Here is a 71,001-nt window from a genome sequence, read left to right as displayed (position 1 = left end):
CTCGTCCGAGCAACCATGTTGAAGTCTCATCCAACCCATTTTTCCTATTTAGGGCACGCCGTAAGACCCTCCATAGATAAGGGACTAGCTCAGACAATTACTCAAACTTACTCCTCCAATATTAGCGCGCGCCTTTTACATTTGTATGATGTTTTAACCATCAATTCTTTATACACATAAGACGCGCCTTCCCTTATTTAAAATGAGCGCTTATTACCTTTGCGATAAGGAAATTTGCCTTATTTTTTTTTTATTTTTAAGTATAGATATCTCAATCTTAACCAATTAATCTGATTTTAATTAGAACAAAATTTATACCAATTTTTTGGTATAACATAAACCACCTTTACATGTACAAGCAAACAAATCTGCTATCAGTTGCCATCAACTTATCATACTTGAAATTTACTAGTTTTTTGAATTAAAAAGATAGTTGTATTTTCTTCTCACTCTTTTTTTATAAACATTCTTCTTCTTCTTTCGTTACCCTAAAGTCTGAAACCACAAGTTTGAGGCAAGTCTCTTTTTTTTCATATTCCTTTGCATTAAAGAAGCCGCGCCTAAAAGGATTTTTTCTCTCTGGTGACTCAGAGTTTGTCTTGTCTATATGGCAAGTTTTATAAATTAGTATTAGTACTTTATCATTCAAATATCTTCTCTATAATAAACTTATTCATATTATCATCATATACAAGCATATTCGCTATGGAGAGTAATCAAGCAAATCTGGAGAAGCTTTACAAACGATTAACAATTGAAGATGAGGACGACAGTGGTATCATTGTTGGGGTTGCAGAAGGACAGGAAAAGAAGGATAGTTTTGTTCTGGTTGGGCGATTCTTAACTGATAAAAATATCAACTTCCATGCGATGCAAAATGTATTGGCCGCTTTGTGGAGACCTAAGGAGGGAATGGAGGTTCATGATATTGGGGGATACAGATATTCTTTTGTTTTTTATCATATTATGGATCTACGTAAGGTTATTGATGGGGGGCCGTGGTCATTCGAACAAAATACGCTGGTGTACCATCGTTTGCAGGGGGAGGAAGATCCACATCAAGTAGCCCTGAATGAGATAGATATTTGGGTACAGATTCATGATATCCCTAAAGGATTCATATCTGAAAGTATTCTGGTCAGCATTGGTAACTTTGTGGGGAAACATAGGAAATCTGATCCTGCAAGTTTTGACGGCACATGGAGACAATACGTAAGAGTTCGAGTAAGTTTGGATGTGCAGAAACCATTAAAGAGACGTATGAAAATTAAACGCGAAGGAGGATCTTGGAGCTGGATTAACTTTAAGTATGAAAGACTGGGAAACTTCTGTTTTGTGTGTGGCATTGTAGGGCATACGGAGAGGGAGTGTAATGTGCTGTATGAACATCCTGATAAGGAGGTAGAGCGCGCATATGGTACTTGGTTAAGGGCTCAAAACCGTGGTGGAAAACAGGGTGTGGGATCACGTTGGTTAAGAAATATGGACGGAGGAGGGCGATGGTCGGAAGCTGGTGGAGGATCAGGGAGTCAGGGGAACGGAGGTGACAGTGCGAAAGAGGTGGCGAGATTCAAGGAAGTGAAAGGGGTTGTTAGAGAAAATACTGGAGATAATTTTGGCGTAGTTATCGAACCAAAAAATCAGGGGCTCTTGGATAAGGAAGGAAATAATTTGAATTTAAGTGAAAACAATCAGACTGTTATTGCACTTGTGGATTCAAAAAGAAAGAGGATTGAGTTGGATCATATCCAACTGGAATCTGGGCCAGTAGTAATGCAAACAGATGGGCCACAGTATGAAGAAAGTAGTAAATCAATTGAAGTCACTGATCCAAAAAACTTGTATGGGGCGGGTCCTGGAGTCCAGGCCCGCCGAGGATTATGAGTTACTTAGCGTGGAACTGTCGTGGCATGGCCAAACCACGAGCAGTTGAATTTCTTAAGGAAATCGTCAAACAACTTAGGCCAAACTTAATTTTCTTGTCGGAGACTTTGGTTAAGAAAATTAGAATTGAAACTTTATGTAAAGAGATACACTATGCAGGCTGCTTTGGAGTAGACGCCCAGGGTCATGAAGGAGGGTTGGCTCTTATTTGGAGAACTGAAGGAGGAGTCACAATAAAGGGGGGTTGTAATCACTACATAGATGCTGAAGTAGCAAGTGAACAAGTAGGAAGGTGGAGATACACAGGTTTTTATGGCTGTCCAGAACGTCAAAGAAGGCAAGAATCGTGGGAATTATTGAGGAAGTTAGCTGGGGAATCAACGTTACCGTGGTGCATACTGGGTGACTTTAATGATATTATGTTTGATCATGAAAAATTTGGTGGTAGGCCACAACCTCGTATGTTGATGGAGGGGTTTAAGAATGTGGTGAATGCATGTGCTTTAATTGACTTAGGCTTTACCGGAAGCGCATTTACATGGGAAAGATCGAGGGGCACTACCAACTGGATCCAGGAACGTCTTGACAGAGGATTGGCGACTAACGAATGGAAAACTATGTTCCCACGGGCAGATTTAAAAGTGTTAGAAGTTTCTACTTCTGATCATCTCCCTATTTTTTTGGAACCTAATAAGATGGTGTATGTTCCACGGATAAAAAGATTTCGTTTTGAGAATTGTTGGGTTAGAGAGGACCAGTGTTCAAAAATTGTACATGATAGTTGGGTTGAGGCAAATGGAGGGACTATCATGGATAAGATGGCGTATGTTAGTTTGAAGTTAGAAGAATGGGGAGGTGGAATAATGCAAGAATTACGTGTGCAGATTAAGAATTGTAGAACTGAGATGAAAAAATTCAGATCAAGAAGAGATAGGCATGGTGTCCAGAAATATGATGAGGCTCGAGAAAGATATTTAAAATTGTTAGAAAAGCAGGAGGTGTACTGGAAACAACGGTCAAAACAGTTTTGGCTCCGGGAAGGGGATCAAAATACTAAATTTTTTCACAAATATGCAACCGGGAGAAAGAAGCAAAATCAGTTCACACAACTGAAAGATTCAAATGGGGAATGGCGGGAGGGTAAGGAGGAGATTCGAAAGATAGTTGTGGATTACTTTTCTGAATTGTTTACGAGTCCAGGTACATCTGAAATGTTGTCTGATCGTGAAGTAGTACAACAAGTTTCAGTCGAGCAGAATGAGGAACTAAGTAAGCCAGTTACAAGGGAAGAGGTAAAGCTAGCTGCATTCTCGATGCACCCAGATAAATCACCAGGTATTGATGGTCTGAACCCGTGTTTTTTTCAGACGTATTGGAATATTATAGGGGAGGATGTCGTTAGATGTTGCCAGGTCTTCATGGATACAGGGGAACTCCCATATGCTGCAAATAGAACTGTTGTCTGTTTAATTCCTAAGATTAAGCACCCTCAGAAAGTGACTGATTTAAGACCAATTTCGCTATGTAATGTGCTGATCAGAATTGTTTCAAAGGTAATGGCGAATCGACTGAAAGTTTGTTTACCTATGCTGATTTCAGATAAACAGAGTGCATTTGTAGAAGGTCGACTGCTCACGGATAATGCACTAGTTGCATTCGAATTAAATCATTACATCAGAAGAAAGAGACAAGGGGAGAATGGAGTAGTGGGGTTCAAAATTGATGTATCAAAAGCTTATGATAGGTTGGAGTGGCATTTTCTGGAGGCTATGATGGAGAAATTTGGTTTTAATGATGTATGGAGAGAGCGTGTGATGACATGTGTCACAACAGTGTCATACAGTTTTATCCAGGATGGGGAGATTTATGGTGATGTGCAACCGCAACGGGGAATTAGACAAGGGGATCCTATATCCCCTTATCTATATATTCTATGCGTAGAAGGATTAAGTTCTATGCTTCGTAGACATGAAGAGATGGGGTTGCTGCATGGATGCTCTATTGCTCGAGGAGCACCTTCTGTGTCGCACTTATTGTTTGCGGATGACTCATACTTTTTCTTTCGAGCTACAAGATCGGAGGCGTTGACCATGAAGAACATATTGCTGAGATATGAAAGATTATCTGGACAGACAATAAATTTCGAAAAATCAAATGTGGTATTTAGTCCAAATACTACAAACACGAACAGGAGTGAAGTGTGTGAAATACTACAGGTTAATGAAGTTTCAGTACCTGGAAATTACTTGGGATTGCCAATGTACATTGGCCGAAGGAAGAAGAATGCTTTTAAATTTCTGAAGGACCGCATCAGCTCTAAACTACTAGGATGGAGTAATAAATCAATCTCAAGAGGAGGAAAAGTGGTACTCTTAAAAACTGCAGCACAGACAATACCAAATTTTTGGATGAACTTGTTTTTAATACCACAAGATATATGTGATCAAATTCAGAAGCAGATGAATTCTTTCTGGTGGGGGAATGGAGGAGTGAACAAAGGTATTAGGTGGTTGTCTTGGGAAAAAATGTGTAATGCTAAGGAGGGAGGGGGATTGGGATTCAAAGAGCTGAAGAAGTTTAACATTGCTATGCTAGCAAAACAAGGATGGCGGTTGCTAAATAACCAGAACCCATTAGTTACAAGCATTATGAAAGCAAAGTACTTCCCTAAATGTGACTTTTTGGAGGCTAAGCTAGGAGCAAATCCATCATTTATGTGGCGAAGTATACTCGCAGCACAAGAGATTGTTAAACAAGGGAGTAGGAAAAAAATTGGAAATGGAGAACAGACAAGTGTCTGGCATGTGCCATGGCTGCCAGGGAATAATGACGGTTTTTTGACTACTGCGATGCCGCATGAGCTGGAACAAATACAAGTGGTTAATCTAATGGAAACTGGTAGCAAACGATGGGACGATGAGCTTCTGAGGGATATTTTTAATGACAATGATGTGCAGTTGATTAAAAGTATACCTATTCCGGCTCATAACAAGCAAGATTCATGGTTCTGGAACTTGGAAAATTCAGGTTTATTTTCTGTTAAAAGCTGTTATAGAGCATTGCAGGGTGTACAACAATGGGAGCACGCATCCTTCTGGAGAAAAATCTGGGCATTGGAGTTACCAGGAAAGGTGATTAATTTCACTTGGCGGGTCTGTCGTGGTGTCTTGCCAACTGCTGTAGCTTTGATTGTGAAGCGTGTCCAGATTAATATCAAATGCCCGTGGTGTTTAGTAAACAATGAAGATGCAACTCATGTACTTTTCGATTGCTCGTTTGCACGAAAGGTATGGAGTAATATGGGGCTAACTGTAGTTAGTACGATGAGGCATGAGGGTACCATTGCAGATATTATTCATCAGCTCGCAGATAGTTGCCCACGAGATATTTTTGCATTGATTTTAATGGTTTGCTGGAACCTTTGGAGTCGCAGAAACAGGTGGGTTTGGGATAAAGTGAATATATCAGAGTTTGGCGTTCAATCAACTGCAATGAGTATGTTGCATGAATGGCAACAGAGGTGTGTGGCAGTCAGGACTCCTAAGGTAACAACAAATGGAAGCTCTCGGAAATGGCATCGACCACAACAAGGGTGGATCAAAGTCAACACAGATGCTGCGGTATTCATGGAGTGGGGTAGTACTGGGATAGGAAGTGTTATTAGAGATGCTCATGGTGCATTTCTACGGGCTCGAAATCATAAACTACAGGCATTGTACAGTCCCAGAGAGGTTGAAGCAATTGGTCTCAAAGAAGCATTATCCTGGGTCAAAGAATTGGACTACAAAAGATGTGTGTTTGAAACAGATGCGAAAGAACTTGCAGAGGCGTGCAAAAATGTTCAAGGAGACACATATTTTCATTCCATTGTGGTAGATTGTAGAGATTTATTTAAGCACTATGATGAAGTGCTAGTTGAATATGTTCCTCGGTCTGCGAATGTAGTGGCTCATGTGTTAGCACGAGCTACACATTTCATGTCAGGCGTTCATGAGTGGGTTGATAACCCGCCTGATTGTATTCTTGATGCGTTGATCATTGACTCAATTGAATAAAAGCAAGTACTTTTATTTCAAAAAAAAAAAAGAAGCCGCGCCTAGATTTAGCCTGAAAAGACTTACTATATAGGTTTCTTTTATTAAGTTACTCCCTCCCACTGATTTTTTTTTTATATTTGGGGTAGGAAATCGACATATATTTTAATAATTTCATAAAATATCATTTTCTAAATAATTTTAAATATTTTTTCTTTAAATAAAAATATAATATTTAACTTTTATACAGAAAATAAAATTTTAAAATTAAAATTATAAAACTATACTCTATAGAAAGCTTAAATTGCTTGCTAAGAATGAGGAAAAAATATATGAAAAATCACTGGGACGAAAGGAGTACAAATATAGCTACCCCTTTGAAAATAATTTTCTTCATTTGCGCCGCCTTTGTACGCAACTATCTTTTTAATATACTAAAATTCAAAAAAAGTAATTAAATTTATCATGCTAATTTACCTGAAAAGAATTAAATGACAAAGAAAAAAAAATACTACTAATTAAATGTCAGGGATATGAAATTAGTACCCAGAGCTGCATTCACAACATGCTTTAAATATTGTGTCTTTATTTAGCAAAAAGTAAACAATAATGAAGTAATACTCTATTCCTTGCAATATTTGACATTATTCTCCTGGAGTTATTCCTACTTTTCCAAAATCCAAATACTAATATATCACCTGTTAAATGTGTAATGTTAATGATGAGTTTCATAATAAAATATGATACGAGTCCTCAGATTAAAGAAAATTTTAGAAAATATTTAGAACACCTAGCTTTCCTCTCCCTGTAGTAAACTAAATACTACTGTACCACTTTGATAAATATTAGTGCTCTTGTAAGTTGTAAAATTTGCAGATACGAAAGCTTAGCAGACCATAATCTAACAGAACCAAAACCCTCACAGTCTTGACAACTTCCTTATCAAAAAAGAAAACAAAGCTCTCATAAAATGAAATCGAATGTACAAATTTAAAGCAAATCGTGTCGAAATAAATCACTAAAAAAATATAACTTCCAAGCCAACTACCAACTCTACCATATTAAGCCATACAATTCACTATCTGAATATCGTCGCTACTTCCACAAAATATACATCACAAACACAAATTACCTGTCCAGAACTATAATTGGCATGTGCTTTCCTCAAATGAGGAACAAACTCATATTCAACAAGTATAAGCTGGCCACTTGCAATATAAATGCTTTAAATTTATCTGAGCCGCTTCATGTTTACAAATGTCTGTGTACCCCTGGTGGTGCTGCTGGCATCGGGAAGTTATAGTTAACTTCAACGCCTGGAAATTGAGGAGCCTCTACATAGGGGCTCTGAAGGTTCCAAATGTATACATTTTAATGCACATGAACAAATTGAAACGCATTATAGAGCAGTAAGTAAATGTAAATTTTGACAGCGTAGAACAGCAAGTTACCAAATGATTACAGTCATGCATAACACTTGTGAACCATGGCATATACGGATCCAACAGCACTCATAAAGCATGATAAGTAATTAGGAAAGAGAGATCTAATCTGTTGTGACTTAATAAGCATAGGAGTATTTGATAAGTCCTGGATTCTTGTTGTCTGCTTTACCCCTATTTTTTAAGTGAACTACCGACACAAATTTAGAGAGCAGAATGGAGAACTCTAACAAATTTTCATGTAATCATCTTTCTTGATTTTCCTTATTAAGATTTCAACTCCTGACATTCTTACTTTTTCAGTGTGATTATGATTTTCTAGTCCATTCGCTTTCATAGTCTTGTACTCTTGTTCTCAAAAAAAAAAGTACTAGAAATCTCAAAATTTTATCAAACAGTTATAGTAGCAATTCTGAAATAGTAGTACAAAGCTAAATTATAAGACCAGTTGCATGTGCAGGTGATAAACTGGAGAAAACCATATTGATTGGATGAAACTTGTAAGAGAGACATTATGAGACTAGAAAATACAATATCAGACGGATTTAAAAGGCAAACTTCTTAACTTGTTTTTATACTGAAGAAATGCTCAATACTGGCAACTCTAATTGGTTGGGAATAGAACTAATAAATTAAATGTCATACCATACCCCAAATGCTATTTGCTAAAAGTCTAAAACAATATGAGCTTCTAGGCCATATTAAAAAAACAAAGAGAGATATGATAAAAGCATTTTAAACAGTAATCAGTTACCTGTGACGCAAATGCAGCATAAGATGTTTCAGTAGTACTTGATCCATTTGCAATTTCACTTTCACTGCTGTCGGCTGATTTCACCCTCTAGATTCCCATAACATGGTAACCAAATCAGGTACTTGGTAAAAGCAACTTATATTCTGGAAAATTTAATATAAAAACAAGCTAGAACAAAGTACCTGAAATATTTTACCAAGAGTTTTCAACCCTTTTGCTCTTGCACGTAGCTCCTCTTTCTTCACATTACTGTCTTGAAGAACCTTGAAACAACCACAACACAACATCAGAAATCACAGAGACGCATGATGATAAACCATAGGAGTCCATACAAGGTTTTCTTGAAACTACCATATGACAAACTCGGGACAGTGTGGCTTCAATATCAGCTACATTAAGCTTCCACAAGGAATCAATCATCACCTTCTTGTGAGACTGCATGTATTCTTCCAGTTCTTCCTCGGTGTAATTTCCCTCTGAGCTAAGCTGGCGTTTCATATCCTCTTGAAGCTGTATCAATGCGATTGCTCCTATAACATTCCACAAAAAAAATATTCTAAACAAATCAGGCAATTCATACAGAAGCAGCATACAGATTGTGCAGAACGAGTTTAGCAGCATAGACTCTGCAGTCGAAGATCTAATATAATATCCATGACATGTATTTAAGTAAATTATATTTGGGCTGAAAGATGAAATAAGAAATCTTAAGAAATCTTAGTATTAATCATTTTAGCTGTTTTAGGAGATTTAAAGTTATTTTGGCTGTTTCGATAATAAAAATTCGCAATACTTTCACCATATAAAATTCAGTTCATTTAAACCCCTGTTACAAGAGGCATTAAGACACATGCACTAAGAATGTACCGGCTGGTGACCAAGGTATATAAATCTTGTTGCCTGTAGTAAACTTCTTAAACAGAAAAGCATACCATATAATAAAAAAGAAAATCATACATACTAATACAACTCAACAAATCGAAGACTCATATTGCAACTCTTACAAAAAGAAACAGTAAATACAGGTGGGCTCTCGGTATAGTGGTGCCTATAAAAGAACTCGTTTTAATTAGGAATGGCTGATGGCCTTGTTGGGTTCTCTACCCTGAAATGGATATATCTGCTGGACCAGCATATAGGGTGCTTCTCTTCCTTTGAAATGGCAAAAAAGAGAGCACAAGATTATAGATTTTTCTGGACTGACCAATGTCTTACAGGCTCTGAAATCACATGATTCAAATTCACTACTTCTGTTACGAATAAAATGTTGCTTGATATCATTTATGCACCTAAAATTGTTTTTATATAGTTGAGATGAGCACATCGTTTTAACTACGACATGTGCAGATAAATTATGTGTATTTTGATCAAAGCCAACTAATATAACCCAACCTGTTGCTGCAGTTACTTGGGATTTGATGTAATGTCCTTTATTTCTGAACCACTCAGCAACGAATGGCAAGCCCAAATACATCACGTTCTTGCCGAGCTCTTTAGCTGACTGTCTTGCATATATGTAACCAATAGTATTTAACATATCAACTCCATATGCTGTTGAAAGAGGGAAGAACAGCAGTTAGAAAAGAATTTTGAATTTGCAATTGTTCGAATATAAAGTACATAATGACAAATACTTGTTCAAAAGAAATTATGAAAATTCCCATGACTTTGTTTAACAGGTAATTTTGTGGCCCTTGATCATTTGCCTGAAGAAGATAATATAAATTACTTGAACCACTTAGAAATATTTCTTCTAAGCAAAATAAATATTGGAAGCAAGTAATCGACTCCAGTTGACACACCTTCTCACCACTCTTAAAAAGCAGCAGATCCTTGGGCTAGCAGCAAGATTACATTTAAAAGATTTTAAATATAGTTGTGAAACTTAGTGGACAAACTCATCCAAGGATAGCGAGGCAGAGACACCACAATGCTAATTGAATGGGTTTTTGGATTTACCATTTTTATGTATGTCCAGCTATATGTTTTTGATTATCATATTGTGTCATCATGTCATAACTGTGAATTCCCCTGAACATATTAGTGTTCTGCTCATATCCCATTATGTGCAAGGTTTGTCCTATCGCTTCAAGTAATAAAATGTTGGGTGTCGATATGGACTTGAGAAAGGAAACTCATCATACTCCCAGTTGCATTAAACTTTCATTGCAGAAAATTTACGCACAACAGTTTCTTATATTTTAAAACTCTAATGCACTTATTCCAAAACCCTACATCCTACAGTCCGTCTCACATCAACATAAATTTAAAGCTAAAAACAACTAAAAACTATCACTAAAGTTACTTAACTAAATACTTCTAAAGCAGCCTGTTGTGCCTTCAGAGAAAATAGTTTCTTCTATAAAAAAATTATGCTCCAGTAGTCTCCACTAGCACGCAGACCAAGCACATAAAGGAACAGAGTATGACCTAGGGCAAGCCTTTATTTAAAATCACCTGCATTGGAGAGTCTTGATACTTCCGCTTCAGCATGTTTAACAAAATCCACCTTATTTCCTTGAACATAAAGGTTCAGTCTATCCTTAAGTATTTGAGCAAGCTTGTCTTCTCTTTCCTTTTGGACAACCTATAGTAGAGAAGAGTTCGATAAAGAAGCTATACAAACTTGCAGGAAAAAGCTTATTAAAATTTCTGCCCACTTGAAGGGTATAATCAAAGTCATAGTTCGTTTCTATGTTCTGTTAAAGACAGTTCAAGAAATTTGAAGATTCCAATACATTGAGGGTGTGGTGCACGTCATCTAGCATTTATCATCATTATCCATATTCAACAGTACGTATTATTATACCACAAAGGTAATAAATCCATTGAGCAAGTTTTGTCCCACTCAAAACTTGTGCTTTCCATTTATAATAAAATATAAATATCCTCAATTTTATTTTACATCACAATTCACCAATTAAGTAAAGATATAATATGGATTCCTCAACACATCATAGAGCCTTGCCAAGGACGTTTAACAAGTTCAAAATCCTTTGCTTAAAGGATGGAGTATAATGATGAAGTATTAACAAACAAACTACATTCTGCAAAGTACAATTATAGTACTAACTTTTTTAAATTCATGGAATAATCTTCAAAAGTTAGAAGAGCTATCAATTTGAGAAAACTACGAATGGCAATAACCAAGTCCATATATGTTGCACAGCAAAAGAGAACAAATTAAGTATACAGACGGGTATATTCTCATGTCACGAAGTTTTTTGAAGGAAGTCATGATTCCCGCTTGAGTGAGACGAGGACACGAGGTTTCTCACCAGTGTGGGCTCAAGAAATCAAAATACGTTATCGAGTAGATGATTTTTATAGTTCTAGAATTGAAGCTAGGAGCACAATAGACACACACTACGGTCAAGTTCTATAAATGTGATTTTTGTAGAGAAATTTACTGTGTGAAGACATTTATTCACATGGATAAATAAATAAATAATACACTCCAGGGTTACCAAAATGTATACCCTCATTTTCTCTTGCAGTTTTTTGGCATCAAACTGTTCTTCTGCGGAGAGATCCATCGATGCCATTGACGCCATGGCTAGTTGCCCAATGTAATCCTCAAAAAGTTCACTCCCAAAAAGCATCGCAAAAATAGCAGCGGGATCAATGATTGCGTCACTATACAAAAGAAAAAGTACAGAAGGATAAGAATAAAAACTATAATCAATCTTTTGAACAGTAAAACAATGATCTTGGTATGCAGAAATTCCTAATATATTGATAATTTGATACTATAAAATCAACTAACGTTGAAATTCCTGATTTCCCATAAGCATCGTATGCCTGTCGTTGGGTAGGATCACTTAGCACTTGGTAAGCCTCCCCTAAAACCTAAATTCAAAGGAACACACTTATAAATACAGAATCAATAGACGGATACGAACTCAAGTAAAGAATCTTAAAGAACTTTGACCAATATTTAAATAAAATATTAAATTTTAGCAAAACACAAAGACAATTCTGGCCTATTTCTCCATGTGTTAAGTATTAGCGAATCTATGATCAAAATAACTGAACTGTTAAGTTGAGAGAGATGCTTAACATGTTAAGAAAACATTAATATAACAATCCGAATGACAAATGAATTTTTAATTAAAGCTTTACCAAAATGAATTGTGAGACACCTAGCACCTACCCCAAAATCAAGAAACACTTCCTCAATAGATTGTACATGAATTGAAAAGCAACTGAATTTTAACTTGCCTGGAAATTTTGAGCAGCAAGAGGATCATTGGGATTCTTATCTGGATGGACCTGTCTTGCCTGCAACACTTAAAAATAGTGTGTGAGCATCTTAATACATATCAATATGGTATGCAATAAAACAGCATGTATAAAACATGACATATGATTAAAAATAAGAGAAGTTCATAATAGAAAGCAAAGAAACAACTACAACAGTAAAATTAACAAAACAAATTAAGTTCCTCAAAAGTTAACTTAAAACTCGCTAGAAAGATTATACGGCTTAGATTAAATGTTTTACATGTAATGTTAATAAAATTAGCAATGAGACTGTCAACAAGGTTCTACAGTTGTGAGTTCTATTTTTTAGGTAAACTATTACTCAGACATTGCAGCATCAGCTACATCTACAATCCATCTAAGTGATTTAGCTTTAGACTATTAATTAAGCGTAACCTGGGACTTCTTCATAAATTAATCAGTAACCCTAGTTTTATTTAGTATAAGATTAATCAATCAGATTTATTCAGTTGAAAAAAAACACCCAAAAATTGTAAGCAGTTAAACTACAGAAAACAGTGATCAACAAGATTTCAAATCTTGCACCTAGTAGAGAATATTCATCTTTATACAAAATCTCTGAAAAAGTAAAGAATTAAAGTAAAATCCCTGAAAAAGAAGAGTTAACTTTATGTTGATCACAACCAGAAACCAGTTAAAAACACACTCTAATTTAAGCTTACAATCCAAATAAAAGATCCCAACAATTAGAAAGATTAAAAAGAATTAAGGACCTTGATGTAATAAGCTTTCTTGATCTCAGCTTCAGTTGCAGTAGGACTAACACCAAGAACATCATAGTACTCTGTCTCCCTCACCATTGATCTTGTTATAATCTCAATCCAACAAAACTAAAAACAACAAAGTAGTGGAGTTCCAAAAATCTCGGGGAGAGTAAAAAAGCAAGAATCAAGTTGGAAAGAAAGCAGAAAAGAGTGAAAGCAGAAAAGAATGAAAGTATATGTTTGAATTAGAAAAGGAAGAGAAAGGAGGACCCCAGGTCGTGTCAGATGGACAAAGATTGAGATAAACACCAAGACTTAATAGTACTGTTGTGGTCTCTGGAACAATCAACTGCTGAGATTTTTATTTGGTAAGAAAAAGAAGGTTTGTGGAAATGATTTTAACCAACCCCAAGTCAAAAAGGGAAGATTAGTACAGAAGTTAATACGTAGGCAGAAGAATAAAACACGTTGGATACGCGCATTTGGAAGTTTCATGTTGCAACCTTTGAAGTTTCATGTGCACTTGTTCGCCATTAATCTAACCACATGTGCCCTGCAGTAACTAACAAAAACTGTTTTAAATACCGACCCGGCAGCTAAACAGGTTGAAATATAGACTCGGGAGGCTTACCACCCAAGAATCTAGCTTAACTTGGATAAATGAATTAGTTTTTCTAGTGTGTTTTCATAGACATATAATAAATATATAAATTTAAAATATTTTAATTGTTTTTTTTTATAATAGAGAAATTCCTTGTTTTTACAACAAGTTTGTCAATTAAAATGATATAAATTTATAAACTTTCTTATTTATTATATGTTCATATGTATACAATAGAAAAATCCTAAATGAATTTAAGTGTGGAACATTATGATAGTCATGTACGTTTAACTTGGTGACATACAGTTTGGAAAGTTTGATTATACAAATAATTTTTTTTTTAAAAGTAATTTTGAATAAAAGTTTGATCTAGTATATTTATTTAAAAGAGGAATTTTTAAAATATAATGACATTATAAATGAGTAAGACTTAATGATTTTTTAACTTTTCAAGTATATACCAGTATACTTATAAACCCTTAAATTTTAAAAACATTAATTTTCGCCACTCGTGTATCAAAAATATAAATATTAACCATTATCCTGTTTTTCATTTAATTAATACTCTTATAAGATATATATACCTCTTAGCACTTAAAGTATTAATGTACCATTTAGCCTCATTTGTGAATTTGCAAAGGAAAAATGCGTGAACACATTGACCTTATGTTCAAATTAACAGGTAAATCATATTGTAATTGTATCAATGGGTATTAGTTGTAATATTCCGTAATTTTTAAAATTAGATTGATAATAAAATAATAGAATAAAAAGTATTAAAATTAGATAAAAACTATGATTTAAAATTGAATTAGAGTTGCGGGCCTAAAATCTGGATCAAAATCTAATATGGATAACTTGTAGGTTAAGATATAGAGTTTTGTATCGTTATAAATACACCATATTCGTATTCGTCGTTTTTATTAATAAAATTTGTAGGGCTTTTTTACATCAAAATCACCAGTCTTGTAAAATTCGTAAAAAATTCATCGTAAGTCAGAATTCGTTGATCTTGGACTTTTCGGAAAGTTCTTTTCGTTCTCTACAATTTTCGTACTTGGATACAAGTTTTAGAGAATTTGTAAGGTTTTCTCATTGATTCAAATGAATGAATACAAGGATATATTTATAGATCTCTCTAGAACTCTAAAGTCATTCTATAGTATTCTGAATAATGAACATTCATCCTAATTTATTACATAAGAAAATTCTAGATTATCTGGAAATGCATTAGTAATTTTAACATTCCTCCTTAATGCATTTCTGTGTAACTCCATGCTTAATGCATTTCTGTGCAACTCTAAGCATGTCTCGAAGATATTCAAACATTGGCCTTGCAAGCGCTTTAGTAAATGTGTCAGCCATTTGTTCCTCTGTTCTGCAGAAAATCACCTCAATTTCTCCATTTTTCAAGAAAACGTCACTTAGAGGGTCAAACAGAGTAAATTCAGTTCTGGTCAGTTTTTGAAGTAAGTTTTTGATCGATCTTACTAGTGTTTTCAAAATTGTGTGTTACGTGTTTATATTTGATTATCAAAACTTGGGCTAGGTGATAATATATTTGATAGTATTATGTGATATAGAATATGTATCGATGTATATATGTGATGTCTATACGATAATTTGAGATCTCTAATTTATGTCATAGTTTGTGAAAATTATCAAATAAGAACTTAAGACCGTAGTCACCGGATTGTAGTGACAGCTTTTTGAAAATTTAGGACTGTTATCACCGGATTGTAGTGGTCGTGGCATGAATTATGGGTTTTGAATTATTGTTGTTTATGTGGTATTTGAATTGTGTGTATTGAATAAAAATAAGAATAAGAATCAGATTTCAGGATTTGTTAGCTGCCATTTTTTTATTTTGGCTGCCATCCATTTATTCATTCATTCGAAAATGAATTGGCAGACTTGGGTATGTATCGAAAGTGTTTGTTTCGTATATCGAATCATATAGATGATTGTATTTTGAGTTATGTATGTACATGTTACTTGGCCTACTAGTTGGATCGATTGGTTTTCTTGCCGGGTTGTATAGCTCATTACTTACAATTTCAGGTTTCGTATAAGATTCGAGGTGGATAGTATTGGTGTTCGAGGATCTTAGGATTGTAGTATATTGACGTTTGGACCGCTTCCGTTAGCTGCGCTTTTGTAATAGTCATCTTGGTAATAAAATTTTAGATTAATAATTGTATTTTGTATTAGTTTTGATTTAGAATTAATAGTCCGGATGTGCGGGCTGTTACAGTTGGTATCAGAGCTGGCTGTCTTTCGGAGTGTGTTAGTTATGAGACTAATATATTTCCTAGGATTCGATCTTATGGACCATAATTAAATTTGACCTATAGGATATTAGCGGAGTAGACGTATAGGATTGTTGTGAATTTTGGGACCAATTTTTTTCAAGGAGGGTAGTATGTAATATCCCGTAATTTTTAAAATTAGATTGATAATAAAATAATAGAATAAAATGTATTAAAATTAGATAAGCACAAGGATTTAAATTTGAATTAAAGTTTTGGGCCTAAAATTTGGATCAAATTCTAATATGGATAACTTGTAGGTTAAGATATAGGGTTATGTATCGTTATAAATACACCATATTCGTATTCCTCATTTTTATTAATAAAATTCGTAGGGCTCTTTTACATCAAAATCATCGGTCTTGTAAAATTCATAGAAAATTCATCGTAAGTAATCATCGGTCTTGTAAAATTCATAGAAAATTCATCGTAAGTCAGAATTCGTTGATCCTGAACTTTTCAGAAAGATATTTTCGTTCTCTACAACTTTCGTACTTCGTGTTTTTCAAGAAAACGTAATTTAGAGGGTAAAAGAGAGTAAATTCAGATCTGGTCAGTTTTTGAGGTAAGTTTTTTATCGATCTTACTAGTGTTTTCAAAATTATGATTTACTTGTTTATATTTGATTATCAAAACTTGGGCTAAGTGGTAATATATTTGATAGTATTATGTGATATAGAATATGTATCGATGTATATATGTGACGTCTACACGATAATTTGAGATCTCTAATTTATGACATGATTTGTGAAAATTATCGAATAAGAACTTAGGACCGTAGTTATCGGATTGTAGTGAAACTTTTATGAAAATTTAGGACCGTTATCACCGGGTTATAGTGGTCGTGGCATGGATTACGGGTTTTGAATTATTGTTATTTATGTGGTATGTGAATTGTGTGTATTGAATAAGAATAAGAATAAGAATATGTATCGAAAGTGTTTGTTTCGTATATCGAATCGTATAGATGATTGTATTTTGAGTTATGTATGTACATGTTACTTGGCCTATTAGTTGGATCGACTGGTTTTCTTGTTGGGCTGTATAACTCATTTCTTACAATTTCAGGTTTCGTATAAGATTCGAGGTGGATAGCATTGGTGTTCGAGAATCTTAGGATTGGAGTATATTGACGTTTGAATCGCTTTCGTTAGTTGTGCTTTTGTAATAGTCATGATTTAGAATTAATAGTCCGGAAGTGCGGGCTGTTACAGTAGGTACCATTGATGGAGTTGTTGTAAAAGCTAAATCACTGGATACTAATTGGGGGTATTATTACTTTCGGGAATATGGTTCTCATTGGACTGTGATGTTTCCATGTCTAAACAAAGAGTCCTGAGAGCTTCAGAAGCAAAATTATTTAGCACATTTATAATTTTCTTCCGCTGTTCTTAAATAATGACACATATTCACCATTTTTGCTTACAATCTGAGCACACATTCCTAGAATTTATTCTGAAGCCCCTTTACAAAATGATCAATACCCACCACCAGGAATAGCGACGACCCCTGACATATTTTTCTTGACAGAATTAAAAGGCTCAACTTTCACAATTTAACCTATTTATTTTGTGCCATATAATCACATTGGAATATCAATGTAAACTGTAACAAAGTTGATTCTGTAGGAGAACCCGTAATGTTAATCTTATCATTTTTATCTTTCACAACCTCAGAATTAGTATAATGAAATAAGGAATGCAAAAAGTACTCAACAATTTCTCTGATATTGATTTCTTCAAAGAGTTTTCAGTATTTTCTCCACTTCCTATCACCCTAGCTTTATCGGATATCCAAAATTTGGTAACTACCATATAATTTGTAGTCAAATTTCCAGTTTTATCGGTGCAACTAGCAGAATCCATTGTCTCACATGCTGAAAGATGCCTAACAAGCGCACTGTCATTCATTACTTCTGCTTTGCAAAGTCCAACTTAGTATCAATGCTAATGTCACCCACATAAACAGGCTCACTCTCACCGGATAGACTTGATTTATCAATTGTAAGATTATAACCAAATATAAAAGCCCATGTACATGCGCTTGATCTTTAATAGACAAATGAACAATGTCTCCAACTACTAAATCATAAATTGACACTTTTTATCTGCTTCCACCCCTTGTTACCTGAATCATGCTATTTTTTTTTCTTGTACAAATCCTTGAATTGTAAGGACCGTTTGTAATCATTAATTGTAGTAACCATTACAACCAAAAGTATACATAATATGATTCCTGTAGGATTTTATACATCACAGAAGTATGGTAAAACATTTTTCTTGATATAAAATCCATATAATCGCATATAAATCGTGAATAAATCGAGGGATCGATTACTAACCTTTAATAGCGATCCAAGAACGATGAACGGAGATCCCTAGCAGCTGCTCCTCAAGTGTGAAGCACTCCACCGATATCCACCAAGAGATCAAAATAATGGAGGGAGGAAGAGGTTAAGAGAATTAGGGTTTTCATTATTTTTTTTGGGTTGAGGCAAATAGGGTTTATAATAGTATATTTATAGGCAAAATTTTCAGCTGAAATTTTTTCATAAAATATTATTATTATTAACCCTTTAATTGATTATTCTTATTAACCAATTAACTAATAATTAAAACACCTTTTAATCATTAATCCCTTTTCAAAACACTTAAGAAAAATAATTCTCTCACTTGATTTAATTTTCAAAATTAAATTCTTAATTAATAATATTAAGAACTTTTCTTAATAATTAATAATTAATTAAATCTCATTTTATCAATTATTAAATTTGCTAATTAATTATTTATTTCACAAATAAATAATTACCAGCCATTATTAATTAATTCCTCCACCATTAAATCATTCTCTTTTATGGTGTGACCCTGTAGGTTCAATATTAAGCTGGTAGTAGAAATAAATAATAATAAAACTATTTTTTCATTATTTATATAAATTCTCTAATTTATTAAATATGATTAATTAATAAATTAATCATGTTTATTCTACATCGTGAGGGATATTTATCAGCATATCGCGACTATCCGGATAATACGAATTCACTGCTTCGAATACCAAGAACCTATTCAGTGAATAGTTACCGTACAATTAATTTCTTCTACCCTGCAATGTCATGATTAAATACAAGCCATGGAACTCGTGTCAAGCCTATCTTATTTAATCATATGCTTTCTCATTCACTATGCTTAGTTCTAATTAATGTGAATTAGAAACTCCTTTCTAATTTCATTCACTCTGGCCAGAGATTCCTGAACTAGCATAAATGGATCAGCATTGAACATTCTCTTCCTTCACTGGAAGGGGTAGATCCTTTATTGATCATACACTATTTTCGTGTATAAATTCCTACACCCAGTAGAGCCCTTATTATTGTCCCTAGAGACTAAGAACTAAACCAAAGTATAGTTCAGTGTACACAAGATGACTATGATGACCTCAAGTCTAAGGATACTTGTACAACTATCATTATGTGAATATTTGTTGACACGTGAGTGAACTCCATCAGTTGTTCAGCTGTGTGAGTCATGCTCAGTGAACTAATTCTATAATAAGCACCTACATACTAGCTATAGTGTCACCACACAAATGTCTATGAGAACAGACATCCTTCATAATGAAGCAAGTATAGTATGTACAGATCTTTGCGGATTACTAATTACCAGTTAGTAATCCTACGACCGGGAAATATTTAAGTTCAGAGTTATCATCTTTTAGTTCTCATTATTATGATCTCATCATAATCCATAAAAAGCTTTACTCTAAACTATGGTATATCTTATTTAAACACTTAAATAGATGCAGCCCGCAATAAAACCAAAACAAGTCTTTTATTAATATCAATGAAATCAAAACAGATTACATAAAAGTTATTCCTAAATCATCATACATGATTGGACTTAGGACACATCTCTTTCATTCTCCCACTTTTACTAAAGCCAATCACTCTGGTATCTAATACCCATCTTGTCTTTATGACGATCAAAGTGACTTTGAGAAAGTGGCTTTGTTAAAGGGTCTTCTATGTTGTTATGTGTGTCAACTCTCTTGACGTTGACATCTCCTCTTTCAACAATCTCCCTAATCAGATGGAAGTGTCGCAAAACATTTCCTATAACAAGTATGTCATCCACATACAATACAAGAAATATTACCGCGCTCCCACTAACCTTCTTGTAGACACATGGTTCATATATGTTTTTGATAAATCCAAACTCTTTGATTGTCTCATCAAAATGGATGTTCCATGTACGAGAAGCTTGCTTTAAACCATATATGGTTCGTAGCATCTTATACACTAGGTGTTTGTTTCCCGTGGAAAGAAAACCCTCTGGCTATGTCATATACACTTCCTCTTCAAGTTTTCCATTGAGGAAGGCCATTTTCACGTCCATTTGCCAGATCTCATAGTCGTAGTAAGCAGCAATCGCAAGCAAAATCTGAATTGATTTTAACAGGGCTACATGTGAAAAAGTTTCATCAAAGTCAATCCCTTGCCTTTGTTTGAATCCTTTTGCCACGAGCCTGGCCTTATAGGTCTCCACCTGTCCATCTGCTCCAATCTTTCTTTTGTATACCCATTTGCACTCAATAGGCTTCACACCCTCAGGTGCTTCAACCAAAGTCCATACTTGGTTGGTATACATAGATTCCATTTCGGATTTCATGGCACTTTATCATTTCTCTGAGTCCACACTACTCATAGCCTCATTATAGGTCATAGGGTCGTCATCATCAATGATTGACAACTCATTGTCATTCTCAATGACAAGGCCATAATACCTCTCAGGTTGGCGAGACACTCTCCCCGTCCTACGAATGGGCTATTCCACCGAAGGTTGTTCAGTCTGAATAGGTGTTTCCACTTGAACCGTAGTAGTTTGTGCTTCTTGAACTTCATCAAGTTCAATCTTGCCCCCACTGTTTCCTTCAAGGATAAACTGCTTTTCCAAGAAGGTAGCATGTCTGGAGACAAACACCCTATGATCGGTGTAAAAGTAATACCCTAAAGTCTCTTTAGGATATCCCACAAAATTACATTTTACGGATCGAGATTTCAGCTTATCTGGGTCAACTTTCTTGACATAAGCTGGACATCCCCAAATCTTAACGTGTTTAAGACTCGGTTTCCTTTTTTTCCATATCTCATATGGAGTTTGAGGAATAGATTTGGAAGGCACCTTATTCAGTAAATATGCTGAGGTTTCCAATGCATAATCCCACAGGAATACTGGAAGATTCGCATAGCTCATCATGGACCGAACCATGTATAACAAAGTTCGATTTCTCCTTTCAGATAACCCATTGAACTGTGGAGTATATGGAGGAGTCCACTGGGAGACTATACCATTTTCTTTGAGATAAGCTAGAAACTCTCCATTCAAGTATTCACCACCTCGATCTGATCGAAGAGTTATAATACTATGTTTGGTTTGTTTCTCCACTTCATACTTATATTCTTGAACTTTTCAAAGGCTTCAAACTTGTGTTTCATCAAATACACATATCCGAATCTAGATCGATCATCTATGAAAGTAATGAAGTATGAAAATCCACCCATGGCTTGCTTAGACATTGGTCCCCATACATCTGTGTGTACCAATCATAGCAAATCTGCAGCCCTCTCTCTATGTCCACTAAATGGAGATTTGGTCATTTTACCCAATAGACAAGACTCGCATATAGGATATGATTCAAAATCAAAGGGGTCAAGTAACCCTTCCTTATGCAATGTTCGCAGTCTATTTTCACTAACATGACCAAGTCTGCAGCGCCACAAGAAAGTGAGATTTTTATCATCCCTTTTTTTCTTTTATTAGTATGTTCAATTTGTAGTAAATTATGCTCTACGTCACATACATACAGACCATTATTTAAAATACCACTTCCATAAAGAACGTTATCTCTAAGAATTGAACATTTATTATTCTGAATAACAAACGAAAATCCAGCCAAGTCTAACATGGAAATAGAAATAATATTCCTCACAATCGAGGGAACAAAATAACAATTATTTAAAACAATAGTCTTGCCTGTAGGCATATGTAAATGAAATGATCCTACAGCTTCGACAATAACTCTTGCTCCATTTCCCATCCGTAGAATCACCTCTTCTTCTTCAAGAGTCCTACTTCTCCTTAGTCCCTGCAACGAATTGCAAATATGAGAACCACAGGCGGTATCTAATACCCAAGTAGAAATTTGATTTAATGACATATTCAATTCAATCATGAACATACCTGAAACAGAAGCGGTAGTCTCACTACCCTTCTTCTTCTTCAATTCTGCAAGGTAAACCTTGCAGTTCCTCTTCTAGTGCCCCACTTTGTTACAGTGAAAGCAAACAGCTTTGCTCTTGGAGTCTTCAGCTTTTGGTGGAACCAACCTTTTCTCACCTACTTTCTTCTTCTTGGAAGGGTTCTTCTTCCTTTTCTTAGGATTGGAACCTTCACCAATTAGAAGAACAAAACTCTTCTTAGGGGAAAATTTGATTCTGCAGTCTTCAACATGTTGTGGAGTTCAGGCAGACTGACATCCAGCTTATTCATGTAAAAGTTCACAACAAACTGCGAGAACGAACCCGGAAGTGATTGCAAGACCAAGTCTTGGCTCAGCTCCCCATCCATGGCAAAACCAAGTTGTCCAAGACGTTCAATCAAATTGATCATCTTAAGTACATGGTCATTCACAGATGATCCCTCAGACATCCTACAACCGAACAGCTCCTTCGATATCTCATATCGAGCTGTCCTCCCTACCACATCATATAACTCTTGTAGATGCATAAGGATAGTGTGAGCATCCATATGCTCATGCTGCTTCTGTAGCTCAATGTTCATGGAAGCTAGCATGATGCATTGAGCAACATATGCATCATCTATCCACTTACGATACACAACATGTTCATCATTATGTTCATCGCTAGCAGGTTCGGTAGGCTTAGGTGAGTCAAGCACATATTCCAGCTTCTCAACCCTGAGAACAATTCTCAAGTTTCGAAGCCAGTCAGCAAAATTAGGACCAGTCAACTTGTGAGCATCTAGTATACTCCGGAGTGATAGTGCAGAAGATATAACGAATATAGTAAATCTGTAAATGATGAACACATAACAACATTTAGCAAATATTCAATTTCATTTCAAAACACTATATGAATCGGGTCTTTATTCATAAGTGGCTCCCACTAGTTTATCAAAATTATATAACCCCCTTAAGTGAAAAATTAAGCATTCATAATGCTAGTGGGAATATGGATCCTATATTCCATCACACAACCTCGGCTGTAGCACGAAACGTCATATGATGTTCAATAGGCAGACAACTCTTGTCAATTACATCTTATGTTATTCCCTAATAAAACTTTAGCCTCTTGAATAATTGAGTCACGGCTGTAGCATGACAGACTCAATATTCAAAGTCAAGTCTAACCCAACATTTCGTACAATTGAATCAGTCTCCAACGGCCCACGGCTGCAGCACGTAACGACCTTTAGATTCTAATTCAATGTACACATTTCTATGTAATAGACAAGTATTTCTTATTTCTAAATCAAAGCCCTCGGCTGTGGCGCATTCCCGGAATGCGCGACACCCCCTTCCCCACGTGCGTTGCACGCGCCTGCAGCAGTCGACCCATAATTTTTTTATTTTTTTATTTAATCAACAGCCGTCGCACTGTCTTACACCGAACGCCGTGCAACCCACCATCAACATCAGAACGTACTTTAACATTCAGCATCATATAATATATGTATATATATACATAATAGATTACACATATATACATATTATTTAATTACGAATTTTAATTAAAACAACTTCAAAAAATTATAATAATTAATCCACACATCAGAAAATTATGAAAAAAATACCCAAACGATCTACAACACTTGTAGAACCCAGATCTACAGTCAAAACAATTTTGAGAAACAATTTCTAATCAATCATAATTAATCCATGATATAAATTGCAAAAAACATAATAAATTCATACAAGATCATAAAATTCTGAAATTTTTATCACAGATCTATATGCATATAACCTATGCTCTGATACCATTGTAGGATTTTATACATATAAGCATGGTAAAACATTTTTCTTGATATAAAATCCATATAATCGCATATAAATCGTGAATAAATCGAGGGATCGATTACTAACCTTTAACAGCGATCCAAGAATGATGAACGGAGATCCATATCAGCTGCTCCTCAAATATGAAGCACTCCACCGGTATCCACCAAGAGATCAAAATAATGGAGGGAGGAAGAGGTTGAGAGAATTAGGGTTTTTATTATTATTTTTGGGTTGGGGCAAATAGGGTTTATAATAGTATATTTATAGGCAAAATTTTTAGCTGAAAATTTTCCATAAAATATTATTATTATTAACACTTTAATTGATTATTCTTATTAACCAATTAACTAATAATTAAAACACCTTTTAATCATTAATCTCTTTTCTAAACACTTTAGAAAAATAATTCTCTCACTTGATTTAATTTCCAAAATTAAATTCTTAATTAATAATATTAAGAACTTTTCTTAATTAATTTATAATTAATTAAATCTCATTTAATCAATTATTAAATATGCTAATTAATTATTTATTTCACAAATAAATAATTACCAGCCATTATTAATTAATTGCTCCACCATTAAATCATTCTCTTTTATGGTGTGACCCTGTAGGTTCAATATTAAGCCGGTAGTAGAAATAAATAATAATAAAACTATTTTATCATTATTTATATAAATTCTCTAATTTATTAAATATGATTAATTAATAAATTAATCATGTTTATTCTACATCGTGAGGGATACTTATCAGCATATCGCGACTATCCGGATAATACGAATTCACTGCTTAGAATACCAAGAACCTATTCAGTGAATAGTTACCGTACAATTAATTTCTTCTACCCTGCAATGTCATGATTAAATACAAGACATGAAACTCATGTCAAGCCTATCTTATTTAATCATATGTTTTCCCATTCACTATACTTAGTTCTAATTAATGTGAATTAGAAACTCCTTTTTAATTTCATTCACTCTGGCCAGAGATTCCTGAACTAGCATAAGTGGATCAACATTGAACATTCTCTTCCTTCACTGGAAGGGGTAGATCCTTTATTGATCATACACTATCTTCGTGTACAAATTCCTACACCCAGTAGAGCTCTTATTATTGTCACTGGAGACTAAGAACTAAACCAAAATATAGTTTAGTGTACACAAGATGACTATGATGACCTCAAGTCTAATGATACTTGTACAACTATCACTATGTGAACCTCTGCTGACCGTGAGTGAACTTCATCAGTTGTTCAGCTGTGTGAGTCATGTTCAGTGAACTTATTATATAATAAGCACCTACATACTAGCTATAGTGTCACCACACAAATGTCTATGAGAACAGACATCCTTCATAATGAAACAAGTATAGTATGTACCGATCTTTGCGGATTACTAATTACCAGTTAGTAATCCTACGATCAGGAAATATTTAAGTTCAGAGTTATCATCTTTTAGGTCTCATTATTATGATCTCATCATAATTCATAAAAATGTTTACTCTAAACTATGATATATATCTTATTTAAACACTTGAATAGATGAAACCCGCAATAAAACCAAAACAAGTCTTTTATTAATATCAATGAAATCAAAACAAATTACATAAAAGTTATTCCTAAATCATCATACATGACTGGACTTAGGACACATCTCTTTCAATTCCATCTCCGTCATACATACTTTTAGGACATACTTGAATAACAATACCAAAATCATCAGAAATAACAACACATATCGTAAGAATTATAAGTGCCGTATCTTAAAGTGCCTCACATACAAATATCAAAATAGTTTCAGGAGTTTCTCTGCGACGCGATTATAGCCATAAATTTCTTAACTTTTTGATACATTTCTTTAACATTACTCTATCACCGAGAAATACTTCAAATTTAATGCAAACCTTTTTATGCCTTCACGCAAATCCAATTTCCTGATATCGTGCGACTGATTTATGCTTTCTAGCTCTTCTGGTTCAATTTCAAATCCAACATTCTTGACCCTATCAGAGAACTTGTAATCTGACTTGATGTTAACAGTTGCAGTTAACAAAAAGAATGTAAATGAAATCGATAAGATTACTATAAAGTCAACAAGGTATATTTTATATGTCTTAATCTTTTCATTAACGAGAACATGTCGCTGCATAAGAATGGATTGGACCTCACTGTATGTCAGTGCATACTTGAGCTTTTTTCGGAGGATAAGAATTAATTGAGTGATCCTTTACCTATATTTTCCCAAACGGCTGTAGTACCATTCACAATGCATATTATTTTGTCATTGAACATGGTGCTCATCCAATACTGACAGTAACAAATGTATTGAGAGAAAATCCAATAAACACATAAGGGGTAAATGTAAATTAATATTTTAAATGCTAAGATGTATATATATATATATGAGTAGCACTTCATGGAGTACCTTCTTATATAGAGAATCGTGGAGAGCCATTATCTAAAAAATATAAAATATATAATTTATTTTATTTTTCATCATATATAATTATAAATTTTAATTATCAAGTTAAAAATCGAAGTTACACAATTTTTTATTTAAAAAATCATTGAAATTATTAAAAAAGTTTAAATTGGTTCTATAGCAGAATCAAACTTATTAAAAATTATTCCACTGTAGAATCAAATTTAAAATCAAGTAATTTTATCAAATTTTAATTGTTAATTTTTTTATTATATTAATTATTCTAGATTAACATCGAATTTTATATTTTTAAAATAAAATTTTATAATTTGTGATGAGATTTAAAATAAAAATAATGGTTTTCCACGGTTCTCCATATAAGATAGTTTTTCACGGAGTAAAGACCTATATATATTATATGGGTATAAATAAAATAAAAATAAAAAATCTTAATAAATAAATTTTTGATATCAGACTCGGACAAATATCTTTTACCGATTTTTGAGCGATTTATCGGCGAAAAATCGGCAGATTTTTATAACAGAGTATCCGAGCGGTAAAAAAAACGCTTTGAAAGTTGGAGGGTTGATCGGTACACCGATATAGACTTCAATGACTAAAACGTCATTAAGCACAAGGAGTAATTATAAAGTTAGAAAGAATTACAAGTGAAAGAAGCAAGCGATGGCTAACGCAGTAGTGAATGGTTTGGCCGGAGCTGGTGGTGGAATTATTGCTCAGATCATCACTTACCCTCTCCAAACTGTACACTCTCTGCTCTCTCCCTCTCTCTCTCTCTTGCTCTCTCTCTCTCTCTCACTAAATATATTTGTTTTAAAATGATGGGATAAACTATAACAGGTAAATACACGGCAGCAAACAGAAAGAATAGCCAAGAAAGTTGCTTCTTCTTCTTCTTCTTCTTCGACCCCTCCTCCTCCTCCTCCTCCCCGTAACACGCTCCTTCAACTTATCCAGGTTACCCCCATATCCTCATTATACTCAATTTTTTATAATTTTTTTAAAGTTATTATATATTTTTATTTTCAGTTGGAATAGAATGGATTCAAGATTGCATTTAAAGATTCAATTTTTATGGGGGGTGTTTCAAATTCAGGTGATAAAGAGTGAAGGTTTAGGTGGACTTTACAGTGGTTTGAAGCCTTCTTTGTTTGGAGTTGCTGCCTCCCTGGTTTACTACTCTTTCCCAAACTCCCCATTTCTATTCCTTTTGTCTTTTCATCAAAAATATTCAGGATCAGTGAAAGACATCTTTTATTTTAATTACGGAGTTGGATTTCGACGATGCTTAGTTACTTTCTCATACTTAAATGCGAAAAATGGAGCACAAAGTAGTTTATACTTTTTTAAAATATATGTTAAATTTGCAACCTTTTTCTTTTACAAGCTGCAAGGTTTTTAGAGGTTTCTAAGAGGTGCTTAGAGTAATGCCTATATGTATATTGATGGACACATTTGTATATAGAATACTAGAAATATGCATAGTACAAAGAGCAAAAACAGAAGAAACAATTCCATGTCGAAACTGGGAGAGCTACTATGATCACTGTTCATCAAAATCTGCAAAACCTTAGTGCAATTTTCTGTAGAAAGTTGATTAATTTTTTCCTGGAAGGTGAGTGATTGTGTTTTCCCTATGCAATTAGCACCAGCAGAGAAGTCGAAATTGACTTAATGAAACAATTTGCATAGACTAGACTTGAATCTGTATCTTCTACAAATTTGTATGTATACTATTTCGTTGGTGTGATTCGTGGAACCACAAGTCTTAGAATTTTTTGTATTTTTGTGTTTACTTTGCTAAAATGATTAATTCTCATATATTCACTTATGTATTATACATTTCGTACAGATATCCATGCTATAACTTACAAAAAAATCCATCTCAGTACATTAAAATTAATATCCTATGAGATGGATGTTCCTCAGTCGGGACTCCTTTAATAATTTTTCTGTTGATTCATCACTGTGGTATTTTGGCTTTTGCCTGATTATTTTCTTCTAATACTTGCAGGGAATTTATTACTATTTCTACCAGGTTTTCAAAAACAAAGCAGAAGCCATTGCAGCTGCTAATAGAATCAGAGGACGGGGAGATGGCACTGTGGGAATGTTTTCTTGGCTTCTTGTTGCAGCTTCTGCTGGGTCAGTGGTTCATTTTTATGACATCTGAACAAGAGAAAAAGTTATTTGATCTTTGATATAGAATGTTGCTACTTCTTTTCCAGCTTTCTTCATTGCGCCTCCAGTTAATTACACCTTAGATTGATCAATATTATCTTGCACTAATATTGATGGTTAGTTGTGTCAATTGATGTTGTGCTAAAGAATTTACTATTAACGTCATTTAAATACACTCCGCTTGCATTCTTATCTTTCTGAGAATGTGATTTGCAGCTCACTGAATGTCTTGCTGACAAACCCAATATGGGTTCTAGTGACTCGGATGCAGGCGAGTTCTGTTTTCTTCTTTTATGTGCAGTAATAGCGAGATGTATATTCAATTGTTCATGTTGTTGATACTGTCAGAGTAAAAGTCCTTGATCATCAAAATGTCTTGTGTTGAAGTATCTTCATCTTTGTGCTTTATATACATCAATGATCTGATGGGCTACCTGTGTTTTATAGACGCAAACTCAAGCAGAAATGAAAATGTTGGAGGCAAAGAAGGAAGCTCTAAGAAATGAAGCTTCCAGGAGCGTTATCATAGGCGCTTCTTTACAAGAAAAATTTGCTGAACTTGATTCAATTAAACCTCAGCCATATGGAACTCGGCATGCGGTTGGTACTGTTTACATTTATCTCATTCTGGTTACGTACGATATTGGGTACTCCAAAAATTTGTTGCTCTTGCTATCTCCAGCACATATATCCTGCATGTCGATTTTCGTGTTGTGTTACTTTATATTTAGTATGCAGATTTTTCTTTCGGGAAGGAGAAAATGGCGTAAACAGAACACAGAAATGTAGATGGGTTTAGACATAATTATGATAACACCGGGGCTAATGGCTTGAAAGTTTAGTCTGTCCAACCTTGAATATGGGAAGCTTATTTCAGTTATTTGACTTGTGATTTCTCCTTTGTGTACCTCAGTCCCAAATCAGACATCCTAATCTGTTTTGAAATGCTAGTAAACAAACTCATACTTGAATTTATGCTGTTATGCATGCGTTGCTTTTATTATTGCATTGTCAAAGCAGAGGGTCTTTTTCGGAAGCAGCCTCTCCAATACTATAAATGGAGGTAAGGTTTGCGTAAATTATAAACTCCCTAGATCCTGCACTAGGAGTGGGATATACTGAGTATATTTGGTTTGGTTTTTTTACTCTAGAAATTATCCATTTTAATCAATAATTGATATTTTGTTTTTACACGTTAGTTAAGAAGCTTTTGCACTTTCAGAATTCCGCATATAAATTGATATCTGAAGTTCATTATTTTTTTATCAATGTTGACCGATCACTAACTGCACACATGAAGATAACTTAAGTTTTATCTGGCTAATTGTAATCAAGTTTAAGGACTGAAAACTTCCTAGAATTACTATACTTAAAGAAAAATTATGTTTCTTTTGAGATATCTCAGATAGGAAAGATAATTTGGATGAATTTGGTATATTGAAAAAGGTTTCTTACATGGATACTCTAAAAGCGTATATTAATCATATTCCTACTTTCGTCTTTGTTTTGTTGTTTATTATATGCGTCAATCTTCTTCTGCTTGTTTTAATAGTTGTTTTTATGTATTCATGTGGTATAAAAGGCTCGCGAGGTTTATAATGAAGCAGGAGTTGTTGGATTCTGGAAAGGCATTGTCCCAACACTAATCATGGTTAGTTCTTAATTACGTACTCGAAAAGTTTGACGTTGTGCTATTGCTGGTTCAGCAATGTCAATTTTTTGGCAGGTTTGCAATCCATCAATCCAGTTCATGATTTATGAGACTTCCTTAAAGCGCCTTAAGGCTAAACGTGCAGCTAATAAGCAGGGATTAAAAGATGTATCTGCTTTGGAGGTAAGCTATGTCTACTTGGCAGACTTCTGGACCAGGCAGTGATGAAGCTAGAATTATTTTTGAGTGGGGGTATCAAATAGTTTTTTTCCGTAAAAAAGTAGTGGTGGTGCAAGCTCCGGTATTATAATAATCAACTGGGTATCAAAATGAACTAAATTGATGCCTCTATTCTTTTTAAAAATCGAGGCGGGGCTCCTTATAAAATAAACTAAAATATTTCTCTATTTATAAAATTTATATAGAAAACTAGTGGACCAAAATAAAGGGGTTTGTCCTGCTTGAGGGTGTTATGTTACAACTGTTGTAGTTTTGACATATCTATGTGGTATAATAATATCTTAAATGCAACTCGGGTATGATTATTAAATTGATAAGTCTATTCACTTTTTGGTTTCTATATCTCACTCTTAAAACTTGACAAGCTTGTTTGCATCTGATGTACGATTCACGCTATCACTTTCACTTTCATTTATTACTTACAGAGTACTGTATCATATAAATCAGGACACACACACACACGCGCGAGAGCTGGTCCTTGAACTTTAGTTTTAACTTCATAATATTTCGTGTGAATAGGTATTCTTATTGGGAGCTGTGGCAAAACTGGGAGCAACTCTTGCAACATACCCATTGTTGGTTGTTAAGGTAAAGTCTTCACTGTGCGTCTAGTTCCACTTATATGCTTTTGATGAGATCCTAGCAGCTGCCCATAAGACCTTCCCATACTTAAATAAACATACCAATCCTTATGCGGAAGCTTGTTGAAATTTCTCCAACCTAAAAGGCCAATTGTTAGGTATTTGTCTCTTCATTGCTATTTGCAGGGTAGAGACTGATAATTGTGTTATTTATAAACGTGACATTTCTGTTAATTAAATAGATGATCTTTCAGATTATTGGGGTGTACAACCAACCTCACTCAGAGATGCCCCATATTTAGTTTTTTTTTAATACTATTTACAAAACCTGGTACAGCTACTGAATTTCTAAAGAGTTTGTCCTCAGCTGTTCAGGATAAAGCTCCACATTAAAAAAAAGGAAAAGAAGAACCATTAACCCAGATCTTTTTGCATCACTAAATTCAAAAAAAGGTACCCGGGACCATTTTTCTGCTTAGATCAGTTTCAGCATCTAAGCTGTAAGCTTGTTAAACTCCAGTTGTCGTCTGTTGTCAAGATTGTCGGGCATCCAGAATGAGATGATAGATCTTCTATACAATAATTTGAGAATGTTTTATACATAACATTTCCAGTAGTGAGCATTGAGAAACGATGATTAGATAAGCATCACATCATACTATTGCTAGTCACAATTTAGCAAAAATTAAAATATATTGCTAGTCAAAGAGGAAGACCTAGGTAACATGGAAGAGAAGTGAATAAAGATGTGAATCTGTGATGAGATATAATTTAGACAAAGATATGATATGCTTTCTATACTGGTAGTGAAACTGTAGATCACTGTATTGCATAGTTTATACATCAATTAGGGTCCTCATACAAGTTCCTTTGTGCAATTTATTGCAATACTATGCAGTCGAGGCTTCAAGCAAAGCAAGATATTGGTGGCAACACTTTGTTAAGATATTCAGGTTTGCTATCATTTTAAGAGTTTTTTCTTTACAAATAGAGTAACATTTATTTACCTTATGCCATAACTTAAGCAACTTGTGTTCTGCACATTAAGGTACTTTGGATGCAATTATCAAGATGATAAAATATGAAGGATTTTCTAGCTTCTACAAAGGAATGAGCACCAAAATAGTGCAAAGTGTTTTCGCAGCTTCTGTACTTTTCATGATCAAGGAAGAGCTGGTCAAGGCCATTTCAGTATTAGTAAATAAGCGCCCAAAATATTTGTTGAATGTTGTCAAATAGATCTATAACTCTTGACAGAAGAATGCCCAAAAAATAGAAAATGCTTCTCAATTATGTTTTTAAAATTGTAATAAAGTTTCTGTAAATTATTGTAGCATGTCATTTAAATATTGCAATAATGTATCTGGTACTGCATTTTTTTTTGCTACATTGTCTTATCTCAAAGAGTTGCATTTCACATTCCCGTGGTTGTTTCCATTGTCATTTTGGTATAACTAGTTTCACTATTTACACTTTGCACCAAAGAGAAGTTACGGCGCTGCAAAAGGCATCATTTCCATTACTTTCACTGTTATCGTTAAATAAAAAGGGGTAATAGAGTGATTTTCACATTGTTTTAATGCATTTTGACCCTTAAATTATAACCCATTTTTCATCTAAATCATTAAATAAAAAATTTATATAATTGTTACCCTTAACTAAAGAAATTGTACAGTTTAACCAATTTATTAAAATTATTTACGTTCAAAATTTAAGAAGTTTAAAATATTTACTAATATATATTATTTTATAAAAATTTGAGTATGATCTTATCTCTCAAATTATAAGAATAAATTTAAAAGATTAAAAATTTGCCAAATGAGTTCGAATAATTTTCATAAAGTTAGTATTCTTTAATATTCGTAGTAAATTCAGTTCGTATCGGATTTCTATTATTTTTAAATTTTTTCGAGAAAAAATTAAAACATTTATAAAACGCACGTTTATATGTTTGATAGATAAATTCATATATTATTTTTTTAAACGAAAATTGCACATTTGTTGTATGTTTTGATTTTTTTCCTTAAAAATATAAAAAAATTATATATAACTCCTTTTTTAGTTTTTTATGCGGCATAAGTTTTATCAAGTCCAGGAGTCGTTATATATCCGTTTCTAATGAGCATTATCATTTCGATCACTAAGTTATCTACAACATTCGTTTTTGACAATTTTTCAAAAATTATCATTTAGAGTGTTAAAAAATTAAATAAATGTATATTTATAATAAAAAAAGTTTAAATGCACAATTTTTAAAGTCTGAGGAAGAAATGTGCAAGAAAAAAATTATTTACGGGTTTTAACGAAAGATGTGTAAATCTTGAGGGTCAAATTACACTTTAATATTGTCAATTTATTATATTACCCCTAACCTACTTAAGAGTGCAAAATACAGCCCCTAAATATGTTTAGGAGGCAAAGTACAATTATCCAAACTAATTGCACCGAAGTGGCAATTGAAAATATCAAAGGGATGCGGAATGTAATTTACCCTATGTTAAATTGAAATTTATCTTCAAGTTTAGGCGGGGGTTGTCGGCTGCTCATGTGAACAAGTAATCAAAGCTATTATTTTCTTTATATATCATTTACAACCCTATAATTTCAGCGGTTTTCCTTGATGATACAATGTTACAATTACAATTCAACTATGGGGTATAGAGAGCAGATCAAACTGTTGATCAGTCTAACCAGTTACCTCCCGTGTTTCAGTGCAATATCTAATTTCGGATGTCTATTCACTGTGTCTATTATTTGTTATCTCCACCAATAACAATAAAAGAACTTGGTACTTGTGAGTTGGCTACAGTAGTTACGAAGTTGAAGTCGGAGATGTTGGGGCTCTAAGATATTGTTGCAGCAAACGAGCTGCAAAACGTTGCGTAATTCCACCAAATACCCGCCTTCCAAGATTTTGTGCCTCTGGTTCTTGAAGGACCTGCAATTAGTAGTGGGATGCTTTAGCAGTGATCTTCAGATTTTTAACTAAAAACAAATTTGGTAGGTCACCTCAGTGTACTCTTTACATAGCCTTATATTCATTCTTAATCCATAGCCTTAATTATCTATGATAGAATTATCACATTTAAACAACCACTGATAGATTATCTATCCACTGTACCAAAAATGACTACAACATATAATTTTTTACCTGTAAAAGTGGCTGTAACATGGAAGGATCAAAACTCTTAGAGGAACTAAGAAGCCCCCAAATCCTGATTACTTGTGCTCTAAGTTCCATCAAGCCTTTCTGTTCACTATCACTTAGGACAGTAGGCCCAGCTACATTATTATTGAAGAACAGATTCTTTAAAGGCCCGGGAATAGAGTTGTATGTATCAATCATTGTGCCAAATATAACAGCTTCAGAAACTCGGACAGACTCTCTTATAACTAAAGCCCTGAGCTGTTCGCCATCAGGACCCAATAATAGCTTCAGCACAGGTTGTAATGCATCATTTGCTGAAAAATCTTTATCCCTTTTACCCTGGACAAGCAAGTTTTCAAGTCTATTCCACCTGGAAAGATCATAATTACAAACTTAAAATCTTACATCATTACAGAACAAATCCATTCAGATGACAGCATCACACACCTAGTTTCACTAAATGTCTAATGACTGCCCACTAGGCTTCAAATCAATATTTTTGTATAATTTGTTAGTACACAACATAGGTTGATGCTTTCCAAAATTTCATGCCTCACTTAAAATTTTAAAAAAATTATGGATTTTTTTTAAATGAGATGTGTTGGGAAGTAATTACTGAGAAAACTGTAATATTACCTGAACCTCCCATCCTTGAAAAGCAATTCAATAAGAGCATCTCTCAGATATGGATTTGGATCAGTGAGAAGTCTTTTGGCAAAATATGGATATGAAGCAGCCAGCACCTTGAAATTGGGATCAGCGTATAATGCCAAGCCTTCCAGAACAGTCAGCGATCTTAATATCAATGCATAATAAGGTGGGACTGCATTAACATTGACCATCAGACAGTGGCAAATGCAGTAATTTTACGGAGAGAACTTTTAAACTTGATCTCAAATTCAGTAAATAAGTCACATAAACGACTAATATATGAAGATGCAATAAATTTCAAGTAATATATTTTTTTGTACTAAGAAAGTACCGTTCTCTGAAACTTCATGTCTTAAAAATTGTATTATTATTGTCACCTTGTTTGAATTGTTTCACTATTTGATATGAAAAGTATTACATAAGATGGAGTCGATAAGTGTTTATATAAAATACCTATTTTAAACAAGTATTTTGAGAGAATCTTTTTATACTGCAGCATTTGTTTTGAGGATGGAATTTTTTTTATCTAAGAGTACGCAAGGTCATTTACCTATTGTAACAATAAACATATTATTCTACAAAGTCATAGTGCAATATTATAAGAATTTCTATATACAAGGTAGAATTAACCATTAAAGTTTTGAGTTGTGGTAAGGATCCCAAAACTTTTCCCGGATGATGTGGAACCTGGAACGACACTTAGCGTGTTTTAATTCGTGTGCGCATATGTATGCACGCGGGGTCACATCTTATTATCAGAAAGTTATCAACTATATATGTTACACGTAAGCATTTGGGAACGATTTAGGGAGCCAATTCGGGGTACATAGCATTTTCCAAAAGTTTTAGAGTAGCTATCAAACCTTTCCTTATTCAGAAATCAAATCTTAAATTGGGGATTATAGATAAAGGGAATTTCAAGTGACAATTAGCCAACAAACGTAACAAATAAAGCAACAAATGACAGACCGCTAAAATTTAAGGTATTTTGAATATAGTGATTGATTTCTTAAATTAGAGATTAAGGATTCTATTATAATCTTAGCAATTTTAACAATCTTGTCTTCTTACTCCTTATGATCTAATAGGAGAGGGTCAAATACCAGTAGTATTCACTATTCAAATGTTTTATAAAAAGAAGCAACTAAGAAATCCTACTTCTACTGATTCTGGTTGTCACAACAACCAGGGATCACCATCAAGATGAGAAAGCAATGTCAGAAAAACTGCACAAACTTGGTAATTGGTACCTAAATTAGGTGTAAATTCTTTCAGAGTCTAACAAAAGCATGCTGTAACTGCACAAAAGCTAGGACTCGACTAAGAGTCTTAGGTATATGATAGTTAATACCTTCATTTACTATTATCATTCATTATTTTACAGATAGATGAAACAAATTTTCTCAAATGATATATGTGAAAAAGAATCAACAGGTTATTAATAAATAAACACCACAGTGTCTTACCATTGAATGGATATTCATAAAGCACAGCCCCGAGACCGTCCACTATTGTTTTAAAGTTAAGCTCACTCACAGTTGCATTAAGTGCGTTATCAAAGAAGTTCTCAAGGGCTGGAACTATTGGAGAAACATCTACATCGGGGGACACAAAGTCTAATGCATAATAATCACGAGCCATAGCTTCATAGTCCCGATTTACTAGGTGAACAACATGACCTATGATAGCTGATCTTGCATTTTCAGGAGTCTCACTCATCATTCCAAAATCTAAAAAAGCAAGCTTTCCATCAGGTGTCGCCAAAAGATTTCCAGGATGTGGATCAGCATGGAAAAACCCATACTCAAGTAGCTGTCTAAGACTACACTGTATACCAGCATTAACCAGATCCAACACATTCAACCCTTGCCTTTCAATAGCGTCTTGCTCACTTAACTTCACACCTTCAACCCATTCCATTGTTAAAACTTTGACACCGGTGTAGTCCCAAAATATATCTGGTACAAGGACATCCGCCTTGTCAGCATACAAATTTCTAAACCTCTTAGCGTTCTGCCCCTCCTGCATAGACCTGTCAAAATTATGATTCAAACCAAAAGAATCGAATACCATATTTTTGTTATCAAGGTTTAATATACTACTGTAGTAAACAGAGTAAGACAGTCTTTTTAGCTTCAACTTAAAGTGTAAAAAGTGGAAACCATGATGAGAGATTAACCTGAACGTAGTTAAGCTCTTGATAAACTCTACTGGCAAATTCATCTATTAGAGCAACAACGTCACTAGTAACTATGCTCACGTATTTATTTATAAGGTGTCCTACACCCCTTATCAGGTAGAAATCTAGTCCTATTGTTTCTTCAATGCCAGGTCGCTGCACCTTTACAGCAACTATCTGCCCGGAGTATTTAAGCTGAGCCTTATAAACTTGGCCTAGACTCGCTGCAGCAATTGGCGTTACAGACATTGACGAGTAAATTGATTCCAGCGGAAGACCCAGCTCTCTCTCGATACATGAAAGCGCCTCATCATCTGGAAATGTTGGTATAGCATCCTGCTCAATCATCAAATGGCAGTAAAAAAATTGTATTAGCAAGTAAACTTTACTTCTTAAACACACCACACAAATTTCTAACTGGGATATATTTATTTAAATATGAATTCTCACTCCACCGTATAACAAAGAACGACTTTAAAAGCTACATTTTACCGTGCTCCGAAAAATGACACAAAATTAACCCCCTCAGACTCAATCAGTGATAACCACAACTTTGATCACAAAGGTTTCAAGCCAGTGTGTCATAATGTCACATAATTACTAGTTATCTTAAGAGATCATGCTTCGAGTTTCATAACGGGATTCCCAATAATAAAAACATAGAATTCACTGAAACACCGTTATCACTTTATAGCACCTTAAAAATTATTTTTCAACGGCAACCTCAATACGGGAGACCAAAAAAGAAGGTTCAAAACTCCCTACCTCTAAATATAGGTCACTGACACATAAGAGGTTTAACGCTGCGGCACAATCCTGACAAAGCTCATTCGATAACTACAAGAAACACTAAAGGCCCATTAAGGCCACAGCAATATTCGAACAAGGAAAGATCTCCAAAACTAAATTGCAACAATTACTACTCTCTCTTTTTTCCCTAAATCACGAAAAGGCCAAACTGAACTACAACATAATCTGCCTTCAGGTTAACATTAAAGTATCGTAGTCCTAATTATCCTAAAAATCTCCAAAACTACAATCACCACAATAAACACAAACAAAAGATTAAAAATCCCATTTTTACAAACACGAAAAAACACAAGCAAATTCGGAAAGGGCTAACTACCTGCAATTCGGAAAGCTCTTCAAGATACTCAGGCGGACAAATATCAGGCCTTGTCGACAAACCCTGTCCAACCTTAACAAAAGTAGGACCCAAACGAGTCAAAACACTCCTCAATTGAACAGCTCTCAATCTCCTCCTCTCATCACTCTTACCCTGTAGCTGATCAACCCAAACCCTAAACCCAAAAAGCCCAATTCCAGATAAAATCTTGAAAGCCCTTTTCAACACCTTAAATGGGCTAGACCCATATCTAGTATAAAGCATTTCTGGGCTATAAATGGTTGCATTCACAGCTCTGGCCAAAGCCTTTGCCTCTGCTTGCATCTCATCCGTTCGATCAATTGATGATGATGATGATGATGATGTTAAGCCTAGTTTAATTGGAACGACGGCGTTTTTGTTGTTTGATGATGATGAAGTGTTTGTGGCCTCGGCTAAGGCGGCGTGGAGCGGTGGCGATGCTCTTTTGGAGAATTTGATGGTGGGTTTGGAGTAGCCGGAGGTGGCGATGGAATAGGCGGCGCCGGCGAGGGTGAGAGTGGTCATTTTAGGTAGTGATGTCCGGCTAGAGAGGTGACTAAAATGTTTTAGTTTTGGTTGTTAGAAGAAGATAGCAGAATAATATAGATAGTGTGCAAATTGCCAAAACTGTCAAACTAGTTTCCTAAACTGTTTTTGCGTTGCGTGTATGCGAGATTATACATAACGTATTAATCAACTGGCGAGTCCAGGCGACATGGCATGATGTTTTAGACCCGGCGATGAGTGGTGTCGGCCTATATTCGTTTTCGTTTTACGTATTTTCGTGTTTTTTTTGAAAATTTTAAAGTTAAATTTGACATCGATTTGTATTGGTGTTATTTAATTGATATTAACCCGGAACTAATATATTTGTCTCTCCTTTTCATATACGAAAGTATACGAATTATATAAAAAAAAATTATTTGATAGAAAATTTACTAGATAATTCAATTGTCTAGTATAAAACAACCAAAATCTCCCATAATATTTATATAAGTTATATAGAAATAAAATATTCATATTTATTATTTAATATTAGATAAGATATATAAATTATATTATAAATCTTAAATATCGTTAAAATTTATTTATTTATATATTCCATGTTTTATATCAATTTCGGAAAACCAAACCCCAAATTAATGATAAAGGCGTTTTTTGTATTTGTATATCAAATTTTCACACTCAAACACTAATTATTCGTGTTGTTTCGTATTGTATTCACGTCTTGTGTGTCAAATTTACCATGTCTAATGGCATGACATGATACGATAGTTGTCGATTAATTTTATAAATATAGAAGAACGCTTTTATTTGTGTTTAATATTTATTTTCAAATATTGTCATTTTACAAAAAAGTTACAAGGAGCATGTTAACAGTGACTTGTATTATATTCAGTATATTAATTATTGGTGTAATTGATATAATTATTTATCAATCGTCAGTTTCTTATCACATAACAGGATAATATGACACGTAATTAATATAATTAATTTTAGACGTAGATCATATTTATTTGTGTTTAATATTTTTTGTATTTGAGTTTTTGTCATTTCATACAAATTATAAGGAGCATGTTAACAATAGGTTGCTGTTATGTCGGTTGGAATTTTTCATTTGTAAACTGATTTATTCGTGTAACTAGAAAATGTTCTGAAATATTATAGTACAAGAATAAATAAATATAGTATAATTTGGTAAGTAGAGTGTTATTTTAGGTAAGGTCCAAGGGTGAGTGTTGATAGGCAAGGAGACCAAACAGTGTTAACGTGCACGTGAGAATTCGTGTTAGCGTGCCACTATACTGTCCTCGTATCTCACTTTCGTTTAGACAATTATCAATTTTAAGAAAGTTCATTACCGTTATTTCATAAAAAATAAAAGTTCATTACCAGCTTTAGGTACCGGCATGTTTTGTTTTCGCTCCTCTGATTAAAAAATAATACTATTTCCGTCCCAACATACAAAGTCCTTAGTCCTTTTAATTTTTTACGCGTTATTTAAGATGTATAAATATCATATTTCTGTATTTTTTTTAAAAAAATTTCTTTTCTTTAATTAAAATTTAATATATATACTTTTATTGAGAAAAAGAAATTTTTAAAAACAATTTATAGAGTTATCATTTTTATTCATATTAAAATATGCTTAAAAAGTCAAAGGGACTTGTATTTTGGAACGGAAGGAATATATAAATCAATCAATCAATCGTACTCAATACTACCGCCTAGGGCAGTGTCTGGGGAGAATATATCGTACGCAGTCTTATCCCAATTTCAAAGAATGAAAAAGACCTCCGGCTTATGTGTGCGCACAAATATGTGTGTTTTAGGTAAACAATAATCCATAAAAGTACAGTAAGCTGAACAACGATAAACAATGATACAATATCTCTTCTTCACATTAGACTTACCGTAAAATGTTTCGTCCATTTGCGTAAGCCCCTTCTATTTCTTATTTTACACTTCTTTTGATATTTCAAACTCAATATTTCGCTTAAAAATCACCCTCCAAACTAAATATTTGAATTATCACAAACCATACTCCCACCTAATGACCTACCACCCCGACTATGTACACCCCGTACACCTTTGGGGATAGTATCACTAAGACGATTGTCAATGATCGTCCAAAACTGATTTGAAGTACCGAATTGAAGGTACACCACATCATGAGACTCCAAACTCCAAACTCGTAAATCCAAATTGTTTACAACCAAAAAAAACAATTAAGTGTATTACACCACTAATTTCCTGTATTCATCAGATAATTAACAACCACTTTTCGATCTTCTGATATATCCCTTGTAACAATAATAATGGAGAAAATGACAAAACCGCCGCCGCGATGTTAAATTTTTTTATCAGGCTTTTGATTATGTGTGTGTTGTATATGTAGGCTTTTGAATATATAATTGTCAGAATTTCTGACAATTTAGTTAATTAAATTGATCCAAAAATATGTTCTTAACATTTAATTTTGGACATATTTTTGACCTCAACTCGAAGTAGTTTGATTAATCGATTTTGTTTCTCCATAATGACCTTGGCGCGAAGGAGTTTGGTTAATTGATTTTGTGCGTGGAATCATTATCTGTAATTTTATTTAATAAATTTTTGTTTAAAATTCGGTTAAACCATGCCGTGAGCGGTGGGTCGGTGGTGTTTTATGGGGGAGTTTTATCGGCGGAAACAATATATAAACCGAGTGCACGATATTTGGAAAGTAAAAATAGTAAATAGAAATTAAAAAAAAAGTATCAAAAAGCAGAAGAGGGCATAATTTTATTTTTTGTGGGAAAAAAGCTGAAGATAAAATTGTGAAGTGGGAGGGGTTTGCACTGACAAGTGACAAAATATTACAATCACCACTCTATCCATCTACATGTACTGTATGTTTGTTCCTGATTTCAGGCTCCTTTCAGTTTCACTTCACACACACAAACACACGCACACACCCCAACATAGATATTTGTTGAAACATAAAATACAAGTACAGTTAGGTACTTTAATAAGTTGTTTTTATATCAGAGCCGAGCAACACAATTGAGTGGAGCACAAGGGGGGTTGTAGAGTTTGAGTTGAGGTGTGTTGTGTTGTGTAATGGCTACTTTAACAGCAGCTAGCAGCCCTTGTTGGATGATGATGAATCAGCCACTTCAACACTCACTTTCCTCTTCTTCAAGACTCACTCACTTCAACTCTTTTTCACACTGCACTACTCTCTATAATTCCAGTAGCAACTCCAACCAATCTCTCCTCAGGTATCCCCTCAACTACTATATCTACAGTTTGTTTATATCCCCACTTGTATACTTACTTCTTGGCTTTGTGGGTATTTTTGTTTTTCTAACTTGGGGCTTCTTTAAGTTTTGCATTGAGTTTGGACTTTATGTAGGCTAATAAATTTTCATCTATTTCATCTTTCTTGTTTGTGACTAAATAAATGAATTTATTAGCTTGTTTGATATAATAGTTCCCAGCCTTAATCTTGTATCTTGAATTGAGGATATTGTCATTCCTATACACTATAAAAGTTCCATCCGAAACTCAATTTGTAATGCTTTCACATTCAGCTAGTTTTTTTTTTCTTTTTTGATTTGGTTTGTTAGATGTGTTATTCTCTGCGGAAGAGCTACACATTTAATGAATTATGATACTAACTATCAAGTATCAACTTTTGCTTTGGTGGGCTGTATAGTGAGGAAGAAATGGATTCTCTTGTCTCGGAATTGCCTTGATTTGAATCATACTAATTGTAGGTGTCAATCTACTAATACTGAAGATAAAACAAAAAGGACCTTGATGGATAATGCAAGTAATTTACTCACTAATTTGCTAAGCGGAGGAAGTCTAGGGTCTATGCCTATTGCTGAGGGTGCAGTTTCTGATCTATTCGACCGGCCTCTGTTCTTCTCATTGTACGACTGGTTTATAGAGGTAATGATTGTAGTTAGGAAGAGTTTTTTTTTCCAAGTGCAATTGACGTCAAAGCAGAGAGGTTTGAGTAAAATATGCTTTGTGATACATGTATGCATGCTCATCTGCACTCACACTCACATATTTCACCCTTTTTGCAAATAGATGACCAGAATTGTTGAAGAAGTATTGTGCCCAAAATATTGCTTAACATTTGGATTACAAATATATATTGATTAACTACATGATTTTTTATAAGTCTAAAAAAAATAACATAAAGATAAACTATTAGGCATTTCTATTACTACTTGCAATATGTTATATTGAATTAAAAGGTACTAGAAGGAAAAAGTGCAGTATATAACTTATTTTTCATCTTAAGAAAACAAAATATTCAGGCAAATGTTGCTTCCACTAAATCAAGTGCTTTCTTTTCTTGAAGTTCATTATAGGACATTTTTGACGGAAATAGAGTGTGCAGGGGTCTTGTGTAGTTTTATATATAGTGTTTGCGTGTACTTCAATCCTGAAATATGGTCTGGTAGTGTTAATTCTAGCAGTTGTTTATATCTTCCTTTTGGAATTTGTCTTCCTTCATGTTTTACGTGAGTCCATGCCTTCTTACACTTTTGTCCCTTTATAATTTTAGCAACTAATTTCAATTTTCAATAATAATTTGGTTATGCAGCATGGCTCAGTGTATAAACTTGCTTTTGGACCAAAAGCGTTTGTTGTAGTGTCAGATCCTATTGTGGCAAGACATATACTTCGTGAAAATGCGTTTTCTTATGACAAGGTATATTCTTGTTCTAGTTACTCTTACAAATAATATTAAACAATACATTCAGTATTTATATCTGAAGAAAATGAAATGATAAGACTCTACGGAAGTAACAACTAACAAAAACCTTCTACCTATATAAGTTATTAAATGAACACTCACAAACTCAAATATTTCAACGGCTAAAAACTAAAATAGTACCATACAAAAACAGAGACTGTGTACCAAAGACTACTATATTTTCTTGACAAATCTAGTTCCTTCTTGAGTATAAATTATGTTCTCCCTTGGAATCATCTATACACTCGTCAGGGAATACTTTAGAAAAAACACTATCAACTCCGAGTAGTACCAATCCCATATTAGGTGCACCGGGATGACTGATGAACGTAAAACAGTCATATGTAAGCCGGCCAGCTTTAAACTAGACATATATTAACACGACATGACACAAACATTTATATAAAAATGTGAGAAAAAATATCATACAAATTATTTTTGAAAATATGAGAAGACATATAATAAGAAAGGAAAAAAGAAATAATAAACAAAAGAATAGAACATTCTACCTAGCCTCTTGTCTGCTGATTATGTACATTCATCTGCTCACCTCTATGCACAAGCAGAATTAAATTTTCAGCTTGTAGTAATTTTGAATAAATTTTCTTGAGTAATTTTTTGCTCATCTCCCTCCTCTTCTTCAATTTCCTTGAGGTACAACTCCTATATGATTTACTATCTGTCATCATATTTTGATTGTACATTCTAACTCAGTATGCATATGTTTAGGGAGTTCTTGCCGATATTTTAGAACCAATAATGGGAAAAGGATTAATACCTGCTGATATCAGCACATGGAAACAGCGAAGAAGAGGTAGTCCAAGTCCTTTCAGTAACTTAATTAGTAGTTGCCTTGAGTAGTGTGTATCAACAAATTAAATCTTTTGCTCAATATTATTAATATAGTATCAAAATATGAAATTATAATTTCTTTTAAAGCTTGTAGGTGCCTATAATATTAGTGACATGTTAAGATCTCTTTAGTCTTTACAACACTCTTGTTCTAGTGATCCACCAGTACTATTAGGGACAAAATTTGTTCCTATCCATTATACTCTGTTAGTCTGTTTAGGCCTCAAGTTTTAGATGATATAGCAAATGTGCTAGGTAGTTCTTGCCTATGAAAAAGTCTACTTTCTGATGATTAAAAACTTAAATCTGCTGACGTATTTTTACAGTTATTGCACCTGGGTTTCACACGTTATATTTGGAAACCATGGTTAAAGTATTCACAAATTGTTCTGAGAGAACAGTGTTGAAACTTGAAAACCTTCTAAAGGAAAGGAGCTTGACTGGACAAGAGACAGTTGAGTTGGATCTTGAAGCAGAATTTTCAAATTTGGCACTCGACATTATAGGGCTTGGCGTTTTCAACTATGATTTTGGTTCTGTCACTAAAGAGTCCCCTGTGATTCAGGTTCGAGAAAAACAGCTGATTTTTTATAACTTTTGACAGATTGGTCTTTACTATCCACTACATAATTGAGTTTTTTCAATGTATCTTATATATTTTTTTAACGGCTCGCACTCACATTAATTGAGTGAATAGATGATACATATACACTGTATGTTAATTTCTTCAGGATTTTAAGTGTAAAATGACTACAAACTGATTTATCTTTTATATAATATTTAAAAAAAGCCCCATCTCTCTCTCTCTCTCTCTCTCTCTCTCTCATGGCTTAAAAAATTTTCAGGCAGTGTATGGAACACTTTTTGAAGCTGAACATCGATCTACTTTTTATATTCCTTACTGGAAAGTTCCCCTAGTACGCTGGGTGGTTCCCAGACAGAGGAAGTTCCAAAATGATCTAAAGGTGATCAATGACTGTCTCGACGGTCTCATCAAAAATGCAAAGGAGACAAGGGAGGTAAGCTATAAAATTGAAAAAAAGGAGTAAAATAATAATAGAAAGGATTGGCCAAAGTAGTCTTGCATCACTGATTAGACTCCCTGATCCTTGTTTTTTTAATACACTCAACATAAACTATTTCTATCGGAGTTTTGATTTTTAAACAGTGAAATGGTCATTATGTATACTTGATGTAAATAGCACGTTAATGTAACATCTAATCCCACATCGAGGCATGTGAGACATTTTGTTCAGTATACGCATGAGCTTCACTACCAATTGCAGTAACTATTCATGATCAAAAATATAAAATTCTCAAGTATTGCCTTTGGGCCAGTGTAATTCGGCTTATTTCAGAATCAAGATAGACTCGATTGACCAGGTTGTCACAGTCAAGGTTATCACGGCGCCAAGTCGACCCTCGAAGCCTGAGTACCTTCGTGAAGACTAGTCGACAAGTCGTCCGACTAGTCGTAAAAAGTCGACAAAGTGTTCATTATACATATAATTACTAGATTTAATATATAATATATTTGAACACGTTAATTTTATAATTTAGATCAAAAGTAATAGAATAATTAGTTCAAAATAAGCATGGTACATCACAACTATGGTTATGAAGCCCCAAGTCGGGCTACGAGACTCTTGGGTGACCTTCACGTCAACTAGTCGACGACAAGTCGGGCTTGGAGACTCTTGGCGCCTAAGTACCTTCGTGTCGACTAGTCGTCGACTAGTCGTCGACTAGTCGTCGACTAGTCGTCTTCGTGATAACAATGGTCACAGTTATCAGTCATAAAGTTTATTGGTCATCAAAATAATTTATTATAGAGGTTTTTTCATATTCACAACTTCAAAAACTTTTTTGCAAAAATTCAAAAAAATTATTTGTAAAAATATGTTTATTCTACAACTTAAAATACTAATTGCCTTCGAAAAATGTTGTTGTTGATAAGCTTTAAAATAAAGAGCCAGGAGTCTTAGGCGTGTGGCGTGCAATCAGACTCGAATAACTATATCTATTTAGTAATAAAAGCCGCTAACAAGTTTTGTGCAAATTTAATAATGGTAGTATATTTTGTCAAGTTCGTATCACAATGTTTGCAACTGCTTTTAGCTTTCTGTGTTTGATATTCATGTTTACACTTGATCCCTCAAAACATGTTTTTGACAGGAAACAGATGTTGAGAAGCTGCAGCAAAGAGATTATGTAAATCTTAAGGTAGGTATTGTGTGAAATACTCTGCTAATACAATAACTTTCTGAACACAGAAAAGTAAATTTTAGCATGCCCGGTAAGTCTGCAGGATGCAAGTCTTCTTCGTTTCCTAGTCGATATGAGGGGAGCCGATGTTGATGATCGCCAGGCAAGCTTTTGCAGCCTTTCGTTAGATCCTACCTCAGTTAATTTGTAAACTGTAGTGGTCCTAACATATTTTTCTGATGTTTTCATTGATCAGCTAAGAGATGACTTGATGACGATGCTTATAGCTGGCCATGAAACCACCGCTGCTGTCCTTACTTGGGCTATTTTCCTCCTAGCACAGGTATATTTCATTGTTATGCTCGTGTTATTTCATATAATAGGAAGTTAGTTAACTTCTATGGATGAAAGATAACAATTGTCGATCCACATTATTACAAATATGTGATTCTTTTTTTTGAAATTATTTTTTTGTCAACTTGCTGATATGCAGCATCCTGCCAAAATGAAGAAAGCTCAGGCAGAGATTGATTCTGTTCTCAGTCACGAGGAGATAACCTTTGAATCGGTTAAAAAATTAGAGTATGTGACTAATTTGGTACCCCATTAAACAATTATTCCTAGTTTCTCATGGTCTTACATATCCAGTGGCACTCATCTCAAAAAGTAGCAATTTTCTTGGATTTCTAAGTTGATACTTGATTGTAGTAAATATGACATTGGAATGTCTCACTTGTTACTGTGTGATCTGTTCTCCTATTCTTAATGATCCACCATTCAGGTACCTACGTCTTATAGTTGTGGAGGTTCTCCGTTTATATCCACAGCCTCCATTGCTCATCCGACGTTCCCTAACATCTGATCAATTACCAGGTGACCTAGTTCTGAATTCTGCATAGTCTGCAAATCAAAGTCCAGTGATGTCCAGTGATGTCCAGTGATCCCATTGAGGTTGATTAACACATTACTAATAAATTGATAATGATTGCTTCAATCTTGCAGGAGGTTATAATGGAGACAAAAATGGATACAATCTTCCAGCTGGAACTGATGTTTTTATTTCTGTGAGTACCTGTTCCCCTTTGATACACTTCTGAAGCATGTTTGCAGCTGATTTTTTACGTATGTAATCATCTGGGCAGGTATATAATCTTCATAGATCTCCATACTTTTGGGACAAGCCCGATGAATTTGAACCTGAGAGATTTCTAGTTCAGAAGCAGAGTGAAGTAGAAGGGTGGGCTGGTTTTGATCCGTCTAGAAGTCCCGGAGCATTATACCCAAATGAGGTTACTTTTTTATTTTCTCCATCTATTCTACTAAAAGTCTCATTAGATCTAGTTAATTTGTTTCTTTCTTATAAAAGGCTCTCGGCTTCATTGATGGTAGACTTGGTATAAAATGACACTAAGTTCTTCAAGTTTGACATTGTAATTTCAATTTCCTACCATCAATTTTATACTTAAAAGGGCTCAAAAACAATATTTTTATACTAATACTTGAGCCTTTAACACGGGAGTCTTTTGTGGAACAACGGGAGTCCTAAGTACATTTATCCGCACTCTGCAGAATGTCACATATTTTATTAGGAGTATACGTCTATGCAGATTATAGCCGACTTCTCCTTCTTGCCTTTTGGTGGAGGGCCAAGAAAATGTGTGGGAGACCAATTTGCTCTCATGGAGTCAACTGTAGCATTGGCAATGTTGTTAAAGAAGTTTGATGTTGAGCTTAGAGGATCTCCAGATTCAGTCGAACTGGTTACGGGGGCAACAATGCATACAAAGAATGGACTATGGTGCAAAGTTAAGAAGAGATCCGACGTACATTGAATTAGGCTTTGTAAGCAGAAATAGTGAGCTTTGAGAAGATATGTTTGTATGATGCTCAACATGTACGTAAACTAGAACTCTGTAGGAATTGTAAAGAGAATTTCTCATTTTTGGCTAACATATCTCAAGGCGGATATGTTTTACCTAGTATCTGGATCTTCTGGCCTGCAAGGTTCAAGATTTTGGTTTTTTGGTTGACCCTACAAATGGTCATTGGTAAAGATTAACAGGTCATAAAATTGAATGGTTATGTTACTCCGGTATAACTCACAATGTCTTGGATAAACTTTTGTTGCAACAATGAACCAAAAATATAATAAAAATTAGTTTCGGTTCAGAATTTATACTCTACTTTGGTCATTTCTTATTAAATTATTATAACTGGTGATTCTTTATTAATAACTTGAAAGAGAGAAGTGTACGATAGATAAACGTTAAAGTTGAGAGAACTATCGTCCAGCAAATTTACAAGGTGTTACAAAATACAATCACAAAAGAACAAAGACTATACAGAGATATACGCGGCAAGAAAGTAACAACAAAAACTGTGTAATTTTAATAATGGACAAAAGCCCACAAGATTTGGGATAATGGTCTGTCATCTCTATTATCTCCTCCATCAGAAGCCTACCTAGGAATGTGGTTGTCTTGCAAGTGTTTTGAAGCATTATCCACAGTTTCTTCCTGCAGAAAAACACAAATTTAATAACATTCAACCAGTTAAATCAAACATTAATACACAAGTCGATCAGCTGCTTAAAGTCATACTATATCATGCAGGCTATCCTGAAATCCGAAATGCCCGTGCACAGTTGGAGCATTGAAACTAACTTGTCCCTGCAGCTCAGGATACAATATGGCAGTATGAGGGTCAAATGTATTTCACACGCTGAAAAAAAAAGCTTTTTGAAAGAGAAGACCATCAAAATCTCATACCAGTGCATGCAGGGTCTGATGAGGACTAAACTGACCAACACGAGATGGAATTGTAATTAACTGTCCCAATAAAAAAGAACAAGTAAAAATTTAACACCAGTCAGCATAATTAATGCCAACTGTTCAAGTACCACCAAAGATTAGTATAAATTATCCTATACCAGCCCATGCATGCCCTGTTGGGTGGTGTAACACCCATCCTGCATCGACGGCATTAAGTTCATTGGTTCCTGCTATGATTTTAAAGTTAGGAAGAATAAACAACAGTTTACAAGAAGATGAATATTGATCCAAGCTTCGTGAGGTGCAGTTTAACAGAAGAGCTACCTCTCCTTCGGCCGTCTGTGGGACATTAACATAGCAATCTAAATATGGGTTTCCTGATCTCAAAGCCTACAGTAAAGTACAGGAAATACATCAACCAATATATATAACTCTCAAGTAACATTAACAAAGCAAGATGCTACAAAAGTATTTGCTTTCATACCATCCCTTGCATTCCCTGTTGAGGAACATAAGACGTATCACTACCTGCTCTCTCATCCAGCACCTCCTAATATCACAAAACACCAAAAGTGCATCATTGTTTTTTCTTTCTGAAAGTAACAAGAATGTCAGTAACAACATGGAATAACAATACATGTCAAACATAACTGCAACATAATTTGGTTACATCAAAATCAAGAGATAACTAACCCTTTGCTGGTTAGCGACTTGCCTCCTGATTGCCATTAATTCCGTTTCAGTGCATACCTACAGTAAACCTAAATCTGGTAAGTACATTACCATTTCAAATTTACAGTAAAGTAAGAGCATTCTCTGGTCAAGAATAAGTTTAGCTAACCTTTTGCTTTTCTGGTGTTTTTTTTCTTTTTGACCCCTTACCAATATTGCACTCTTTATTGACGCGTATAAGCTCCTGGTTAAGCATGTAAGATTCTGAAGGAATCCCAACAGAATTATTCACATCCACACAATGTTTCAAGGCTTCTTCAACTGCACATAATGCAATATTGTAGCTTTCCTGAGACACGGCTCCTTCTTCACCCAGTTTTGCAGCAAGTTTACACAGATCATTGAAACGTTCAACCCTAAAACGAGGCCTTTTATTATTTCTATCCAATATCTGATTGATCTTTGCATCCTTTGTCCACCTCTTCAGTACATAGTGGGATGGGATGTTGGATATACCAGAGAGCTGAAGAACTAACAATGCGTGTCTACAGAGAAAACCTCTGTATTCAAATGAACGGCATGAACAATAAATGCTTGATTCTGCTTCATTCCAGCTTACATAGAAATTCCGTGTCCCTTCAAAATCATCAACTAGAAAAGTTATTATGGTCTCTCCTTGGTTTTGCTTTTGTATACTACAAGAATCTGTTTCCAATACTTCAACTTGAAATATCTTGAAAATTGCATGTGTGTATACAGTCGACATTTGTTTCTCAAAAGGTGATAGGGTTCTTACTATGGGCTGTTTCTTTAGTGTTTCAAAATCAGCTTTGGCCTCCTCCACAGACCTCTCATTCAAAAATACTTTGTACTGATCAATAAACTCCTTAAAAGTACTTTTTGTATTTATGTGTTTGTCAAAGAAAGAGGATATACTGTCACATCGTTCAGCCGTAGAGAGTCCAGCCAAAGAAACATCCCTCATATAAGTTGGGACCCATTTTTCGCGATCTTCATACAACGATTGAATCCATTCATTCTCACGAAGCTCAAATTTACCAACCAGTTTCCACCATCTGTTTTCAAACTCTTCATCTGTCCAACACTGAAGTGCACATTTTTTGAATTTTGTACTGAAATTTTCAAATCTAGTTACTGTATGACCAAGGATTTCAGGAATCTTTCTTAGTACATGCCACAAACAGAAACAATGGCGTGTTTTAGGAAAAACTGCTGAAATTGTGTTCTTCAATGCCTTGTCGTCATCAGTAATAACCACTATGGGAGCTTGACCATTCATTGCTCTTAGCCAAGTGCGCATCAACCAAAGAAATGAAGATGTAGTTTCATCCCCAATCAAAGCACATCCAAACAATATAAACTGGAAGTGATGATTCACACCAAAAATTGGAACAAATGGGATCTTATATTTTTGCCTTACATAATTCATATCAAAAAAGACTACGTCAGAAAAGTATTTGTAGTCATTTCTACCTTTCGCATCAACCCAAAACACATTTCTCAGACGCTTTTCCTGATCCAAATCTAAGGCATATAAGAAATTAGGATTCTCAGCTTGCGAAGTCATAAAATGTTCAAACAGAACGTGTACATCTTCCTCATCTAATGATAACTGCAGCCCTTTCTTTTGACCGGAAATCGCAACAGACTGCTTCTTCCTGCCTCTGATGGCAAGGCAAAAGTCATCAGGGAAAATCTCATGATTATGATCCTTTACAAAACTGTATATAAACCATACTCCATCATTCCGTTTTTTTATATGCATGCTTGCCTTGCAATCCGTCTTAGGACATGATCGTAAATTAGATGTTGCACTTGTCGTGCGCTCATTTCCGAATCTAGAACATGAAATTTTTACATCAATGAACTTTCCTGATTTTTTGGATCGACGGCTGGCTTTTATTGTAATGCCAAATCCCACCAACCTGGCATATTCCCTGTAAAAAGAATATGCTGCCTCCTTTGATTCAAACTCCAACCCACACCGAGGCTCATTTATGTTACCCCAATTACCACCACCTTGTAATACCTGGTCTCTCATCACTATGTTTTGAACCTCATCTCTTGCAGAGTTTCCAGAATAATTTAAATCCTCTTTCTCGGTAAGCACAAAAGTGCTTCTACCTGATACATTGTCTAATTTTCCGTCCGTTCGCAAAGGATGTTCAAGATCAATCTCCATCCCGAAATCACTTAAACCTACAAATAATCAACCATTTACAACAAAATAATTCGACCAGTGACATGACTGACTAGAAACAGATTATCGACAGCAAATTAAGTGCAATAAGCACATTTGTGAAACTACAACACACCATATAACAAGTTGTGAGCTAAAATAGTGTAACAACTAAAATCAATCATTTAACTTACAACAATACTTTACTTAATTTCGATTGATCACAGAGCATGCCGTTATTTCAATTGCAAGAATACTAAAATTAAAATATAATTATCTCCCTTTAAGGATCCATGATTACATTCAAATTCTAAAACAGTAGGCTTTTTTTATAAAACACACTGAAATTAGCATGACCACTGTTACCAATCAAGTATATGATAACAATTTAAACTAATTACCAAAGGACATGAGAACAAGTTAAACTAATTACATTAACATTCTAAGATATTGCATAAAAGTCTTTTTTTCTTTACCCCCTTTACAGCAAAGATTAACAACAATAGCCGAGTAAAATCTCTCCAGCTGAGAGAGAGAGAGAGAGAGAGAGAGAGCTCATACCCACTATTTGTTAAGCAAAAAGAAGTTGAGAACAAGCAGCATCAGCACTCAAATGTCAAGCTGAAAAGGAAGCAATACACACAGAAGTAGAAGTATAAACTCTTTTTCTTTATATTCGAGCATTGAAGTACGGTCTGTTTTATTAACACAGCTCAACATTAGAAAAATATAATAAATTCAAAATAATAAGATTTAAAATTTAAAATTCTTTACCAAAATAATTTACTATCAACTTTTATTTGTAGCTACTTTTGTACCATAATAATTTTACATTACGTAAACCTATAAAATTTACTTTTATTTAAAGGTAATTTTTCTAAAAAAAAGTATATTTTTTTGGTAATATATAATCTATGTATTTGAATAACAAGGTGTGCGAAAAAAGAGGCTGGACAAAGTGTTTTATCATCAAAATGTGATCTGTATAAAATATACAGGAATACAAATACACTTGAGCACTCATTTTATATGACATCATTGGTCATATTCAAGTTTGGAATTCAATACAAAATGAAACTTGACCATGTATCATAATACAATTGGTACAAAATTTTAGTTTAATTTAAATACAGAATTACAGACTGTGAACAAGCTATATAAGGATGTGTTGAGCTTTATCGAAAATAAAAACACTGTGCTTGTTTGCTTTTTATCAAGTCCATTGCAGGTAGTATACACCCGAGCAAGGCACCCTGTACTCATGCTTGCCTTGATCCACCATCATGTGCTGCTCTTATATTGGCTTCATCCTGCCAAATATTGGGAAATCACTTCATACAAAGAAACGTAATATAATTATATCTAGTCCAGACAAGAGAACATTTTTTTTATAACACTAACCCGAAGGGGATATGTAAAACTTGCTGGTCTAAAAAACTCCATCTGCCCCTGCAAGTAAAGGTCATAAATTTTATTATATCAAACCAAAATTAAAATGTACAATAACTTGGTACTTGCGACCCGAATCAAGCTGTACCATCTGTTGTATGTTTGGCTGGTTGCCATAATAGCCATCGTGATTTGGTGCAATGCTATTCAGTTGTCCCTGGAGTAGGAGAAAAGAAATTCATATTTGAGGGACATTAACCAAATTTGTTTATATGGATAATACACTAGAATTGTCTTTGACTGTAACAAGAATACTTTGTCAGAATGACTTCTAAATCTACTGTACTACTGTAAAGGTATGTACCAGGCCCTGAATATTCTGTTGTCCATAATAATTATCACGCGATGGACCCATTAAGTTCAAGGGTACCTGCACAAGAAAATCACCCTAGTTGATGAGAAGGATATTACGAATGAGAAGCACAAAAGACATTATCAATTACGACATCCATACCATTCCTTGTTGAGTACCAAAATAGCTTTCCAGGTTGACAGGTCTAGTGTTCATTTTGTCCTAAAAAAAATATATTATAAGATCACACTGAGTGCTAAAGTCCATATGAGGGACGGTAAAACAAGCTGTGTGTGGTAAAACAATCATTATTTTGCTAGCATCACTTTCAAGTCCAATCAGGTAAAAGCAAAAAATCTAGATACAGTAGATGCAAATTCTGGCAAGCTACACATACCAGATTTTGCAAGCTGTCATCTGCTCCAACACTGATGATATCGGCCTCCGAGTTTGTCTGCAAAATATATAACCTTCAGCTAAAATTCTTGTGATACGGCAAACATGCATATGCCAATCAGAATTTTTAACTAACCTTCCTTTTCTTAGTCGGATTCTTCTTTCTATTGGTTTTGATTGTGTTTGTGCTTCTACTTTGATTATCGTCTTCAATACAAAGCAGACCATGATTACCTGAGGTACCAGCATCCAAGAGATCTCTGTTGGAGTCCAGATTCAAAGTACCAAAGGTATCTTCCAGTGCACGAAGTGCAATAATATAACTTTGTTGAGATAAAGACCCTTCTTCACTCAATTTCAGTGCTCGTTGGCACAAGCTGTTGTACCTCTGCACCCTTGACTGCACCAGTTCAGATCCTTCGACCATTATATGCCTGAGTTTAGCATCTCTCGTCCATCGCTTTAGAACATATTGGGATGGAATGGTGGAAAGACCGCATATTTGAAGAACAAGAAGGGTATGTCTACAAAGAAAACCTTTATATTCGAACATATGACACATACAAAGTACTTCTGACCTCAATTTGTTACAAGTAACTATGAACTCTTGCTGCTTCTCAAGATCGTGAATTCTGTAAGTTGTGGTTGCTCCTTCCTCCCTCTCATTTCTAGGCATACAAGCAACTGCACCTAAAACCTCAGACTGGAATTTTTTAAACAATGCATGTGTGTATATGGCAGATGCATGCTTCTCGAAAGGTGATGGGGACCTCAATGCAGGTTGCTTGTTCCATGTATCAGAATCTGCCTTAGATTCCTCTTCATACCTGTCCTGTAAAATAGTTTCGTACTGTCTTAGAAAATCCTGCAGAGTTGTCTTTTTGTGCACATACTTGTCAAAGAAAGAGTTTACACTCTCAGATCTCTGTGCTGTAGACATCCCAGCTAATAATGCACCATTCATGTAGGTTGGCACCCATTGTCTGCGGTCATCATAGAGTGAATTGATCCAATCATTTTCTTTTAACTCAAACACATTCACAAATTTCTGCCACCTTTTTTCAAATTCCTCATCTGTCCATGATCTGTAAATGCATTTCAACAATTTTGCCATGAACTTATCATTCTGTTTAATTACATGACTTAAGGTTTCAGAAATTTTTCCTAGTATATGCCACATAAAATAGCAATGACGGACAGATGGGAAAACCTCAGATACAACTGACTTGAGGGATTTGTCTTGGTCAGTGATTATATATTTCGGAGCCTGTCCCCCCATTGCTTTTAACCATGTACGCATCACCCATGACATTGTTGTCGGGCTTTCATCTGAGAGTAGTACACATCCGAGCAACATGAATTGATAGTGCTGATTAACCCCAACAAAAAGAGCTAGAGGCATTTTATAACTGTTCCGGAAATAAGTTGTGTCAAAAGAAACAACATCGCTGAAATTTGTGTAATCATGCCTACTTTTGGCATCAATCCATAACAAATTTTTAAGACGTTGATCTTTGTTCACTTCTACTGCATAAAAGAAGTTGGAATTCATACTCTGCATCTGCACACAGAAGTCAAGCAGCAAGTTTGCATCTCCTGCTTCAAGAGCCAAACTAAGACCTTTATCAAACGGACTTTTCGAGTCGTTCCTGAGACCAACCACATTCTTATACTCAGCAAATTGTCTTGCCATTGCAGCATACATCTTTCTAGTCTGTTCGCTAATAGCTTGGGCAGGTAAAAGTTCGTGATTGTGCTCTTTCACGAATCTATGTATAATCCATTTTCCATCTGATCTTCTCTTTACATGCATGCTGGCTTTGCAGTCTGTCTTTGAACACAATCTTCTGCTGGATGAATTTTCTGGATCTTGTTTGTTCCCTTGTCGACTTCGTGGTTTATTATATGATTTGTCATACTCACGCTTTGTGCCGTATCTAGAACATGCAAATTTTGCATCAATAAATTCTCTCGAAGTCTTTGAACGACGACTATTTTGTATTGCAGTATTGAAACCCATAGACCTGGCATATTCTTGATAAAAAGAGTATGCTTCCCCATGAGACCCAAATTCCATACCAGCAAGTGGCTCCAAATTTGTATCCTCGTTACCATCAAAAACATCGACTGCCTGAGAATTTATGTTCACGTCATCTTCCATAAGCACCAAAGTGCCGCTCAGTCCTGCACTGTGTAGTTTATCTTCTTTATCCAATATGTTAACAAGTCCATTTGGTTCCTCTTCTTCCTCTTCCTCTTCTTCTTCTTCTTGTTCCTTTTCATATTCACCGGAAGGTAACCTAAGATCTATATCCATTATGAGAAAAAAGGAATTATTTCCGCTTCCTCCTTTTCAGAGGATACCTGAGACGTAAAAAAAATGTCAGCAACTAAAAATCACAAGAATACTAATCTAAAATGTAAACACTAATCAAGCAACATAATGAATTATATAATGCATACAATCCAGTAATAACTGGCTCTTGAACTGATTTTACATAGCTGATAATGGAACGCGTACCTGGTTTACACAATTACCAGAAAGAAATAAAACAAAGGGTTGCAAAAATATAAAGTGAAATATGACTCGCCTGGATTATGTGCTGCTCCAGCTGCTAGCACTACCACTAAAGTTAACACTGGCAATTTTGTAGGACAAATACCCACAGTCATCATATGCTTTTAATGATTTATTCATATTATTATATATAGCTCATTAGGCATCACTTCCAAACAACAGCAACTACATCTTCTGGGCCAACTCGATTGGAAATCTAATTTTAAGCATTGTCATGTAGAACCAAACATTGATGCGCATGAAAAAAACCATCAAGAATATATATATATGTATATATTATATATATATATATAAGACAGACCAGTCCCAGCAGCAAAAGATCTTAAAAGTATTTTCAGAGATCCTACAAGTACATGAACTTTATGTTTTGACATTCCAACCTCAGATCCATGTTCTATTTGCACAGTAACACAAAATAGTCAAAGGACACAAAGGTCAAATGGCCAACATAATTAAATCAAAATAGACGCTCACCAAATTCCACTGCCTACCCATTTATCCTGCATAAAATTAAATTATTTACAAAACATCTAACCATGATACTGATGTACAGCGGAAAGGCATCTGACAAAGCTATACTTTCATGATACTCTTATCTCTAAAGTCGTATATCCAAAGGTTTAAATTACAAAGTCCTCAATACAAACTCTCGAAAAATATAAGGCTATCACAGCCATTATTATAAATCTTAGGCAAGGGACTTGTTAATTTTGCTATCATCAAACTAGATAGGCATGGCTACATGAATCATTACATCATGCTTTCAAGGTAATAGGGCTGTCTACGCAGTGCTCAAGGGAACTCATTCAGATAAATTTATCTCAGCAGTTTACTTTGGTTGAAGACGACTGGTATATTTTACTGACCTGCCACCGACTATGAACTTATAAGATATGTGTTAAAATCCTGAAATATAATTCAGGTAAACAGTTGGTAGAAAGAGGAAGCAAAACTAAATAAAGTTCCAATATTTTATAACTTATTGCAAATGCAATCAGAGAACTTGCTCCATTTTTTAACTGATCACCAATAATTTGAAAAGTCACTTAGTTATGGTATTCCTAGGCTCAAATTTACGGTCATGTAACTTGTCACCTTAACTAACTCTGTCTTTCACTTGTTTTCCTAACACCTCCTGTGACATACACAGACTACAAAGTTCACACAAGGTCATTAGAAACGGATCAAGATTTAAGCTTTCTTAAGCCAAAAGTAGCTCAGGTCAGTAATGCTTCTGAAAGCATACTAGTACTTTATGTTTGACCTCGACTCAACAAACTAACAGCTGCACATATCAAACACCTTTGCACATTAGGCTTGTAGATCATCATAATGAGAAAATCCAATGATTTTAAATATAACTGCTGTTTCCGACAACTATAAAGGAAGCCGCTTTCTTCTTGGTTACAGAGATATTCACAGACTAGGTAATTACAGACACATCATGGTTGAAGCTTATGTAAAACCAGAACAATCTGAGTTAAACATACTAGTACTCTCTCGTAGACCTCAATTTGACAAACTAACAGCTACACTGATGAGAACAATTAAGCTTGTACATCATTATAATCAGAAGCAAATTCTCAAAAAATAAATAAAAGGGTACTAGCAAAATTGAATTGAACACAAACAGTATTATAAAGATAAGAAATTTAAACAATCCAGGTCACACGATGCTCATCCTCAAAAAACAAGCATACATATGTGTGTGAATTTAATAAGAGAGAAAGTTAAAGAGAGAATCGAGGGGAGAGCAGTTTTGAAAGAGTCAAGATGAAAATAGAGAGAGAGAGAGAGAGAGAGAGAGAGAGAGATGTGAGTGTTACCCAAAACAAGTATTTTTCCGTAATCGTTCTACCACGCGATGTGATCCGGCGAGTGGCGGCCTTTTCCCCAAAATGAATGACGCTAATTAGGGTTTCAAGTTTCAATACACGAACGCTCTCTTCTGTTGTTGATGCCCCCTTCTTTTCACTCGCGTGCTCTATGTCTTACTACGTGTCACTCACACGCCTATTCTGTGCCTTTCCTATTATCCTCTCTGCCCCCCCCCCCTAATTACTTTTTTATTTTATTTTTTAGTTGGATATTTTTAATTCCAATGTCATAAACGAAATTGCCATTTGAGTAATTATTTTACAAACAACAAAAAGTTTTCATTAATTTTAACATAATACAGCCGGACAAACTCTAACTGTCGATACAATCAGATTGTAAAACAAGTAATATATTAAATATAATTCTATAATTTATTTTCTAATCCTTTAACACACAAAATTTAAAAATTCTTAAAATTGAAAACGAAATCAAAAATATCTCGATCAATCCAAACTGCACCAACATCTCTGAAAACAAAAAAGTAACATCACAATTAACCATATCACATTAAAAACATGACTAGACCAATGTTCACTCGTAAATTGAGATTAGAGAAGAACTACCGGAATTCGGATACTAGTTATGAATATACTAAAGGCTCTCCAATTTTATACATGTCAGATATCGACTATAAAAAAGTCGAACATGTAAACTCGTAAAAAATGAATAATCTTTGGTTGTAAAAGATGAGCTCACATTTTACAAGAGCTCCAAATTCGACGCAGACTTTTTATATCATCAAAAATTCACAACACTCCGAAAAAAAGACAAAACACATACTTCAAGAGAAAGACACACAAATACCCAAAAAATGAGTTTTATTCAAAAGAAATTAATGAGAATATGAGAAAATGAAGATATTAAGATTTTCCATCGGACCCTTCAATTTACTTGAAAAAGAACAAATACTAGAAGAGGAGAACCGATGATTCTTTTAAAATCCTCAAAAATGAAAAAATAAAAGGAAGGAAAATAAATAAGAAAAAAAATTGTCTTTTTTTGTCAAAAAATGTACTGTTGCCTTGTATAGTTGTATTAAATTCTAATGTCTTTTATTTTTATTCATAGGAGTAAAATTTTGATGGTAATAAATTTTATTTTCTTTTTTTAAAAATATATAACAAAAATTATATTATATTATCAAATCATTTCGTCTAAATTTTGGTTTCAATTATTTACGTTTAAACAATTATAAAATAATTATATTTATGCTCAACTACGTAACTAGATAATTGTTTTTACCTTAGAAGTTGATTTTTTATTTGTTTTACGAGAGCTGCACATGCACTTGGGGGTTGAGTATAGTGGGAATGGACGGTTTTAGAACTCATAACCATCCAAACCAAATTTAATGGTTTTATAATTTATTTAATCATTATCGTAACCATAACCGTTAGTGACATAATCAAACGGCCCAAATTATAGCGGTTCGGGTTGGGCGGTTTCCGTTTAAACTGTTAAAGAAAAATATGTGTATATGTGTATTAGGTAAAAAAATTATTAAGTTAATAAATTATCAATTAAACAAGTTAATCATATAATAATTTGGATATTTTAACTTTAATATTTAGATAACATGGATTCAACTACTTAAAAATATTAATAACTTATATAATGTATGTATCCTCAAATTATATAATTTAAATATTTTAATATATTCAGGTGGTTTGGATATAACGTGCGATATAAAATACAAATCCAAATCAAACCGTTATTTTCTGGATTTTTGACGTGTAAAATAACTGCAAATACACAACGGTTAATTGTAGCAAATACAGGTCAATCCAGAGAGATTATGAATTTTCAAAACCCTGATAATTTAAATCAGGCGAACTAGATAATAAGATTTGAGAGCAATTTGAATTAACCTAATTAGCAAATAGATCAAATAATATGAAAAATCTAGGAATCCAAATCCGTTAATCAATCATAATTAAAATCAACTCGCCTTAAAATCAACTCTCTTTTCTTCACAAATAAATTTTAATTAACGAAACAAGCATATACTATGAAACTTGTTATCTAACAATAACCCATCAAAATTTTATGGAGTAAGCATAGGCTATGAAAAATAAATCTGGTAACAATAATATATCAAAATCACTTTGTCAAATAAATAATTAAGCACCAAGAAAAATCACGAGAATCAAATAATAGGAACAAGAAGATATCAAAGCAATTAAATTAACTTAATCTTCATACTAGGGAACAAATTCAGCTACATATGATAAAAAGCTGAACAAAACAAATAATTAATTGGGTGTATTGGGTGTGTTAGAATGTGTAAAATACAAGAGAGGAGACTCATATATAGGGTTGGGGTCTTGGAATACAACCAGAATTCTTAAAGTAATTCTTATTCTTCTCCAATAAATATTATATTTATCTTCCAATTCCTTTGAATTCTAGAACAGTCCACCTTCTTCCTTATTTGCACATTTTCCAACTCAAATTATGATTTTATTTATTTTCCTACAAAATAAAGTAAAACAATTTATTTATTACTAAAATTACGAAAACGGACATAAAATAGGTATTAATAATATGCAATAATATGGACCTATCGGTTTTGAAAAAAATGAAATGATAACTGATCCAAACCGTTACAAAACCATAAAATTTCGGTTTATGTAGTTTCAAACGGTTAATTTGGACGGTTATGGAAATTATTGTCGTTGACTGATATTTCTTATATGGATTGTTCTATCGGTATTTGAAAATTTGTATTGGTATTGATATATGTATCTAAAATTTTTTAAAACAAAATATTTGAATTTGGATTTGACGGACATTATTTGAATACGGATAATATGAATCTCTTTTAATCAGTTTTTAATATTAATTTTTAAAAAAATTATAAATAATATAAATAATTTTTTTTAAAAAAAAATTGACCTAAGGGTTGAATTGTTTTAAGCTTGTTGTTTTCCATAAACTAATTTTTATTAATCTTTTATATTTAATTTTGTTATATTTAATATGTCAAACTCAATTGATATTCTTATATATCTATAATACTTTTTAATTATTTAATTTTTGGTAGATATATTATTCAATAAAAATACACACACTATAAAGTTTGTATAAAAAAATATTATATGTATTTAATAAAATGATTGCACCACATTTTTATAAATATTTTCGGAAAATAATAAAATTACAAAAATATTTAGAAAAAACAATATTTTTTATTGATACCCAGTTTAATAGCTATGACACCACGACACTACTCCTTTTTTTATAATTTCTGTTTGACTTATCGCCCACGAATAATATTTGATTTTTTCTGATACGAAAAATTTGTGTTTTTTATATATCGTACTAATACCAAATCTCAAGTACCTTGTGTCCCTATTCTGTTTGTCCCCACTTGTTCGTCACTTTTCTGATGCATAAATTGTGTTCTTTCTTCTTGTACAATTCATTCTTTCAGCTTCTGTCAATACATGCATACGTGCAATCATTTTGATTCAGTGACCCCCCACCTCAAGAAATCACTGATTTATCTCCTTTTTTTTATACATTGAAAACACATTTTATTTAATGTTCTTGTAAATAGTATATAAAATTTAGGTTTTTGAAGATTGAAACTTGGGCGAAACTGCTTCTCAGTGATGGTGAGGAAACATGGGTGGCAGCTACCTGCTCACACATTTCAGGTTCTATCTCCTTTTTCTCCTTATCTTTTGTGTTTTGCTTTTAATTATTCTTACCACATTTGCCATGTTATTTACTTTGAAATTTGAGTTGCTTCAATTTATTATGTAACCAGCTAGATGCTTAAAAACCTTAAATTTTCTGAATTACTTGATCAAGAAATGACTAATCATGTCTCATTAATACAACTGCATACCAATCCCCTGAACAGATTCTTGTATATCTAGAAAATTAAGCTAGGATCCTGGGCAACTTTCTCTTTTATGCAGTCACTTATATTTACTGCCTTGAGCACCATTTTGTTGCTGTAGCAACAATGCATAAACCCCTTTCTTCGTAAAGATGCCTGAGCTAATCGATAAACACTAATCTGTTTCTTCGTAAAGGCCTACTAGAAGAATACTGTCTGGCCGTTTTTCCTTACTCTGAACTTTCAATTTAATTAAATAAAAGAATGTGAATTTTACATTTCATATATCATATCTATCTAGCTAAACTTAAGAACTTTTTTCCTGGTTATTCTTATTCATGAAGTTACCGGAACTGTTTAGCTTGATTATTATAATTTTTCAGGCTGCGGAAAGTTAAGTTTTGATTTTTTTAGCTAAAAGTCTCTACCGTTTCCAGGTCCTCCTAATACTTTGCATTTATATTAAATTACTAGATGTAGACATGTGTAATGTTCTTATGTGATCAACGAATTTCTGCATTCCAGTGTGAATGAGTATATACTTCTATTCTATAGAATCATTGACAACTGTTGTTACTTTGTGTCATATAGTTTTCTGATTTCTCGCCAAGCATCATTACTGATTCTTGTTTTCCTAATTTTACCATTAATAGGTTATTGCGATAACAGTATTTTGCGTGCTAGTTGTTGCATTCTACACATTCTTTGCTCCATTTCTTGGAAGTCGCATTTGGGAGTATGCTTTGGTTGCCACATATTCTCCTGCGGTATGCCGGTTTCTTTTGTTTCATCACTGCCTTTCACTTTTTGTTTAAAACTATAGCGTATACACAATTTCTTACATGGTGAAGCATTGAAAACATCTGAGAAGCAGACCATTATTATTGATTTAGAGTGTTGTGCCCCTTTTCCGTACAAAATTGGAAACTTCAAAAACATGTTCTGAACTTTATTTAACATTACCTTTGATTCCTGTTCCATAATATCATCTATTTCTAGTATATAAACCATACAAAGACGTGCATATTTTGGTTTAGCAATGGTTTTTGACAATAATCTTTCATTTCAGGCATTTCTTGTTTTTGTTCTCTATGTAAGGAGTGCTGCAATTAATCCTGCAGATCCTGGTATTATGTTTAAATTTGATTCTGTAATGACGAATCAGCGTGATATTAGGCAGGGTGTCTCAGCCAAGAACATGCTAAGGAAAAACCATGAACAAAGCACAGGGGTACATTCCCTTTCATCAGAAGCTTCGAGAAGCCCGATACCAACACATGAATCCTCAAGAAAAGGATCAATAGAAGTAACTGGAATTACTGATATTCAGACGGAAGTCTTGAAGAGGAGAACTGAGTGCACTGCTGGAGGGATCTTATGTGCATTGTATGTCTATGAAGATTGTCGCATAAATGTGACAGCTGAGCATGAAGGCACAGGTGAAGATGCTTTGTTCTGCACATTATGCAATTCGGAGGTATTTATTTTATATTTCCCGCAAGGAATCAAGAGTTAATAATTTGTCATGTCAGGTGTGGGCTCTAAAATATAAATTGCATATAAGAATTCAAAATTCAGAGGTCTTAGACAGAGTGTAAGGATGTATTTAGTGACAACTAGCACTTAGGTAACCCACACATAAGCACACAAAACTAAATGACTAACTATGTTTTATCACAAGATGCTAGCCTTGACCGCAATTTCATGCTTAGATTTGATAATAAATAGTAGAAGAAAGCCAACCCAACTTAAGGCTAAGGTGTGACCACCATCTGTACTCTTATATGTTGTGTTCTTCGGTTCTTCCAAATATGTCAACCTTATTCGATCTTTAGGTATTAAAAGACTGGCATGTGATCAATAAGATTTCATCTATAGTATTTGGCGCAACTTTACCATATCATCTATTCTTCTCGCAAAAGTCTCTTTCATATCTTTTCTCCACATCATCTACTTGTAATCTATTCATTAGTTAATGATATACATCAGAACTTACATTTTGTGCAAATCTAGGTATCTTAATCTGTTCAGATCAGTTACAATATCTTAAATGAGAAATTGTAGTATTTATGTGGACCAAATATGACCCTACTATTGAAACTGCTAGATTGGCTTCAATCCATTTTTAAAATCATAAAGGTAAAGGGACCAAACTTTTACTGGCGTAATATCATCAATGTTCTATGAATATGGAATTATACGACATGATATATAAAATAAAGTCAGATAATAAACATTTTGTTGTAGTTTGCGAATATAAGTGAAGTATAAATGACTAATTTAATATCTTTGTAAAAGTGTTGGTAGTGAGGTGGTTTTTGCCAATTTATAAACATGTTCATATATATCATTAAAAAAGAAAAAAGTGTTTAATTTAGAGCTGGTCATGATATTGAACATAAGATTCCCGATTCACAATTATCTTCAATATGGCATGGCTTTCCTGTTACATTAATTAACAATTTCTTTAGGGTTTAACTTATTACTTCAGTTTGTAGTTTTGTTTGATAGGTTTGTTTCTTTTTGACCCCTGATGCAGGTGCGCAAATTCAGCAAACACTGCAGAAGTTGTGACAAGTGTGTGGATAGATTTGATCACCATTGTCGGGTATACCTTTCCTGATCTATGCTGAACACAAATTAGATTTCTAATAATTTGGGCCCAACGTTTAGCCCGTGAAAAAATATATCTAACTCCGGTCATTACTGAATGGTGCAGTGGCTCAACAACTGTATTGGGCGGAAAAATTACGTTACTTTTATATCTCTAATGGCGATTAGTGTTCTTTGGGTATGTTCAGATACAAACTAATAAGCATGTTGAAAACCTTTGTTTTGAATACTAACCATTTATTTCTCTGTGTCTCCACCTTCCACTTCTACAGCTAGCTTTGGAGACTGGGGTTGGCATTGCTGTTTTAGTTCGTTGCTTTGTCAGAAAGCAGAACATGGAGGCTGACATAGTTGACAGACTAGGAAAAGGTTTCTCCCGTGCCCCATTTGCAACCGTTGTGGTATGTTCATATATGGTTGGTGTATGTCTCGGCCTCTTTCTAAAACACCTTAGTCTTTATTATTATAATGAAACTGATCAAGTGTTTTGCTGTTCTATCATCTTTTAACAGGTTGTATGTACAGTAGTTTCTTTGGTAGCATGCCTACCCTTGGGTGAACTTTTGTGTTTTCACATGATACTAATTAGGAAGGTTAGTTTCGTTTTTGGTCATTGTGTTACTAATGCATCCTATGCATATTTTTGAATTGGTAGGAAACTGAGATTGCAATATGAAAGTTTCAATAATTTAAATTGCTAATGCTTCATTTCCAGATCTAGTACAGTTCAGAATATATGAATCTCCAATCACGCATTTTTTGTACAACTGAAATTGTTGTCTGAATGTGCAATGCCTGAATTTTGAAATGAGTAGTAACCTTCCGTACAGCAATAGATTGCCTTCTAAATTTTTTCAAAAAAGAACTAGAGAACAATTTTTTATCATGATCTTTAAGTTGGTTGCCTTTTAAAAATAGGGCATTACAACCTATGAGTATGTGGTGGCTACAAGGGAAAGGAGTGAGGCTCCTCCTAGAACACATGTTAACGAGCAATTTGCAAACATTTTGCATTCCCCAACTGGATCTGCTACTCCCGCCTACAATGGTGGAAGTTCTCTAGGTCGTCACTACAAGGGGGCATGGTGCACTCCTCCTAGATTATTAGTGGATTATCAGGTATTTGGCTAACTGGATTGTATGTAAAACTTCATTTAGCTGATTTTATATGATTACAACAATATCTTGATTTTCCAACTTCCACTCAGTTCTTTCACAGAATATAGTTCTAAGCTTAATTTCTTGAAAGAAAATGCTCAATGGTAAAATCTGCACCCACCATTCTTAAAACATGAGAAATAATTTGATGGTATGCTCCTCTGTCACCCAAGAATGAATGATCTCATAGTACTTAAAATGCGCTCTTCAGTTTCTAGAGGAGATTATTTTTTAGTTTAGAAATCTTGAAATTCATTTGGCAGGTTCATCGTCTGTTGGAAATTGAAATACTTATCCATATAAAGGGGAAAAATATGTGTGTTTATGTGTGTGCGTATGTATGTGTTTCTCCGCTTAAATCTGTATCCTATGTATTCTTACTTGTCTAAATATTAGTAATAGATACTCTTTTTTTGTAGAAGAAAGAATTTCATCTGAGATTTCATAAAACTTGTATACCCTAGAGACCTGATTACTTGATTAAAATTAGATGAAATAATGTTATTTATTAATTATTTTGTTTCGAAACAGTCTCTAAAAATTCATTTCTTCAATCTTTATTTTTCTTTCGAGAATTAAATTCAGTTCCTACAGTTTCAGATTAAGTTTAGAATTTTAAATTGCCGGTGTTAGTTGATGGATTGGTACATATAGCTGAAAGCCCAGCTGCTTTTGATTCTTCAAGTTTTATTTTACTGTAGAGTTTCTGTTCTTTCATATGCAAAATCAAGTTGTAAACGTCATATTCAAGTCTGTGTGCAATCTTTTCTAAAACTTGAATATATCAGGAAGAAGTTGCACCTCAAATTGATCCTGGAATAATAGCATCAACAGTCAATCAGGAAGCAGTGAGATGTACAGAAAAGGGAAACAAGATGCTCAAAAAGTCTGTTCGAATTAGTGCTTGGAAGCTCGCGAAACTGGATCCAAATAAGGCTGTAAAAGTAGCAGCAAAAGCGAGGGCATCCTCTTCTGTACTACGTCCTGTAAATAACAATGGTTTGGCAGATGCTGAACAGAGCTCCAGTGATGTGAGTTTGAGAAGTAGTTTCAGTGTTGACATTGGACCAAATAAAGACACTAATGATGTTGTTTTATCTTCTTCACGGAACTCTTTCCCTCCGAGCCAAGGTTGCAGGGATGAGTATGAAACAGGCATTCAGATTTCGAGGAGCTTCAGTAGTCCGGGTCATGTTCACGAGTATGCTTTAAGCCCTATCCCAAAAGCACATGACTTGAGCTCCAACTATAATGACCAGCCTTCATCTTTGAAAACCACTTTTGCAAGCAACAATAGTCCATTAGTCCATAATTCTGTAGGAGTTGATGAACAATTTACACAAAACGATAGTACTGATCCGCCTCTGACATCTCCTTCTCTAGCTTCTGGTCAAACTCAGTCAACTTCTCTGAACAGAGACATCAAAAAGATGTCTCTTGTGTGGGACAAAGAAGCAGGAAGATATGTATCGGTGATTGTACCAGCTACAGACACTCAGACCGGATCATCTTTGCAGATAGGATCAGAAAACTCTAACGTAGGATCTGGAAATCATGATAGACATTCTGCGTTCCCACTTCAAGAACCTCCGCCTCCTAGGGGTAAGCCTGATATCGAGAAATCAGAAAAGCCTAATATTGAGAAATCAGAAAAGCCTACATACTCCAGAGAATCGATTTTCTTTGAGGGTCCTTTTTTCAATCATCCCATCAGAAATAGTATAAAAAATAAAATGGGTTCAGGTTCACACGACAGCCAAGTCAGGCCACTTTGGAAGTCTCCTTCAGAATCCAAAAGCCAGGCATCCTCAGAAGACCCTCATGTCTTCATACCAAGAGGTTCATAGCAGATATTTCATTTATCAGACCTGGTCCAGAGTAGTTAACTTGTACTTTTACACAGGATCCCTGGCAGTAATGTAATTTTAAAATGCCATGTTTTGGAGCTGATATTTACATATGCAACGGAGCTCAAGAAAACATCAAGATGATTAATTGTGAGTGCAACCCTCCCAAAATGTGGTTGTCCGAAGCAGTTTTATGATGGTTGTAACTGAGTTTATGGGGTTTGTTGCTGCTGGGATAGAATATATTTAGTCTCTTGTACAGCTGAACTGATACATATATTCAAACGAATTCTCGGAGTTGCCCGTAAACCATTGGCTTTTAGTTTTAAATTTTGCAATGTAATTCTTTGTATTAGACGGACTAAGCACAATATACCATCGTCATAAAGCCTACTTAAATCCGAACTGTTTTACGCCTTCCGAAAGTAAAATCATCGTATTTATAATACCTAAATCAGTCAAACAAATACAGTTTACTCCACCCCTGAGTGTACGAAAGTTTGAGAACAAATACAAATTCCTCACTCTTTGTTAAAATGGAGAGATTCCGTGGGTTACATTTGATACGTTTGTCATTTTCTCGTGTATATATTAAAATTAAATCTCAGTGTGACCCTTGGACCCTCCTGCATGGCCCAAATGTTTACAGATCTGATACTACTCTGTCAGTCTTTTTTTCTCTTAGCGAGTTTGTCCTTCCTTCCATTTATTTGTTTTACTAAATTTTTATTTATCTAATCATAATTTTAATATATGTGTATGAATATATATACTAATTATAGATATTATAATAAAAATATTAAAATAAGTTGGAAGGAGACGTGATGGTAGTTTAGCAAGATGAGTTGTGATCATGGTTTAGCGGGATAAGAAAATTATGTCTAGTAGTTTAATAGTTATATAACACTATTTATTTTTATTTTCAATAACCCAAATAAAGAGATAATCGTTTAAATAAATTAAACCCAATTCTGATTATTATAGTTTTATATAGTTTATTTTTAGTGTTCTAAAAATTGACAATTAATCGGGATTCATCGGTGATTAATCGATGTTTGGTAGAATATTAAATTGCTTAGGTGAAAATTGGGTCAGAGATCACTTTTTACGAAAATCAACCAAAAATCGGTAAAAATCGGATTAATCGGTCAAAAATCAGGTTAATTGGTCAAAAATTGACATTTTTGGTAAAAAATTAAAAAAAAATATGTATTTGTATAAAATATAAGAAAAATAATAATCTTATATACATATTTACTATTTTAAATAGTTAAATAATAAATTTTCTTAAATTTTCATCTCAAATTTACCTCAATTCATAAATTAGATCTTAAAAATTATATTTACTTTAATAATATTTCATATTTTAAATTTGTTTGTATAATTATTTTCAAAAATTATATATGGATAATCAAAATAGTAAAATTATTACATGTATTATAATTTTTATATAATTTAATATTAAATTAATTTTAATTAATGACCGATTAATTATCAGATTAACCGGGAGGGTCCGGTTCACTAAATTACCCGAAATATAAATTAAAGTATTATATATATTTTATATAGTTTTTATAATATTAACATACGGTGCTATAATGAATATCTCATTTAAGAAAACTTTATAATTTTTTTATCATATATTGGGAGGACATAGGTTGGCAATTTTATTATATAATATAATACATGAATAGGAGACAAAATTATACGAATAATTAATTTGTAGGTGCGAAAATTTGGTAACTAACATGAAAACGCAAAAATACGAATATAATTAATGTTGTGTTTGATTTTCAAATAATATTTGATATAGAACGAAGAAACACGTAATAAATGTAAAATCAATTTAAAAAAATCTAATATAGTTCATATAATTTATATATCTTATTTTATACTAAATAATAACAAAGACGATTGTTAAATTCCTGTATAATTTATATAAATATTAAATGTACTATATTTGACGACAGACTATACTAAACTATTTGATTATGTATTTCATTTTCAAATATTTGATGCTTTTATTTCAAACATTTGATACTTTATATATAGGATAGCATTCCATGTATGACCTTTTATATAAAAAATTGTGGATAACCATCATTTAAAAAATATATAATTTATTTTATTTTTCATCATATATAATTATAAATTTTAATTATCAAGTTAAAAATCGAATTTACACAATTTTTTTATTTAAAAAATTATTGAAATTAATGAAAAAGTTTAAATTGGTTTCATAACATTAAAATAACACTTTAAAAAAAATTCATTGTAGAATCAAATTTAAAATCAAGTAATTTTTATCAAATTTTAATTGTTAAATTTTATTATATTGAAATTTAATTATTATTCTAGATTAGTATCGAATTATATATTTTTTGAATTTATTTTATAATTTGTGATAAAATTTTATAATAAAATCATCAACGGTTCTCCATGTAAGATGGTTCTCCTTTATATATATAATTAGTAAAAATGGTTATTCACTGAATAAAAGTATTTATATATATAATTCATGTACAAGTGTGTATTAAACGGATAAATACGAATATATTTTCATGTTAATTTCAACTTCAATTAAATGATACACCAATATAAATCGGCCGGAGTATGATTTTAAAACACGAAAGGACACATGTACAACTCATTATCATGTCTAGACAGTTAAAATATGAA

General features: G+C 33.8%; 7 protein-coding genes across 12 annotated transcripts; 3 read left to right on the top strand and 4 right to left on the bottom strand.

The window, feature by feature from the left end:
• Positions 1-6,857: 6,857 nt before the first annotated feature.
• Positions 6,858-13,594, bottom strand: LOC141711819 (chaperone protein dnaJ 10-like). Its single transcript, XM_074514503.1, has 10 exons — positions 13,112-13,594; positions 12,336-12,395; positions 11,881-11,963; positions 11,594-11,750; positions 10,572-10,701; positions 9,507-9,665; positions 8,466-8,644; positions 8,297-8,377; positions 8,115-8,201; positions 6,858-7,265 (listed from the first exon to the last, which is right to left on the bottom strand). Exons 1-10 carry the CDS (start codon positions 13,196-13,198, stop codon positions 7,170-7,172), a joined length of 1,119 nt encoding a protein of 372 aa, XP_074370604.1. The 5' UTR covers positions 13,199-13,594; the 3' UTR covers positions 6,858-7,169.
• A 13,517-nt stretch (positions 13,595-27,111) lies between these two features.
• Positions 27,112-32,564, top strand: LOC141711818 (peroxisomal nicotinamide adenine dinucleotide carrier-like). Of its 2 annotated transcripts, XM_074514501.1 has the most exons (11): positions 27,112-27,270; positions 27,367-27,483; positions 27,623-27,697; positions 28,541-28,671; positions 28,924-28,978; positions 29,155-29,307; positions 30,290-30,358; positions 30,434-30,541; positions 31,118-31,186; positions 32,078-32,132; positions 32,228-32,564. In XM_074514501.1, exons 1-11 carry the CDS (start codon positions 27,190-27,192, stop codon positions 32,416-32,418), a joined length of 1,104 nt encoding a protein of 367 aa, XP_074370602.1. In that variant the 5' UTR covers positions 27,112-27,189; the 3' UTR covers positions 32,419-32,564. The 2 variants fall into 2 exon arrangements, with proteins under 2 accessions (XP_074370602.1, XP_074370603.1); XM_074514502.1 differs by lacking the exon at positions 27,112-27,270 and having other exon boundaries at positions 27,556-27,697.
• Positions 32,565-33,730: 1,166 nt separating this feature from the next.
• LOC141711817 (protein ACTIVITY OF BC1 COMPLEX KINASE 3, chloroplastic-like) lies at positions 33,731-39,000 on the bottom strand. Its single transcript, XM_074514500.1, has 6 exons — positions 38,284-39,000; positions 37,158-37,493; positions 36,445-37,000; positions 34,964-35,150; positions 34,331-34,697; positions 33,731-34,117 (listed from the first exon to the last, which is right to left on the bottom strand). The coding sequence occupies exons 1-6, from the start codon at positions 38,827-38,829 to the stop codon at positions 33,992-33,994; spliced, it is 2,118 nt and encodes a 705-aa protein (XP_074370601.1). The 5' UTR covers positions 38,830-39,000; the 3' UTR covers positions 33,731-33,991.
• A 2,606-nt stretch (positions 39,001-41,606) lies between these two features.
• LOC141711816 (cytochrome P450 97B2, chloroplastic) lies at positions 41,607-48,603 on the top strand. The gene is made up of 14 exons (XM_074514499.1): positions 41,607-42,068; positions 42,567-42,744; positions 43,412-43,519; positions 44,294-44,378; positions 44,743-44,981; positions 45,262-45,435; positions 46,592-46,639; positions 46,725-46,784; positions 46,878-46,964; positions 47,115-47,203; positions 47,403-47,494; positions 47,624-47,685; positions 47,764-47,910; positions 48,229-48,603. The coding sequence occupies exons 1-14, from the start codon at positions 41,908-41,910 to the stop codon at positions 48,451-48,453; spliced, it is 1,755 nt and encodes a 584-aa protein (XP_074370600.1). The 5' UTR covers positions 41,607-41,907; the 3' UTR covers positions 48,454-48,603.
• Positions 48,604-48,893: 290 nt separating this feature from the next.
• On the bottom strand, positions 48,894-52,945 carry LOC141711815 (protein FAR1-RELATED SEQUENCE 2-like). 4 transcript variants are annotated; one of them, XM_074514497.1, is made up of 9 exons: positions 52,826-52,945; positions 50,234-52,284; positions 50,086-50,142; positions 49,877-49,942; positions 49,717-49,782; positions 49,551-49,622; positions 49,390-49,449; positions 49,222-49,290; positions 48,894-49,137 (listed from the first exon to the last, which is right to left on the bottom strand). In XM_074514497.1, exons 2-9 carry the CDS (start codon positions 52,265-52,267, stop codon positions 49,081-49,083), a joined length of 2,481 nt encoding a protein of 826 aa, XP_074370598.1. In that variant the 5' UTR covers positions 52,268-52,284; positions 52,826-52,945; the 3' UTR covers positions 48,894-49,080. The 4 variants fall into 4 exon arrangements, 2 of the variants coding, with proteins under 2 accessions (XP_074370598.1, XP_074370599.1); XM_074514498.1 differs by having other exon boundaries at positions 49,551-49,619; XR_012571463.1 differs by lacking the exons at positions 48,894-49,137; positions 49,222-49,290; positions 49,390-49,449 and having other exon boundaries at positions 49,551-49,619; positions 49,877-49,985.
• A 266-nt stretch (positions 52,946-53,211) lies between these two features.
• On the bottom strand, positions 53,212-58,979 carry LOC141711814 (protein FAR-RED ELONGATED HYPOCOTYL 3). Of its 2 annotated transcripts, none has more exons than XM_074514495.1 (8): positions 58,806-58,979; positions 54,538-56,765; positions 54,403-54,459; positions 54,168-54,227; positions 54,018-54,083; positions 53,802-53,870; positions 53,666-53,713; positions 53,212-53,574 (listed from the first exon to the last, which is right to left on the bottom strand). In XM_074514495.1, the coding sequence occupies exons 2-8, from the start codon at positions 56,716-56,718 to the stop codon at positions 53,524-53,526; spliced, it is 2,532 nt and encodes an 843-aa protein (XP_074370596.1). In that variant the 5' UTR covers positions 56,719-56,765; positions 58,806-58,979; the 3' UTR covers positions 53,212-53,523. The 2 variants fall into 2 exon arrangements, with proteins under 2 accessions (XP_074370596.1, XP_074370597.1); XM_074514496.1 differs by lacking the exon at positions 58,806-58,979 and adding an exon at positions 56,993-58,778.
• A 3,492-nt stretch (positions 58,980-62,471) lies between these two features.
• LOC141713929 (putative protein S-acyltransferase 19) lies at positions 62,472-68,322 on the top strand. Its single transcript, XM_074517488.1, has 9 exons — positions 62,472-62,516; positions 63,358-63,471; positions 63,774-64,181; positions 65,244-65,312; positions 65,424-65,495; positions 65,590-65,718; positions 65,830-65,910; positions 66,236-66,436; positions 67,264-68,322. Exons 1-9 carry the CDS (start codon positions 62,472-62,474, stop codon positions 68,320-68,322), a joined length of 2,178 nt encoding a protein of 725 aa, XP_074373589.1.
• The last annotated feature ends 2,679 nt before the right edge of the window (positions 68,323-71,001 follow it).

This window comes from Apium graveolens, chromosome 3 (assembly GCF_009905375.1).
Source record: "Apium graveolens cultivar Ventura chromosome 3, ASM990537v1, whole genome shotgun sequence".
Taxonomy (NCBI): domain Eukaryota; kingdom Viridiplantae; phylum Streptophyta; class Magnoliopsida; order Apiales; family Apiaceae; genus Apium; species Apium graveolens.
Note: the sequence above shows the minus strand (reverse complement) of the source record. Positions and strands in the feature narration are given on the sequence as shown.

Coding starts and splice junctions, on each gene's coding strand:
- LOC141711815 (XM_074514497.1), bottom strand. CDS start 52,267: ATGGAGATTGATCTTGAACATCCTTTGCGAACGGACGGAAAATTAGAC. Junction 50,143..50,233: donor AAACACCAGAAAAGCAAAAG/GTTAGCTAAACT, acceptor GGTTTACTGTAG/GTATGCACTGAAACGGAATT. Junction 49,943..50,085: donor AAGTCGCTAACCAGCAAAGG/GTTAGTTATCTC, acceptor TTGTGATATTAG/GAGGTGCTGGATGAGAGAGC.
- LOC141711817 (XM_074514500.1), bottom strand. CDS start 38,829: ATGACCACTCTCACCCTCGCCGGCGCCGCCTATTCCATCGCCACCTCC. Junction 37,494..38,283: donor AAGAGCTTTCCGAATTGCAG/GTAGTTAGCCCT, acceptor ATGATTGAGCAG/GATGCTATACCAACATTTCC. Junction 34,118..34,330: donor TGTTACAGCCACTTTTACAG/GTAAAAAATTAT, acceptor TACTAATTGCAG/GTCCTTCAAGAACCAGAGGC.
- LOC141713929 (XM_074517488.1), top strand. CDS start 62,472: ATGGTGAGGAAACATGGGTGGCAGCTACCTGCTCACACATTTCAG. Junction 65,496..65,589: donor TGGCGATTAGTGTTCTTTGG/GTATGTTCAGAT, acceptor CCACTTCTACAG/CTAGCTTTGGAGACTGGGGT. Junction 66,437..67,263: donor GATTATTAGTGGATTATCAG/GTATTTGGCTAA, acceptor TGAATATATCAG/GAAGAAGTTGCACCTCAAAT.
- LOC141711818 (XM_074514501.1), top strand. CDS start 27,190: ATGGCTAACGCAGTAGTGAATGGTTTGGCCGGAGCTGGTGGTGGAATT. Junction 29,308..30,289: donor CATATGGAACTCGGCATGCG/GTTGGTACTGTT, acceptor GTGGTATAAAAG/GCTCGCGAGGTTTATAATGA. Junction 32,133..32,227: donor CACTTTGTTAAGATATTCAG/GTTTGCTATCAT, acceptor CTGCACATTAAG/GTACTTTGGATGCAATTATC.
- LOC141711816 (XM_074514499.1), top strand. CDS start 41,908: ATGGCTACTTTAACAGCAGCTAGCAGCCCTTGTTGGATGATGATGAAT. Junction 44,379..44,742: donor ATGGAAACAGCGAAGAAGAG/GTAGTCCAAGTC, acceptor GTATTTTTACAG/TTATTGCACCTGGGTTTCAC. Junction 47,495..47,623: donor AACATCTGATCAATTACCAG/GTGACCTAGTTC, acceptor TCAATCTTGCAG/GAGGTTATAATGGAGACAAA.
- LOC141711819 (XM_074514503.1), bottom strand. CDS start 13,198: ATGGTGAGGGAGACAGAGTACTATGATGTTCTTGGTGTTAGTCCTACT. Junction 12,396..13,111: donor AGAAAGCTTATTACATCAAG/GTCCTTAATTCT, acceptor TAAGTGTTGCAG/GCAAGACAGGTCCATCCAGA. Junction 11,751..11,880: donor GGGAAATCAGGAATTTCAAC/GTTAGTTGATTT, acceptor TCTTTTGTATAG/TGACGCAATCATTGATCCCG.
- LOC141711814 (XM_074514495.1), bottom strand. CDS start 56,718: ATGGATATAGATCTTAGGTTACCTTCCGGTGAATATGAAAAGGAACAA. Junction 54,460..54,537: donor ATCCGACTAAGAAAAGGAAG/GTTAGTTAAAAA, acceptor TATATTTTGCAG/ACAAACTCGGAGGCCGATAT. Junction 54,228..54,402: donor ATGACAGCTTGCAAAATCTG/GTATGTGTAGCT, acceptor TATTTTTTTTAG/GACAAAATGAACACTAGACC.